Source organism: Tinamus guttatus, unplaced genomic scaffold, assembly GCF_059628265.1.
Source record: "Tinamus guttatus ecotype Peru unplaced genomic scaffold, ASM5962826v1 Tinamus_guttatus_pri_ptg000326l, whole genome shotgun sequence".
Lineage (NCBI taxonomy): Eukaryota > Metazoa > Chordata > Aves > Tinamiformes > Tinamidae > Tinamus > Tinamus guttatus.
The window spans coordinates 183,370-252,832 of record NW_028288860.1 but is presented as its reverse complement, the minus strand read 5'-3'; the positions used below and the strand labels follow the sequence as shown (position 1 = coordinate 252,832).

Sequence of the window (69,463 nt, the reverse complement as noted above, 5' to 3'; positions counted from 1 at the left end):
GCAGGCCCGAGCCCCAGTTCCTTAAGGGAGTCTGCTTGAGAAGACATTTCTGGGGCAGTGATTTCATCTAAGTGCAGGTAGAGATGGTAGCCCTTCATTCATGCTGCTGCATGCTTCCTTCATGCATTCAGGAAGCTGCATGGTTCATCCACACATCCTTCATCCACAGCCCTTCATTCATGCTGTACATGTGCACCAGGGAGGGGGATCTACATGTAAACGATTGACAGAACAAAATCTTCACTCTCTCTGAGGAGGGCAGCCTCACAACACTTGTTTCCTCTGCTCCATTCCCTCCCAACCATTACACCACACTTCTCACACCTTCCTACTAGCATGGTCACCTTGCTCAATCACTGCTCAAAAACCCCTGGCCTCACTGCTAAAATCACTAGCCACTGCTGCTTAGGAAAGCCCCCAAACATTGCCCCTGCTTCCTTGCATCCCTTCCCAACACAGGCACCACGGCTACTCACACGTTTCCCCTAGCAGCATTACCCTACTAAAAAGCTGTCCACAAAACCCATGCATTATATGCAAATGGCAACAGCTACCTTTTTCCCCAGGCCCAGGCTAATCCACCTGCCCTATTCAACCTCCTCCCTCCATCAATACATATGGAAGGGGTGAGTGAAGTATTAACATCTGAAAAAGTCACAAACAGGTGCTGATGTGGCAAGGACACATGTTGAAAATCACATGTATTTTTCAAGGACTGCTCAAATAGGGAACTGGAAAGTCTTGCAGAGGCACCCGCTGACAGTGCACAACTCGACTCGCTCGCAGTGCAAGGAGCGGAGAATCTTACGCAACCTGCATGAAGACTCTGATCATCCTCATGATCACCTCATGAGGATGACCATATCACAGCTATGTCTTCTTCCTTCTAACGATATAAATGACAGGGCCTAGCACTGAAAAGCTGAAGAGGGGTCAGGAATGACACGTGACCAACTCCTGGGGCTGGACCGTGAGAATCCCTCACCTCCCCTTAACCTGGGACCCTGCGCTAAGATAAGGCCTTGCAAGGATGAGAGAGCCCTGCACATTCAGGAAGAAATGTGCTAGCATTTACCAGGTCAAAGCAGTGCTCCTGTTTGAGAGCTTCTCTTGCCTATCATATCTGCACTTTTGTGTAAATGCATCAGTTTCATTCTATTTAACAGGCCACTTGTACTCATCATTGTGACTTTTATTGCAGAACCTTCTAAGTTTGCCAGGTAATTGCATCGATTGCTACTAGGTTTTCTGCTCAATGTGGAGTAAATAGTTATGTTCTGACTGAAAAGATAAGCAAAAGCTACTGTGCTGATTTCATTTAGTCGTTGAGCTCTGTTTGGCACTGTTACCAAAATGTTGGAATAAAGAACACCTTAACACCAAGGCAGCATTAAAAAGCAGGCATCATATATTCGCCGTGCTCGGTGCATGGGGGAATCTCTCCTCCTAGCATGCACACTGTAAGTTCCATTAACCGCAACGCGTATTTCTCTATCATCTACATATACACTAAATTTCATGGCATGGTCATACATAATCATCCTCTTCCCTGGAACTAATGATAATATGCCACACTGTCATGTGCATGCGGGCTCTGTCTGTTCGGTTCTCCCAGGTGGTCTTTTGGGAGCCCTGGTGGTCATCTTTCTGGGTCCTTTCTATGAATTCTGGTGTAATTGCCCAGTTTCAGATGGTTTCTTGAAGATACAGCACTCCTTATCTTCGTCTTCAACCGCTGTTTACTCTTTTGTCTGTACACTCTCATGAAGTACTAGCAGCAGCAGCGGAAATTATGTCCTTAGGTGCATTCTTGTCTGGGGCTTCTCCTGACATTTCCCCCCTTGACGCTTCCACAGGAAGATCTCTTGGGGAGTCTCACCTACACTGGATAATGCCGGTAATACTTTTGCTTCCTACTGCAGCACCATCGAGAACAGCATACCATGATAGACGGGCCACATTGAAGCATTACACAAGCTTTGATTATCAAAATAATTAAAGATAGAATGGTCTCGAGCAAAGACCACAACCATCCACTGAAGTCAATTGATCCCATTTCCCTTAAAAGTGTGTTTAACCAAGATGTTTTCATATCTTTTTGAAGATCTTGGGCCTGTGATGCCACATTTTGAATCTGCTTTATGTGACATTAGGAATGTAAATACAACAGTGATCCACATTTAATTTCAGATACCCACAGACTCCATGCTCCTGAGCTAGGAAAAGATCTAGGGTGAGGTGATTTTGCAGCATCATCCCCAGCCTGTCTTAACACAAGTCCTGGGTCCCTGCCAATGACCTTCTTCATTCCCAAGGGCTCTCCTAATTCTTCTCCAACATTGGTGCTGAAGAGGGATCCTCTTCGAAGCTGGGTACAGTGTAAGTAACCCCACAGGTTACTGGCATACTTTCATTCGCATATGACAGCTGTGTGGTGGCCATTGCCCATCTCTGGGGACCCACATGCTCTTCCCAGGCACTGAAAAGATCAATTTATCACACCCTGGAGAGGAAGCGCTCCAAGGATTTCCCTGCAGTAGTAGAGAGTGGCTTTCCTTCTATCCGAAAGAGCAATATGCACGGTGAGCATAACGCCAGGGATCTCTTGTGTCAGCCTGCGTCCAACAGAAGTATTTAATTCAGGTAGCTTCAATTCTTGGCTGCTTCACCTTGACAGAGATACAACATTCCTCCAGAGATCCATGCTGGGCTACAAACCGTGGTCCTTTTATTCCTCTAAAGGGTATTCCCAGATGGTAGCAAAACTTATTGTCTGGTCCTTCATCTGAATTAAAGGAAGGATTTGCCCATCCTGCATGGAAACAGTATTCCAGCTTTGATGCCTCCAGCCAACATATCTCAAAAGCATTTCAGACTCCCTTAAAGCCTCTGCTTAATATGATTATACTCATGTGATTTCTGCTGCTCACATCCTTCCATACTGCCCTTGTGCCATTGGATTTAAATTCAACAATCTCTTTGACCCACTTCTGTCCTTCCTGCTCTCCCCATGATGCTCTCAGAGTACTTAAGCCTAGCAATGGTGCGGTTCCCTCTTTTGGCACCCAGCCTTCCTAGGTCTCCAGTTTCTAGTGCTGCTCAATATCATACGCAAGGGCTCCCTACTAGGCTTGCACTAATGCCTGGGTGCCGCTTTTGTCCTTGTGTAATGAACCCATGGTTCAATATCCTTTACCTTTACAGCAGCGTGCACTTTAAAAATATTTGAAAAGGTCCTTTCCACTTCTCCTTCAGTGGCTCTGAATTCCAAGCTTTTCCCTAGATGAAATCTCCTGACTGATAAAGATGTCCTGGAGTATTGAGAGCGAATGCACACCAAAGATCTGCCAAAGTTTTTCGGAAAGAAATTAAGGGCGACTCCAAGTCTGCATTTCTCCTAGGAACTCAGGGACCTGATAGAGTTTCCCTACAGGAGACTAATGTGACAAATCTTCTCTTTTAATTTGCAAGATTCTTGTCATAAAATAAGGCCCTTCATCAGGAGGAATCCTTGGGCTACTCTTCTGGTACTCCAAATCTAGCTATGATTAATTAAAAGGACAACTCTTTTTACCACCTCCCTTGCGTTATTGGCAGGACATGGGAAGGCATCAGGGCATCCTCAGAATGTGTCAGGTTAACTCCATATGTCCAAGACAATCAAAAATCAACATGCCGGTCATCCCCAAGTGCAGAAGCTCTCTTCACCTCCCGAGAAGGAGGTTTCCTTTGACTATTGGGATTATTCTTTGTGCACATTTCACAACATGGGGTAACACTTCTGGCAATCATAGGGATTCCCCCTGTGCATCTCCTCACGGTTTCAGTTTCAGCTTCAATCCACATGGGTGTGTTTTAGGAGGGCGTACCATCAACTCCCTCATTATTGCTGGAGTAACGACACCCTGTCTGACTGAGGTTACTGCGCATCCACCTGCACTCTTGTTGCATTTCAATAATTCAGAGAGTCTGAGGGGAACATAACAGCATACAACCTGAGGGAGGGCAGTACCAGCACAGAGAATAAACACATTGCTAGCAAGGGCCCTTACACCCGAGTTTTGAGGCAGAGGAGCCGCAGCTTCTCTGCAAGCAGCCTGCGAGGGCCAAGGGCTTCCCAGCGCCTTTCCTGCCGCCAGGGGCACTGCGCACGCCTGGGCTCTGCAGGCGTCATGCGCGCAGGCAAGGGGGCTCCCAGCACTTGCCCTCACAGCCACGCTGCTGAGCTGGCTGCCCAGCCCTCTGCTCGCGCCTCCCTGCAGGGAACACTGCTCTGCTTCACACTCGCCCTCCAGCATTCCCGGGGCAGCAGCCAAATGCCTGCCGACAATTCCCCGCGCCACCAGCCCTGCGGCTGCTCGGGAGACACCCAGAGCCCTGCGCGCACCTCTGGCGCCAGCCCCTTCCCAGCAGCTGCGCTCTGCCTCGCAGGGGCACTGCGGCATGCCAGCAAGCAAGCTTGGCCAGCAGCAAGGAGCTCCTCTGGGCTCCAGCACTTCGGTGGCAGGCCTTGAGCTGCTTGCTTTTGGAGGGTTCTCCTCTGCGCGAGGGAAACACCCGACGGCATCGGGGAGATCTCCTGCTCCGTCTGCCCTTGGCTTTCCTGTCCCTACCCAAGGGCTGGGAATTCACCTCCGTTAGCAAGTGAGCATTGTAGCCCAGTGCTGGGCAGAGCTGCAGCAGCTGCAGGTCCCTGCTGCTGCTCAGGGCACATTTGTGGCTGCTCTGCCCTCTGCAGCCCTAGAAAGCCGTGGCAGGGGCAGCAGTGCAGGAGCCGCAACAAGGCTGCTCTCAGCCACAGCACATGGCGCCTGCAAGGTGCGCGGCAGGACAAGAGAAGGAGCCCAGCAGCACCAGGGGCTCCCAGGCCACCACCAACTCACAAGGGCTCTGCTGAGGACGTGCACACCTGGCCCCGGGGCACAACTGCCCTTCGCGCTCATTGCGCCACCAAGGAACACGTCTCCAACGTGGAAAACAAAACTTTCTGGAGTCCATGGGGCTGTAAGGGCAGGAGGGGAGCAGGGAGGAAAGATGAAGGCGGTCAAGGCTGCTTGCAGGGGTCGCAGCAGAGCCCCAAGTGCAGCCCGGCCTCTGGGCAGGCAGGCGCCAGCAGCGCCATGGGGCTGCGTGAGGAGCCCTCCTTGGCAGCCAGCAAGCCCAAGGCCACGCACTGCTCCCTGCCGCCAGGCTCAGCAGTGCCAGGGGAGTCCAGCACACGCAGAGCCTTCCTCACGGCGGCCCCCCTGGCCCTGCCGCTGCCCTCCTCCCCCCACGGAGCACTGGAACATCCCAGAGGGGCAGTTATCGCCACGGGAACACCGATGCTTCCCAGGGCTCCGTGGAGCAGTGGCCCCAGCGCTGGCCACGCAGACGCAAGGCCAGGTGAGCAGCAGGGCCGCGCAGCACCGGGGGCCACCCGTGGTGCCCACAAGATGCAGGGGAGCTGCGGGGCTCCAGGGCAGCCTGCGCGACGCCTCCAGGGGAGGCCCCAAAGCCGCCGCGCGCCCCTTGGCGCTCACACCTCTCACATGGCCCTTCTCTCTCCTCCACTTGCCACTGGGCTCCACAACTGCCAAAGGGGCTGCCGGGGGCAAGGAGGCTGCTGCGGGCAGGCCCAGCACTGCCTGCTCCGGGCCCCACCGCTCCCGTGCACGGAGACGCCAAGAGGCTCCAGGGACAGAGACCCCTGCTCTCGGAGATGCAAATGACAACGAGTCCTTTTCTCTCGCAGTCACTGCAGGCATTTAGAAATGAACCTCTCTGGAGTGGAGGACATGGAGTGGGAGATCTCGGGGTGCAGTGGACAGGTACTGTGGCTGTGCGGGGACGGCTGGCGCTTGGCTCTGCGAGAGCAGCCGCAGGGCTGGTGGCAGAGGTGCCAGGGAGCTCTGGCAGGCCTGGGTGCTGGGGCAGAGCTGCGCCAGGGCCAGCAGCGGCCAAGGCCTCGGGGGCTGCTGCCTGAGCCTGGCGCCCTGGCTCTGTGCACCGCCTGCCCCGCGCACGCAGGGACACGAGGCCCCGTGCACAGAGCCAGCGCTGACACCATCACCGTCCCCACAAGCTCTCCTGCTCTCTTCCAGGCTCCCAGCACCAACACCGTGGCCTGCTGCACAGACGAGGAGCCCATGGACTGGGAGACCTGGAGCTGCAGCATTCAGGTATTGGCCCTGCTGCCGGCTGCACAGGGAGAGATGGGGCTGGGCCGGGTCCCTTCCCGCTTCCAGCTGCAGAAGGAGAGGTCATGGGGCAAGAGAGCCCTGGTTCGGGGAGCTGCCCTGCAAACGCCTCCTTCTCTCTTGCAGACTCCTTGTGTGAATGGAGGGACTGCCTCAAATGAGCCACAGCCGATGGAGTGGCAAAGCTACGGCAGCAGCCAGGTACAACCCCCGCAGCCCCTGCACGCGCTTGTCCTTCCTCTTTCCCACGCACTGACCCCACTGAGGTCTCCTGCTCTTTTCCAGGAGATGGGGAGCAGCGGCCTGGTCGGCTGCAGCCCAGAAGAGCCCATGGAGTGGGAGAGCTCCGGCTGCAGCCCCCAGGTATGGCCCCTGCTGGCGGCTGCACGGGCAGAGCTGGGGCTGTGCCCGGCCCCTTGGCGCTGCTCCGCGCTGCCTTTGGGGAGCAGCCGCGCGGGAGCCTGGCCCAGGAGTGCGGGCGCTCTGGCGGGCCGCGGCGCCGGGGCAGAGCTGCACAGGGCGCAGGAGCGCCCAAGGCCTGGGCACCTGCTGCCTCAGCCCCTCTGCCGGCCTCTGGGCTGCGCTGGCCACGCCAAGCCTCTGCCAGGGCACCAATGACGGCAGCGCTGCTGCCAAAGAGCCCGCGCAGCCGCCAAGGAGCCTCTGCTCCACGGGAGCCCCCGAGCCGCTCCTCGGCCCTGCTCACGCCTCCTTTTCCCTTGCAGGACAAGCTCCCCTTCACTCTGGCTGCTGCCAGCAAGCGCTGGGCCCAGGGGCGACACTGATAAATGGCTTTGTGGATTTTATTCTATAGACTGTTAATATAGTGTTTTTTTCTAATATTCTTGATATTATTGTCATTATTGTTGAAGGTCATGTTGTTCTTTTTATTGTTGTTCTTACTGTTGATTACATTGTTATTTTTGTTGTTGTTGTTTAAATATATATTCCTGTATCATTGTTTAAGTGTTGCGTCTTGTTTCCAAGCGAGCTCAGGCACAAAAATCATCCCCACTGCAGGTGTGTGTCGAGCCCCAGGATTTCACTCACCAGGGGCAGGGCAGGGCCAGCAAAAAGGTCCCTCGAGGACTTCCCTTCACACGTGGCCCTGGGGATGCCCAAAGGGGAAGGAGCCCCAGCCCCAGCGCGGGGCAGCTCTGAGCTCTCCGGGTGCCGCACACAACGTGTCCCCGCAGGGCCCAAGCCACAGCCAAAGGGAAGCTGTCGCGCCCCAGGGACACGGGGCCTGGAGATGCAGGGCCGAGCTCCACGAGCCCCTGGGGACACAGGGCCCCGCAGGGCTGGACACGCTCAGGGACCGCGTCACGGGGGGCAGTGTCCCCGCAGGCAGCCGGGGCAGAAATCGGCGGCTGCCAGGAAGGGCCCCGTGCTGGGGACCACGATGGAGGCTGCTCTGTCCCTCGGTATCCCCGGGAGCAGGGACCAGGTCTTCAAGGAAGGTCCTCCAGCTCCACGGTGACTCTGGCATTTCCTGCACAAGGCCAATTTGCTCAACTCCAACTGTGTGACACTTGTGTCCTTGCGCTGCCTACAGCCTTTCCCAGCGTTTCCCTGTCCTGAACCACCTGCCATTTCCAGCACAAAGAGCTCCGGGAGGCCCGTGCTGAGCACTGCATGCGAGCACTGGGCCGGAGGAGCCGCCCTTGCCAAGGGGCGGTCCCTGTGCGCAGGGCTCAGAGCGCAGCAAAGCAAGCTGCAAGCTCCCTGCCGCGCAGAGGAGGCAGGAGCTGCCACGACATGGGCCCCGCGCGGCAGGGCCGCACCGGGGCAGAGCGTCTCTCAGCGCTGCTCTGTGCCAGGCACCAGCTTCCAGGGACAGCGCCCGCCTGCCTGGGGGCACCTTGGCACCGCTGTGCAGCTGGGCCCTGCTCGCAGCCGCCAGCCACGTGTCCCCCCACGGCGAGGCCTCATATGCCACCACGCAAACCCCGCCTGAAGGGAGCACAGGCGCCTTCCTCTGGTGGCCGAGCACTTTGCCAGGCAGCTCTGGTCTCCAGCCACCCCAATCCTCTTCCCGGGAGGAGCCTGCCAAGGAGCCCTCTGTGTAAGGCCTGCAGCGGCCACACGGAGCAGGGCGAGTGGCCACATGGAGCACTAGGGAGACGCCTGGTGCTGCCACCGTCCTCCCAGGGCCGTCTCACAGCTGCTGCCTCTGCTCATGGTGACGTCTCGGTGCCACGGGAGAAGAGGCCTTACGGCTGCCAAAACCCGCCGCTGCCCTTCCAACATCGCTGCCGCCCTGGGTGCCCGCGGAGCCCTCCCGGCTCACACAGTCACACCGGGCTTGACCTTGGAAGGAACCTCTCGAGATCATCAGACCAACCCCCCTGCATAAGCAGGGACGCCGAGAGCACCTTGCACAGGATCACACCCGAGAGGGTTTGCAAGATCTCCAAAGAAGGAGCCTGCACCACCTCGCTGGACACCCACTTCCAGCGCTCTGTCACCCTAACAGCCAAAAAGCTCTTCCTCCTATGCACATTGAAACTGTCTTGCAATTTGTACCCATTGAAACTGTGTTGCAATTTGTACACACTGAAACTGTGTTGCAATTTGTTCCCTTTAGCCCTTGGCCTATTGCTGGGCACTACCCAGAAGAGTTTGACCCTCTCCTTTTTACATCCTCCCCTCAGGTGTTTGTACCTGTTGATAAGTTCCCCTCTCACTCTTCTCTTCTCCAGGATAAACAGGTCCAGCTCGCTTAGTCTTTGCTCATAAGATAGATGCTCCAGGTCATTCATCATCTTTGTGGCTCTACGCTGGTTGCTCTCTGCAAGTTCCACGTCCCTCTTGTCCTGGGCAGCCCACAATATTTCTGCACACGAGAGTCCAGGTGTGGCCTGAGCAGAGCTGAGGAGAGGGGCACGACACCCCCCTCCACCTGCTGCCAACACTCCTCCCAATGCAGCCAGCATCCCTTTGGCCATCTTCGACACAAGGCCACACTGCTGCCTCCTGCTTGACCTGCCGTCAAGCAGAGCTCTCCCAAACCCCTCTCCACAGAGCTGCTTTCCAGCAGCTCCACCCCCAGGCTGAACTGGAGCCTCAAGGTTATTCCTCCCCCAGTGCAGGACCCTGCACTTGCCTTTCCTCAGTCTCAGGAGGTCCCTCTCTGCCCAACTCTCCTGCCTCGGCAGGTCCCTCTCCATGGCAGCGCAGCCCTCCGCAGTGTCGCACACGGCGCCCAGCGTTGTCTCATGTGCAGACGGCCTGAGGGGGCACTCTGTCACCTCCTGCAAGGCACTGAGCAAACAGGTGAACAGCAGCGGAGCCAGCACTGACCCCCTGGGGGACAGCACTGGCCACAGGCCTCAACTGGACTCAGCAGCCATGAGCACAATTCTCTGAGCTCTGCCATCCACACCGTTCTCCAACCACCCACTGCCCATTAGGGGAAGGAGAGGGCAGCAAAGATGTCCCTTGAGGATTTCCCTTCACATGTGGCTCTGGGGTTGACTTAAGGGGAAGAAGCCTCAGTCCCAACATGGGGCAGCTCTCAAGCTGTCACTGTGCCCTAGACAACATCTCCCTGCAGTGCCCAAGACACAGGTTGTGGCTTCTTACATCCTACACATGGTAAGTATCTGATACCTACAATAGCCTTGGCTATCCTCATCCAAGGAACTCTACAGCTCACCATGACAAAGATTGTTCACTTGCTGTTCTAGGGCATCACAGAGAGCAACCATGCAGGCCCGAGCCCCAGTTCCTTAAGAGAGTCTGCTTGAGAAGACATTTCTGGGGCAGTGATTTCATCTAAGTGCAGGTAGAGATGGTAGCCCTTCATTCATGCTGCTGCATGCTTCCTTCATGCATTCAGGAAGCTGCATGGTTCATCCACACATCCTTCATCCACAGCCCTTCATTCATGCTGTACATGTGCACCAGGGAGGGGGATCTACATGTAAACGATTGACAGAACAAAATCTTCACTCTCTCTGAGGAGGGCAGCCTCACAACACTTGTTTCCTCTGCTTCATTCCCTCCCAACCATTACACCACACTTCTCACACCTTCCTACTAGCATGGTCACCTTGCTCAATCACTGCTCAAAAACCCCTGGCCTCACTGCTAAAATCACTAGCCACTGCTGCTTAGGAAAGCCCCCAAACATTGCCCCTGCTTCCTTGCATCCCTTCCCAACACAGGCACCACGGCTACTCACACGTTTCCCCTAGCAGCATTACCCTACTAAAAAGCTGTCCACAAAACCCATGCATTATATGCAAATGGCAACAGCTACCTTTTTCCCCAGGCCCAGGCTAATCCACCTGCCCTATTCAACCTCCTCCCTCCATCAATACATATGGAAGGGGTGAGTGAAGTATTAACATCTGAAAAAGTCACAAACAGGTGCTGATGTGGCAAGGACACGTGTTGAAAATCACATGTATTTTTCAAGGACTGCTCAAATAGGGAACTGGAAAGTCTTGCAGAGGCACCCGCTGACAGTGCACAACTCGACTCGCTCGCAGTGCAAGGAGCGGAGAATCTTACGCAACTTGCATGAAGACTCTGATCATCCTCATGATCACCTCATGAGGATGACCATATCACAGCTATGTCTTCTTCCTTCTAACGATATAAATGACAGGGCCTAGCACTGAAAAGCTGAAGAGGGGTCAGGAATGACACGTGACCAACTCCTGGGGCTGGACCGTGAGAATCCCTCACCTCCCCTTAACCTGGGACCCTGCGCTAAGATAAGGCCTTGCAAGGATGAGAGAGCCCTGCACATTCAGGAAGAAATGTGCTAGCATTTACCAGGTCAAAGCAGTGCTCCTGTTTGAGAGCTTCTCTTGCCTATCATATCTGCACTTTTGTGTAAATGCATCAGTTTCATTCTATTTAACAGGCCACTTGTACTCATCATTGTGACTTTTATTGCAGAACCTTCTAAGTTTGCCAGGTAATTGCATCGATTGCTACTAGGTTTTCTGCTCAATGTGGAGTAAATAGTTATGTTCTGACTGAAAAGATAAGCAAAAGCTACTGTGCTGATTTCATTTAGTCGTTGAGCTCTGTTTGGCACTGTTACCAAAATGTTGGAATAAAGAACACCTTAACACCAAGGCAGCATTAAAAAGCAGGCATCATATATTCGCCGTGCTCGGTGCATGGGGGAATCTCTCCTCCTAGCATGCACACTGTAAGTTCCATTAACCGCAACGCGTATTTCTCTATCATCTACATATACACTAAATTTCATGGCATGGTCATACATAATCATCCTCTTCCCTGGAACTAATGATAATATGCCACACTGTCATGTGCATGCGGGCTCTGTCTGTTCGGTTCTCCCAGGTGGTCTTTTGGGAGCCCTGGTGGTCATCTTTCTGGGTCCTTTCTATGAATTCTGGTGTAATTGCCCAGTTTCAGATGGTTTCTTGAAGATACAGCACTCCTTATCTTCGTCTTCAACCGCTGTTTACTCTTTTGTCTGTACACTCTCATGAAGTACTAGCAGCAGCAGCGGAAATTATGTCCTTAGGTGCATTCTTGTCTGGGGCTTCTCCTGACATTTCCCCCCTTGACGCTTCCACAGGAAGATCTCTTGGGGAGTCTCACCTACACTGGATAATGCCGGTAATACTTTTGCTTCCTACTGCAGCACCATCGAGAACAGCATACCATGATAGACGGGCCACATTGAAGCATTACACAAGCTTTGATTATCAAAATAATTAAAGATAGAATGGTCTCGAGCAAAGACCACAACCATCCACTGAAGTCAATTGATCCCATTTCCCTTAAAAGTGTGTTTAACCAAGATGTTTTCATATCTTTTTGAAGATCTTGGGCCTGTGATGCCACATTTTGAATCTGCTTTATGTGACATTAGGAATGTAAATACAACAGTGATCCACATTTAATTTCAGATACCCACAGACTCCATGCTCCTGAGCTAGGAAAAGATCTAGGGTGAGGTGATTTTGCAGCATCATCCCCAGCCTGTCTTAACACAAGTCCTGGGTCCCTGCCAATGACCTTCTTCATTCCCAAGGGCTCTCCTAATTCTTCTCCAACATTGGTGCTGAAGAGGGATCCTCTTCGAAGCTGGGTACAGTGTAAGTAACCCCACAGGTTACTGGCATACTTTCATTCGCATATGACAGCTGTGTGGTGGCCATTGCCCATCTCTGGGGACCCACATGCTCTTCCCAGGCACTGAAAAGATCAATTTATCACACCCTGGAGAGGAAGCGCTCCAAGGATTTCCCTGCAGTAGTAGAGAGTGGCTTTCCTTCTATCCGAAAGAGCAATATGCACGGTGAGCATAACGCCAGGGATCTCTTGTGTCAGCCTGAGTCCAACAGAAGTATTTAATTCAGGTAGCTTCAATTCTTGGCTGCTTCACCTTGACAGAGATACAACATTCCTCCAGAGATCCATGCTGGGCTACAAACCGTGGTCCTTTTATTCCTCTAAAGGGTATTCCCAGATGGTAGCAAAACTTATTGTCTGGTCCTTCATCTGAATTAAAGGAAGGATTTGCCCATCCTGCATGGAAACAGTATTCCAGCTTTGATCCCTCCAGCCAACATATCTCAAAAGCATTTCAGACTCCCTTAAAGCCTCTGCTTAATATGATTATACTCATGTGATTTCTGCTGCTCACATCCTTCCATACTGCCCTTGTGCCATTGGATTTAAATTCAACAATCTCTTTGACCCATTTCTGTCCTTCCTGCTCTCCCCATGATGCTCTCAGAGTACTTAAGCCTAGCAATGGTGCGGTTCCCTCTTTTGGCACCCAGCCTTCCTAGGTCTCCAGTTTCTAGTGCTGCTCAATATCATACGCAAGGGCTCCCTACTAGGCTTGCACTAATGCCTGGGTGCCGCTTTTGTCCTTGTGTAATGAACCCATGGTTCAATATCCTTTACCTTTACAGCAGCGTGCACTTTAAAAATATTTGAAAAGGTCCTTTCCACTTCTCCTTCAGTGGCTCTGAATTCCAAGCTTTTCCCTAGATGAAATCTCCTGACTGATAAAGATGTCCTGGAGTATTGAGAGCGAATGCACACCAAAGATCTGCCAAAGTTTTTCGGAAAGAAATTAAGGGCGACTCCAAGTCTGCATTTCTCCTAGGAACTCAGGGACCTGATAGAGTTTCCCTACAGGAGACTAATGTGACAAATCTTCTCTTTTAATTTGCAAGATTCTTGTCATAAAATAAGGCCCTTCATCAGGAGGAATCCTTGGGCTACTCTTCTGGTACTCCAAATCTAGCTATGATTAATTAAAAGGACAACTCTTTTTACCACCTCCCTTGCGTTATTGGCAGGACATGGGAAGGCATCAGGGCATCCTCAGAATGTGTCAGGTTAACTCCATATGTCCAAGACAATCAAAAATCAACATGCCGGTCATCCCCAAGTGCAGAAGCTCTCTTCACCTCCCGAGAAGGAGGTTTCCTTTGACTATTGGGATTATTCTTTGTGCACATTTCACAACATGGGGTAACACTTCTGGCAATCATAGGGATTCCCCCTGTGCATCTCCTCACGGTTTCAGTTTCAGCTTCAATCCACATGGGTGTGTTTTAGGAGGGCGTACCATCAACTCCCTCATTATTGCTGGAGTAACGACACCCTGTCTGACTGAGGTTACTGCGCATCCACCTGCACTCTTGTTGCATTTCAATAATTCAGAGAGTCTGAGGGGAGCATAACAGCATACAACCTGAGGGAGGGCAGTACCAGCACAGAGAATAAACACATTGCTAGCAAGGGCCCTTACACCCGAGTTTTGAGGCAGAGGAGCCGCAGCTTCTCTGCAAGCAGCCTGCGAGGGCCAAGGGCTTCCCAGCGCCTTTCCTGCCGCCGGGGGCACTGCGCACGCCTGGGCTCTGCAGGCGTCATGCGCGCAGGCAAGGGGGCTCCCAGCACTTGCCCTCACAGCCACGCTGCTGAGCTCGCTGCCCAGCCCTCTGCTCGCGCCTCCCTGCAGGGAACACTGCTCTGCTTCACACTCGCCCTCCAGCATTCCCGGGGCAGCAGCCAAATGCCTGCCGACAATTCCCCGCGCCACCAGCCCTGCGGCTGCTCGGGAGACACCCAGAGCCCTGCGCGCACCTCTGGCGCCAGCCCCTTCCCAGCAGCTGCGCTCTGCCTCGCAGGGGCACTGCGGCATGCCAGCAAGCAAGCTTGGCCAGCAGCAAGGAGCTCCTCTGGGCTCCAGCACTTTGGTGGCAGGCCTTGCGCTGCTTGCTTTTGGAGGGCTTTCCTCTGCGCGAGGGAAACACCCGACGGCATCGGGGAGATCTCCTGCTCCGTCTGCCCTTGGCTTTCCTGTCCCTACCCAAGGGCTGGGAATTCACCTCCGTTAGCAAGTGAGCATTGTAGCCCAGTGCTGGGCAGAGCTGCAGCAGCTGCAGGTCCCTGCTGCTGCTCAGGGCACATTTGTGGCTGCTCTGCCCTCTGCAGCCCTAGGAAGCCGTGGCAGGGGCAGCAGTGCAGGAGCCGCAACAAGGCTGCTCTCAGCCGCAGCACATGGCGCCTGCAAGGTGCGCGGCAGGACAAGAGAAGGAGCCCAGCAGCACCAGGGGCTCCCAGGCCACCACCAACTCACAAGGGCTCTGCTGAGGACGTGCACACCTGGCCCCGGGGCACAACTGCCCTTCGCGCTCATTGCGCCACCAAGGAACACGTCTCCAACGTGGAAAACAAAACTTTCTGGAGTCCATGGGGCTGTAAGGGCAGGAGGGGAGCAGGGAGGAAAGATGAAGGCGGTCAAGGCTGCTTGCAGGGGTCGCAGCAGAGCCCCAAGTGCAGCCCGGCCTCTGGGCAGGCAGGCGCCAGCAGCGCCATGGGGCTGCGTGAGGAGCCCTCCTTGGCAGCCAGCAAGCCCAAGGCCACGCACTGCTCCCTGCCGCCAGGCTCAGCAGTGCCAGGGGAGTCCAGCACACGCAGAGCCTTCCTCATAGCGGCCCCCCTGGCGCTGCCGCTGCCCTCCTCCCCCCACGGAGCACTGGAACATCCCAGAGGGGCAGTTATCGCCACGGGAACACCGATGCTTCCCAGGGCTCCGTGGAGCAGTGGCCCCAGCGCTGGCCACGCAGACGCAAGGCCAGGTGAGCAGCAGGGCCGCGCAGCACCGGGGGCCACCCGTGCTGCCCACAAGATGCAGGGGAGCTGCGGGGCTCCAGGGCAGCCTGCGCGACGCCTCCAGGGGAGGCCCCAAAGCCGCCGCGTGCCCCTTGGCGCTCACACCTCTCACATGGCCCTTCTCTCTCCTCCACTTGCCACTGGGCTCCACAACTGCCAAAGGGGCTGCCGGGGGCAAGGAGGCTGCTGCGGGCAGGCCCAGCACTGCCTGCTCCGGGCCCCACCGCTCCCGTGCACGGAGACGCCAAGAGGCTCCAGGGACAGAGACCCCTGCTCTCGGGGATGCAAATGACAACGAGTCCTTTTCTCTCGCAGTCACTGCAGGCATTTAGAAATGAACCTCTCTGGAGTGGAGGACATGGAGTGGGAGATCTCGGGGTGCAGTGTACAGGTACTGTGGCTGTGCGGGGACGGCTGGCGCTTGGCTCTGCGAGAGCAGCCGCAGGGCTGGTGGCAGAGGTGCCAGGGAGCTCTGGCAGGCCTGGGTGCTGGGGCAGAGCTGCGCCAGGGCCAGCAGCGGCCAAGGCCTCGGGGGCTGCTGCCTGAGCCTGGCGCCCTGGCTCTGTGCACCGCCTGCCCCGCGCACGCAGGGACACGAGGCCCCGCGCACAGAGCCAGCGCTGACACCATCACCGTCCCCACAAGCTCTCCTGCTCTCTTCCAGGCTCCCAGCACCAACACCGTGGCCTGCTGCACAGACGAGGAGCCCATGGACTGGGAGACCTGGAGCTGCAGCATTCAGGTATTGGCCCTGCTGCCGGCTGCACAGGGAGAGCTGGGGCTGGGCCGGGTCCCTTCCCGCTTCCAGCTGCAGAAGGAGAGGTCATGGGGCAAGAGAGCCCTGGTTCGGGGAGCTGCCCTGCAAACGCCTCCTTCTCTCTTGCAGACTCCTTGTGTGAATGGAGGGCCTGCCCTGAACGAGCCACAGCCGATGGAGTGGCAAAGCTACGGCAGCAGCCAGGTACAACCCCCGCAGCCCCTGCACGCGCTTGTCCTTCCTCTTTCCCACGCACTGGCCCCACTGAGGTCTCCTGCTCTTTTCCAGGAGATGGGGAGCAGCGGCCTGGTCGGCTGCAGCCCAGAAGAGCCCATGGAGTGGGAGAGCTCCGGCTGCAGCCCCCAGGTATGGCCCCTGCTGGCGGCTGCACGGGCAGAGCTGGGGCTGTGCCCGGCCCCTTGGCGCTGCTCCGCGCTGCCTTTGGGGAGCAGCCGCGCGGGAGCCTGGCCCAGGAGTGCGGGCGCTCTGGCGGGCCGCGGCGCCGGGGCAGAGCTGCACAGGGCGCAGGAGCGCCCAAGGCCTGGGCACCTGCTGCCTCAGCCCCTCTGCCGGCCTCTGGGCTGCGCTGGCCACGCCAAGCCTCTGCCAGGGCACCAATGACGGCAGCGCTGCTGCCAAAGAGCCCGCGCAGCTGCCAAGGAGCCTCTGCTCCACGGGAGCCCCCGAGCCGCTCCTCGGCCCTGCTCACGCCTCCTTTTCCCTTGCAGGACAAGCTCCCCTTCACTCTGGCTGCTGCCAGCAAGAGCTGGGCCCAGGGACACCAGCAATAACCTCTTATTTGGATTTTTATCTATACACTTTTATATGGGCATTTATTGTTGTTAATATTGTTGTTGGTTTTATTGTTGTTATTGTTGATTATATTGTTGTCATTTTTCTTGTTATTGTTTATATTATTGTTATTTTAGTTTTTGTTTAAATGTATATTCATGTATCATTGCTTAAGTGTTGCATGTTATTTCTAAGTGATCTCCAGCACTAAAGTCATCCCCACCGAAGATGTATGTTTGTGTCACTCAGATTTCAGGCCCTAGGGGCAAGTGAGGGCCAGGAAATGGTCCCTCTAGGACTTCCCCTCACATGTGGCCCTGCGGATGCCACAGTCCCTTTGCCATCTATTTTCTTTTCCTTTTTCCTTATTCTACTTTTTCTCTTTTCCTTTTCCTTTTTAATTCTTCTCTCTTTCTCTTCTTCCTTTTCTTCACCTTTTTCTTCATTGTTTTTTTCTTTCTTTTTTTTTCCTTTCTCTTTTTTCTTTTTTCTTTTTTTCTTTCTCTTCTTTCTTTTTTCTTTCTCTCTCTCTCTTTTTCTTTCTCTCTTTCTCACTCTCTCTCTCATTCTTTCTCCTTTCTTTCTCTCTCTCTTTCCCCCTTTCTTTCTCTCTTGCTCTGTCTCTCCCTTTCTTTCCTTCTTTCCTTTTTTCTTTCTCTCTGCTTTCGTTCTTTCCATCTTTCTTTCTTTCGTTCTTTCCATCTTTCTTTCTTTTTCTTTCTTTCTTTCTTTCTTTCTTTCTTTCTTTCTTTCTTTCTTTCTTTCTTTCTTTCTTTCTTTCTTTCTTTCTTTCTTTCTTTCTTTCTTTCTTTCTTTCTTTCTTTCTTTCTTTCTTTCCTTCTTTCTTTCCTTCCTTCCTTCCTTCCTTCCTTCCTTCCTTCCTTCCTTCCTTCCTTCCTTCCTTCCTTCCTTCCTTCCTTCCTTTCTTCCTTCCTTCCTTCCTTCCTTCCTTCCTTCCTTCCTTCCTTCCTTCCTTCCTTCCTTCCTTCCTTCCTTCCTTCCTTCCTTCCTTCCTTCCTTCCTTCCTTCCTTCCTTCTTTCCTTCTTTCCTTCTTTCCTTCTTTCCTTCTTTCCTTCTTTCTTTCTCCTCTCTTTCTCCTTCTGACTCTTGTACCATATCTGCTTGTTACCTACAGTGTCATTCTGCACAACCGTGTCCTGTTCAGCACGGCTTCAGAACAAAACCTTCCCTCTCTCTGAGGGGGGCAGCCTCACAACACCTGCTTGCTCTGCTTCATTCCCTCCCAACAATTATACCAGCCTCCTCATACCTTGCTGCTAGCAGAGACACGCTGCTCATTCACCTCCCACAAAATACAGGCCTCGCAGCTAAAACCACTAACCATTGCATGCTTAGTGAAGACCCAAACATTGCCGCTGTTTCCTATCATCCCTGCCCAGCACAGGCACCACGGCTACTCGCACATTTCCCCTAGCAGCGTTACCCTACTAAAAAGCTGCCCCCAACACCCACACATTGCACACAAAATCTCTGTCAACAACATACTTGTCTCATCAGGCCTAGGGTAAATCACTTGCCCAACTCAACTTCCTCCCTCCAACAATATGTATGGAATGGGGGTGTAAAAGGCACAAACAGATGCTGATGCCACCAAAACATGTGTTGGAAGTTGCGTGTATTTTCAAGGACTGCTCAAATAGGGGACTGGGAAGTCTTCTGGAGGCACTCACTGACAGTGCACAACTCAACTCACTCGCGGTTCAAGGAGCGGAGAATATTACGCAAATTGCTTGAAGATTCTGGAAGAATCACCTTATGAGGATGACCATATCACAGCCATGTCTTCTTCCTCCTAATGCGATAAATGACAGGGCCTAGCACTGATAAGCTGGGCAAGAATTGGGAACGACACCTGAACAACTCCTGAGGATGGACCGTGAGAATCCCTCACCTCCCCTTAACCTGGCACCCTGTGCTAAGGAAACTCCTTGCAAGGATGAGACACCCCTGCAAACTCAGGAAGAAATGTCCTACCATTTACTATGTACAAGCAGTGCTTCCCTCTTGTCTGATGTTAGCAATTCTGTGTACGAGACATGGGAAGGCCTCAGGGCATCACGAAAATGTGTCAGAATAAATACTTATACAAAGGACAGTTAAAAATCAACCTGATAGTAATCCCTAAGTGCAGAACCTTCCTTCACGTGACCTTCACACATGTCCCAGGGGATGCGCAAAGGGGAAGGAGCCCCAGCCCCAGCGCGGGGCAGCTCTCAGCTCTCCGGGTGCCGCACACAACGTGTCCCCGCAGGGCCCAAGCCACAGCCAAAGGGAAGCTGTCGCGCCCCAGGGACACGGGGCCTGGAGATGCAGGGCCGAGCTCCACCAGCCCCTGGGGACACAGGGCCCCGCAGGGCTGGACACGCTCAGGGACCGCGTCACGGGGGTAGTGTCCCCGGAGGCAGCCGGGGCAGAAATCGGCGGCTGCCAGGAAGGGCCCCGTGCTGGGGACCACGATGGAGGCTGCTCTGTCCCTCAGCACCTCAGGAGACAGAGACCACAGCAGATCCTTGTGCTCCTGTGACTTTCCTGATCATCACTGCAGGCATCATCTGCTTCTGCAGCACAGCAGAAGACCTTATGCCTGGTCAGCAAAGCAGAGGACCCAGAAGTTCAACCACAACCTGTTTTCAGGCATGGGCTGGGGACGCTCCTCTCCAGAGCTCATCAGGGAAGGAGAGGACACTCGCGGCGCTTCCCCTCTCCTCTGTGTTACTGAGCACGGCGCATGTCTGCAGGGCATCTGTGGAGTGAGATCCACGGCACATCAACCTGTGCTTCATTGTAGAACAGAACTATACTTCCGGCCTTTGCTAAATGCCAGAGTGACCTCTCTCACCATATCCTCCCATCACTGCACTGCTGCCTTATTGCTGAGCTGATGCTATTCATCTGGAGTCTCTGAACATCAGACTGCAGAAACAAATGCCCTGTTGTTTCACAATGCTCCCAAAATGCTACTGCTGTATCCCAGGACAGGAACACGTTTGCAGGGCAGCACATTGCAATGCAATAGTCAAAGTTCAGCAGATCCGTTCAGAGTTAAAAGTATGTGCTGAGACCTTTGTCAGTGATGCCCGGGGACCCTAAAAAATGACTTGGAACAACAAGGTCATGCCAAGACAAGAGTCCTACAGAGCAGGTCAGAAGAAAGCACTGCGGAGCAGGGGCTAGTGCAGCAGCCAGGAGATCAGCATGATCGGCTTCTGGTTGCAGAAGCTTCAGCATTAAACTGTGCAAGGTGGGTGACAAGCAAGCCAGCTCAGAGCAACGTGAGTGCTTAGCAAGGGCAGTAGCTGCACAGAGGGAAGACACTGTGCGTGTCTGTACAGGGCACACTGCTCTGCTTCACACTCGCCCTCCGGCATTCCCGGGGCAGCAGCCAAATGCCTGCCGACAATTCCCCGCGCCACCAGCCCTGCGGCTGCTCGGGAGACACCCAGAGCCCTGCGCGCACCTCTGGCGCCAGCCCCTTCCCAGCAGCTGCGCTCTGCCTCGCAGGGGCACTGCGGCATGCCAGCAAGCAAGCTTGGCCAGCAGCAAGGAGCTCCTCTGGGCTCCAGCACTTTGGTGGCAGGCCTTGCGCTGCTTGCTTTTGGAGGGTTCTCCTCTGTATGAGGGAAACACCCGACGGCATCGGGGAGATCTCCTGCTCCATCTGCCCTTGGCTTTCCTGTCCCTACCCAAGGGCTGGGAATTCACCTCCGTTAGCAAGTGAGCATTGTAGCCCAGTGCTGGGCAGAGCTGCAGCAGCTGCAGGTCCCTGCTGCTGCTCAGGGCACATTTGTGGCTGCTCTGCCCTCTGCAGCCCTAGGAAGCCGTGGCAGGGGCAGCAGTGCAGGAGCCGCACCAAGGCTGCTCTCAGCCACAGCACATGGCGCCTGCAAGGTGCGCGGCAGGACAAGAGAAGGAGCCCAGCAGCACCAGGGGCTCCCAGGCCACCACCAACTCACAAGGGCTCTGCTGAGGACGTGCACACCTGGCCCCGGGGCACAACTGCCCTTCGCACTCATTGCGCCACCGAGGAACACGTCTCCACCATGGAAAACAAAACTTTCTGGAGTCCATGGGGCTGTAAGGGCAGGAGGGGAGCAGGGAGGAAAGATGAAGGCGGTCAAGGCTGCTTGCAGGGGTCGCAGCAGAGCCCCAAGTGCAGCCCGGCCTCTGGGCAGGCAGGCGCCAGCAGCGCCATGGGGCTGCGTGAGGAGCCCTCCTTGGCAGCCAGCAAGCCCAAGGCCACGCACTGCTCCCTGCCGCCAGGCTCAGCAGTGCCAGGGGAGTCCAGCACACGCAGAGCCTTCCTCACGGCGGCCCCCCTGGCCCTGCCGCCGCTGCCCTCCTCCCCCCACGGAGCAGTGGAACATCCCAGAGGGGCAGTTATCGCCACGGGAACACCGATGCTTCCCAGGGCTCCGTGGAGCAGTGGCCCCAGCGCTGGCCACGCAGCAGCAAGGCCAGGTGAGCAGCAGGGCCGCGCAGCACCGGGGGCCACCCGTGCTGCCCACAAGATGCAGGGGAGCTGCGGGGCTCCAGGGCAGCCTGCGCGACGCCTCCAGGGGAGGCCCCAAAGCCGCCGCGCGCCCCTTGGCGCTCACACCTCTCACATGGCCCTTCTCTCTCCTCCAATTGCCACTGGGCTCCACAACTGCCAAAGGGGCTGCCGGGGGCAAGGAGGCTGCTGCGGGCAGGCCCAGCACTGCCTGCTCCGGGCCCCACCGCTCCCGTGCACGGAGACGCCAAGAGGCTCCAGGGACAGAGACCCCTGCTCTCAGGGATGCAAATGACAACGAGTCCTTTTCTCTTGCAGAACTAAGGGACAAAAAATGGACAAATGTCAAGTTGAGGACATGGATTGGGAGACCTGGAGCTCCAGCATTCAGGTATTGGCCCTGCTGCCGGCTGCACAGGGAGAGCTGGGGCTGGGCCGGGTCCCTTCCTGCTTCCAGCCGCAGAAGGAGAGGTCATGGGGCAAGAGAGCCCTGGTTCGGGGAGCTGCCCTGCAAACGCCTCCTTCTCTCTTGCAGACTCCTTGTGTGAATGGAGGGACTGCCTCAAATGAGCCACAGCCGATGGAGTGGCAAAGCTACGGCAGCAGCCAGGTACAACCCCCGCAGCCCCTGCACGCGCTTGTCCTTCCTCTTTCCCACGCACTGGCCCCACTGAGGTCTCCTGCTCTTTTCCAGGAGATGGGGAGCAGCGGCCTGGTCGGCTGCAGCCCAGAAGAGCCCATGGAGTGGGAGAGCTCCGGCTGCAGCCCCCAGGTATGGCCCCTGCTGGCGGCTGCACGGGCAGAGCTGGGGCTGTGCCCGGCCCCTTGGCGCTGCTCCGCGCTGCCTTTGGGGAGCAGCCGCGCGGGAGCCTGGCCCAGGAGTGCGGGCGCTCTGGCGGGCCGCGGCGCCGGGGCAGAGCTGCACAGGGCGCAGGAGCGCCCAAGGCCTGGGCACCTGCTGCCTCAGCCCCTGTGCCGGCCTCTGGGCTGCGCTGGCCACGCCAAGCCTCTGCCAGGGCACCAATGACGGCAGCGCTGCTGCCAAAGAGCCCGCGCAGCCGCCAAGGAGCCTCTGCTCCACGGGAGCCCCCGAGCCGCTCCTCGGCCCTGCTCACGCCTCCTTTTCCCTTGCAGGACAAGCTCCCCTTCACTCTGGCTGCTGCCAGCAAGAGCTGGGTCCAGGGGCGACACCGATAACCTAGTTTTGGATTTTATTCTACAGAATTTCATAGTAGCATTTGTTGTAGTTTACATTGTTCCTAATATTATTGTTGTTATTGTTGATGATCTTGTTTGTTGATGATCTTGTTGTTCTTTTTATTGTTGTTGTTACTGTTGGTTATATTGCTATTTTTGTTGTTGTTGTTTAAATATATATTCCTGTATCATTGTTTAAGTGTTGCGTCTTGTTTCCAAGCAAGCTCAGGCACAAAAATCATCCCCACTGCAGGTGTGTGTCGAGCCCCAGGATTTCACTCACCAGGGGCAGGGCAGGGCCAGCAAAAAGGCCCCTCTAGGACTTCCCTTCACACGTGGCCCTGGGGATGCCCAAAGGGGAAGGAGCCCCAGCCCCAGCGCGGGGCAGCTCTCAGCTCTCCGGGTGCCGCACACAACGTGTCCCCGCAGGGCCCAAGCCACAGCCAAAGGGAAGCTGTCGCGCCCCAGGGACACGGGGCCTGGAGATGCAGGGCCGAGCTCCACGAGCCCCTGGGGACACAGGGCCCCGCAGGGCTGGACACGCTCAGGGACCGCGTCATGGGGGGCAGTGTCCCCGCAGGCAGCCGGGGCAGAAATCGGCGGCTGCCAGGAAGGGCCCCGTGCTGGGGACCACGATGGAGGCTGCTCTGTCCCTCGGCATCCCCGGGAGCAGGGACCAGGTCTCCAAGGAAGGTCCTCCAGCTCCACGGTGACTCTGCCATTTCCTGCGCAAGGCCACTTTGCTCAACTCCAACTGTGTGACACTTGTGTCCTTGCGCTGCCTACAGCCTTTCCCAGCGTTTCCCTGTCCTGAACTGCCTGCCATTTCCAGCACAAAGAGCTCCGGGAAGGCCCGTGCTGAGCACTGCATGCGAGCGCTGGGCCGGAGGAGCCGCCCTTGCCAAGGGGCCGTCCCTGTGCGCAGGGCTCAGAGCGCAGCAAAGCAAGCTGCAAGCTCCCTGCCGCGCAGAGGAGGCAGGAGCTGCCACGACATGGGCCCCGCGCGGCAGGGCCGCACCGGGGCAGAGCGTCTCCCAGCGCTGCTCTGTGCCAGGCACCAGCTTCCAGGGACAGCGCCCGCCTGCCTGGGGGCACCTTGGCACCGCTGTGCAGCTGGGCCCTGCTCGCAGCCGCCAGCCACGTGTCCCCCCACGGCGAGGCCTCATATGCCACCACGCAAACCCCGCCTGAAGGGAACACAGGCGCCTTCCTCTGGTGGCCGAGCACTTTGCCAGGCAGCTCTGGCCTCCAGCCACCCCAATCCTCTTCCCGGGAGGAGCCTGCCAAGGAGCCCTCTGTGTAAGGCCTGCAGCGGCCACACGGAGCAGGGCGAGTGGCCACATGGAGCACTAGGGACACGCCTGGTGCTGCCACCGTCCTCCCAGGGCCGTCTCACAGCTGCTGCCTCTGCTCATGGCGACGACTCGGTGCCACGGGAGAAGAGGCCTTACGGCTGCCAAAACCCGCCGCTGCCCTTCCAACATCGCTGCCGCCCTGGGTGCCCGCGGAGCCCTCCCGGCTCACACAGTCACACCGGGCTTGACCTTGGAAGGAACCTCTCGAGATCATCAGACCAACCTCCCTGCACAAGCAGGGACGCCAAAGAGCACCTTGCACAGGATCACACCCGGGAGGGTTTGGAAGATCTCCAAAGAAGGAGCCTGCACCACCTCGCTGGACACCCGCTTCCAGCGCTCTGTCACCCTAACAGACAAAAAGCTCTTCCTCCTATGTACATTGAAACTGTCTTGCAATTTGTACCCATTGAAACTATGTTGCAATTTGTACCCATTGAAACTGTGTTACAATTTGTTCCCTTTAGCCCTTGGGCTGTTGCTGGTCCGCACTCAGAAGAGTTTGGCCCTCTCCTTTTTACATCCTCCCCTCAGGTGTTGGTACCTGTTGATAAGTTCCCCTCTCACTCTTCTCTTCTCCAGGATAAACAGGCCCAGCTCGCTTAGTCTTTGCTCATAAGATAGATGCTCCAGGTCGTTCATCATCTCTGTGACTCTACGCTGGACGCTCTCTGCAAATTCCACGTCCCTCTTGTCCTGGGCAGCCCACAATATTTCTGCACACGAGAGTCCAGGTGTGGCCTGAGCAGAGCTGAGGAGAGGGGCACGACACCCCCCTCCACCTGCTGCCAACACTCCTCCCAATGCAGCCAGCATCCCTTTGGCCATCTTCGACACAAGGCCACACTGCTGCCTCCTGCTTGACCTGCCGTCAAGCAGAGCTCTCCCAAACCCCTCTCCACAGAGCTGCTTTCCAGCAGCTCCACCCCCAGGCTGAACTGGAGCCTCAAGGTTATTCCTCCCCTGGTGCAGGACCCTGCACTTGCCTTTCCTCAGTCTCAGGAGGTCCCTCTCTGCCCAGCTCTCCTGCCTCGGCAGGTCCCTCTCCATGGCAGCGCAGCCCTCCGCAGTGTCGCACACGGCGCCCAGCGTTGTCTCATGTGCAGACGGCCTGAGGGGGCACTCTGTCACCTCCTGCAAGGCACTGAGCAAACAGGTGAACAGCAGCGGAGCCAGCACTGACCCCTTGGGGGACAGCACTGGCCACAGGCCTCAACTGGACTCAGCAGCCATGAGCACAATTCTCTGAGCTCTGCCATCCACACCGTTCTCCAACCACCCACTGCCCATTAGGGGAAGGAGAGGGCAGCAAAGATGTCCCTTGAGGATTTCCCTTCACATGTGGCTCTGGGGTTGACTTAAGGGGAAGAAGCCTCAGTCCCAACATGGGGCAGCTCTCAAGCTGTCACTGTGCCCTAGACAATGTCTCCCTGCAGTGCCCAAGACATAGCCTATGGCTTCTTACATCCTACACATGGTAAGTATCTGATACCTACAATAGCCTTGGCTATCCTCATCCAAGGAACTCTACAGCTCACCATGACAAAGATTGTTCACTTACTATTCTAGGGCATTACAGAGAGCAACCATGCAGGCCCGAGCCCCAGTCCCTTAAGAGAGTCTGCTTGAGAAGACATTTCTGGCGCAGCGATTTCATCTAAGTGCAGGTAGAGATGGTAGCCCTTCGTTCATGCTGCTGCATGCTTCATTCATTCATTCAGGAAGCTGCATGGTTCATCCACACATCCTTCATCCACAGCCCTTCATTCATGCTGTACATGTGCACCAGGGAGGGGGATCTACATGTAAACGATTGACAGAACAAAATCTTCACTCTCTCTGAGGAGGGCAGCCTCACAACACTTGTTTCCTCTGCTCCATTCCCTCCCAACCATTACACCACACTTCTCACACCTTCCTACTAGCATGGTCACCTTGCTCAATCACTGCTCAAAAACCCCTGGCCTCACTGCTAAAATCACTAGCCACTGCATGCTTAGGAAAGCCCCCAAACATTGCCCCTGCTTCCTTGCATCCCTTCCCAACACAGGCACCACGGCTACTCACACGTTTCCCCTAGCAGCATTACCCTACTAAAAAGCTGTCCACAAAACCCATGCATTATATGCAAATGGCAACAGCTACCTTTTTCCCCAGGCCCAGGCTAATCCACCTGCCCTATTCAACCTCCTCCCTCCATCAATACATATGGAAGGGGTGAGTGAAGTATTAACATCTGAAAAAGTCACAAACAGGCGCTGATGTGGCAAGGACACCTGTTGAAAATCACATGTATTTTTCAAGGACTGCTCAAATAGGGAACTGGAAAGTCTTGCAGAGGCACCCGCTGACAGTGCACAACTCGACTCGCTCGCAGTGCAAGGAGCGGAGAATCTTACGCAACCTGCATGAAGACTCTGATCATCCTCATGATCACCTCATGAGGATGACCATAGCACAGCTATGTCTTCTTTCTTCTAACGATATAAATGACAGGGCCTAGCACTGAAAAGCTGAAGAGGGGTCAGGAATGACACGTGACCAACTCCTGGGGCTGGACCGTGAGAATCCCTCACCTCCCCTTAACCTGGGACCCTGCGCTAAGATAAGGCCTTGCAAGGATGAGAGAGCCCTGCACATTCAGGAAGAAATGTGCTAGCATTTACCAGGTCAAAGCAGTGCTCCTGTTTGAGAGCTTCTCTTGCCTATCATATCTGCACTTTTGTGTAAATGCATCAGTTTCATTCCATTTAGCAGGCCACTTGTACTCATCATTGTGACTTTTATTGCAGAACCTTCTAAGTTTGCCAGGTAATTGCATCGATTGCTACTAGGTTTTCGGCTCAATGTGGAGTAAATAGTTATGTTCTGACTGAAAAGATAAGCAAAAGCTACTGTGCTGATTTCATTCGGTCATTCAGCTCTGTTTGGCACTGTTACCAAAATGCTGGAATAAAGAACACCTTAACACCAAGGCAGCATTAAAAAGCAGGCATCATATATTCGCCGTGCTCGGTGCATGGGGGAATCTCTCCTCCTAGCATGCACACTGTAAGTTCCATTAACCGCAACGCGTATTTCTCTATCATCTACATATACACTAAATTTCATGGCATGGTCATACATAATCATCCTCTTCCCTGGAACTAATGATAATATGCCACACTGTCATGTGCATGCGGGCTCTGTCTGTTCGGTTCTCCCAGGTGGTCTTTTGGGAGCCCTGGTGGTCATCTTTCTGGGTCCTTTCTATGAATTCTGGTGTAATTGCCCAGTTTCAGATGGTTTCTTGAAGATACAGCACTCCTTATCTTCATCTTCAAACGCTGTTTACTCTTCTGTCTGTACACTCTCATGAAGTACTAGCAACAGCAGCGGAAATTATGTCCTTAGGTGCATTCTTGTCTGGGGCTTCTCCTGACATTTCCCCCCTTGACGCTTCCACAGGAAGATCTCTTGGGGAGTCTCACCTACACTGGATAATGCCGGTAATACTTTTGCTTCCTACTGCAGCACCATCGAGAACAGCATACCATGATAGACGGGCCACATTGAAGCATTACACAAGCTTTGATTATCAAAATAATTAAAGATAGAATGGTCTCGAGCAAAGACCACAACCATCCACTGAAGTCAATTGATCCCATTTCCCTTAAAAGTGTGTTTAACCAAGATGTTTTCATATCTTTTTGAAGATCTTGGGCCTGTGATGCCACGTTTTGAATCTGCTTTATGTGACATTAGGAATGTAAATACAACAGTGATCCACATTTAATTTCAGATACCCACAGACTCCATGCTCCTGAGCTAGGAAAAGATCTAGGGTGAGGTGATTTTGCAGCATCATCCCCAGCCTGTCTTAACACAAGTCCTGGGTCCCTGCCAATGACCTTCTTCATTCCCAAGGGCTCTCCTAATTCTTCTCCAACATTGGTGCTGAAGAGGGATCCTCTTCGAAGCTGGGTACAGTGTAAGTAACCCCACAGGTTACTGGCATACTTTCATTCGCATATGACAGCTGTGTGGTGGCCATTGCCCATCTCTGGGGACCCACATGCTCTTCCCAGGCACTGAAAAGATCAATTTATCACACCCTGGAGAGGAAGCGCTCCAAGGATTTCCCTGCAGTAGTAGAGAGTGGCTTTCCTTCTATCCGAAAGAGCAATATGCACGGTGAGCATAACGCCAGGGATCTCTTGTGTCAGCCTGAGTCCAACAGAAGTATTTAATTCAGGTAGCTTCAATTCTTGGCTGCTTCACCTTGACAGAGATACAACATTCCTCCAGAGATCCATGCTGGGCTACAAACCGTGGTCCTTTTATTCCTCTAAAGGGTATTCCCAGATGGTAGCAAAACTTATTGTCTGGTCCTTCATCTGAATTAAAGGAAGGATTTGCCCATCCTGCATGGAAACAGTATTCCAGCTTTGATCCCTCCAGCCAACATATCTCAAAAGCATTTCAGACTCCCTTAAAGCCTCTGCTTAATATGATTATACTCATGTGATTTCTGCTGCTCACATCCTTCCATACTGCCCTTGTGCCATTGGATTTAAATTCAACAATCTCTTTGACCCACTTCTGTCCTTCCTGCTCTCCCCATGATGCTCTCAGAGTACTTAAGCCTAGCAATGGTGCGGTTCCCTCTTTTGGCACCCAGCCTTCCTAGGTCTCCAGTTTCTAGTGCTGCTCAATATCATACGCAAGGGCTCCCTACTAGGCTTGCACTAATACCTGGGTGCCGCTTTTGTCCTTGTGTAATGAACCCACGGTTCAATATCCTTTACCTTTACAGCAGCGTGCACTTTAAAAATATTTGAAAAGGTCCTTTCCACTTCTCCTTCAGTGGCTCTGAATTCCAAGCTTTTCCCTAGATGAAATCTCCTGACTGATAAAGATGTCCTGGAGTATTGAGAGCGAATGCACACCAAAGATCTGCCAAAGTTTTCTGGAAAGAAATTAAGGGTGACTCCAAGTCTGCATTTCTCCTAGGAACTCAGGGACCTGATAGAGTTTCCCTACAGGAGACTAATGTGACAAATCTTCTCTTTTAATTTGCAAGATTCTTGTCATAAAATAAGGCCCTTCATCAGGAGGAATCCTTGGGCTACTCTTCTGGTACTCCAAATCTAGCTATGATTAATTAAAAGGACAACTCTTTTTACCACCTCCCTTGCGTTATTGGCAGGACATGGGAAGGCATCAGGGCATCCTCAAAATGTGTCAGGTTAACTCCATATGTCCAAGACAATCAAAAATCAACATGCCGGTCATCCCCAAGTGCAGAAGCTCTCTTCACCTCCCGACAAGGAGGTTTCCTTTGACTATTGGGATTATTCTTTGTGCACATTTCACAACATGGGGTAACACTTCTGGCAATCATAGGGATTCCCCCTGTGCATCTCCTCACGGTTTCAGTTTCAGCTTCAATCCACATGGGTGTATTTTAGGAGGACGTAGCATCAACTCCCCCATTATTGCTGGAGTCACGACACCCTGTCTGACTGGGGTTACTGAGCATCCACCTGCACTCTTGTTGCATTTCAATAATTCAGAGAGTCTGAGGGGAGCATAACAGCATACAACCTGAGGGAGGGCAGTACCAGCACAGAGAATAAACACATTGCTAGCAAGGGCCCTTGCGCCCGAGTTTTGAGGCAGAGGAGCCGCAGCTTCTCTGCAAGCAGCCTGCGAGGGCCAAGGGCTTCCCAGCGCCTTTCCTGCCGCTGGGGGCACTGCGCACGCCTGGGCTCTGCAGGCGTCATGCGCGCAGGCAAGGGGGCTCCCAGCACTTGCCCTCACAGCCACGCTGCTGAGCTCGCTGCCCAGCCCTCTGCTCGCACCTCCCTGCAGGGAACACTGCTCTGCTTCACACTCGCCCTCCAGCATTCCCGGGGCAGCAGCCAAATGCGCCGACAATTCCCCGCGCCACCAGCCCTGCGGCTGCTCGGGAGACACCCAGAGCCCTGCGCGCACCTCTGGAGCCAGCCCCTTCCCAGCAGCTGCGCTCTGCCTCGCAGGGGCACTGCGGCATGCCAGCAAGCAAGCTTGGCCAGCAGCAAGGAGCTCCTCTGGGCTCCAGCACTTCGGTGGCAGGCCTTGCGCTGCTTGCTTTTGGAGGGCTTTCCTCTGCGCGAGGGAAACACCCGACGGCATCGGGGAGATCTCCTGCTCCATCTGCCCTTGGCTTTCCTGTCCCTACCCAAGGGCTGGGAATTCACCTCCGTTAGCAAGTGAGCATTGTAGCCCAGTGCTGGGCAGAGCTGCAGCAGCTGCAGGTCCCTGCTGCTGCTCAGGGCACATTTGTGGCTGCTCTGCCCTCTGCAGCCCTAGGAAGCCGTGGCAGGGGCAGCAGTGCAGGAGCCGCACCAAGGCTGCTCTCAGCCACAGCACATGGCGCCTGCAAGGTGCGCGGCAGGACAAGAGAAGGAGCCCAGCAGCACCAGGGGCTCCCAGGCCACCACCAACTCACAAGGGCTCTGCTGAGGACGTGCACACCTGGCCCCGGGGCACAACTGCCCTTCGCGCTCATTGCGCCACCGAGGAACACGTCTCCACCATGGAAAACAAAACTTTCTGGAGTCCATGGGGCTGTAAGGGCAGGAGGGGAGCAGGGAGGAAAGATGAAGGCGGTCAAGGCTGCTTGCAGGGGTCGCAGCAGAGCCCCAAGTGCAGCCCGGCCTCTGGGCAGGCAGGCGCCAGCAGCGCCATGGGGCTGCGTGAGGAGCCCTCCTTGGCAGCCAGCAAGCCCAAGGCCACGCACTGCTCCCTGCCGCCAGGCTCAGCAGTGCCAGGGGAGTCCAGCACACGCAGAGCCTTCCTCACGGCGGCCCCCCTGGCCCTGCCGCTGCCCTCCTCCCCCCACGGAGCAGTGGAACATCCCAGAGGGGCAGTTATCGCCACGGGAACACCGATGCTCCCCAGGGCTCCGTGGAGCAGTGGCCCCAGCGCTGGCCACGCAGACGCAAGGCCAGGTGAGCAGCAGGGCCGCGCAGCACCGGGGGCCACCCGTGCTGCCCACAAGATGCAGGGGAGCTGCGGGGCTCCAGGGCACCCTGCGCGACGCCTCCAGGGGAGGCCCCAAAGCCGCCGTGCGCCCCTTGGCGCTCACACCTCTCACATGGCCCTTCTCTCTCCTCCACTTGCCACTGGGCTCCACAACTGCCAAAGGGGCTGCCGGGGGCAAGGAGGCTGCTGCGGGCAGGCCCAGCACTGCCTGCTCCGGGCCCCACCGCTCCCGTGCACGGAGACGCCAAGAGGCTCCAGGGACAGAGACCCCTGCTCTCGGGGATGCAAATGACAACGAGTCCTTTTCTCTTGCAGTCACTGCAGGCATTTAGAAATGAACCTCTCTGGAGTGGAGGACATGGACTGGGAGAGTTCAGGGTGCAGTGTACAGGTACTGTGCCTGCGCGGGGACGGCTGGCGCTTGGCTCTGCGAGAGCAGCCGCAGGGCTGGTGGCAGAGGTGCCAGGGAGCTCTGGCAGGCCTGGGTGCTGGGGCAGAGCTGCGCCAGGGCCAGCAGCGGCCAAGGCCTCGGGGGCTGCTGCCTGAGCCTGGCGCCCTGGCTCTGTGCACCGCCTGCCCCGCGCACGCAGGGGACACGAGGCCCCGCGCACAGAGCCAGCTCTGACACCATCACCGTCCCCACAAGCTCTCCTGCTCTCTTCCAGGCTCCCAGCACCAACACCGTGGCCTGCTGCACAGACGAGGAGCCCATGGACTGGGAGACCTGGAGCTGCAGCATTCAGGTATTGGCCCTGCTGCCGGCTGCACAGGGAGAGCTGGGGCTGGGCCGGGTCCCTTCCCGCTTCCAGCCGCAGAAGGAGAGGTCATGGGGCAAGAGAGCCCTGGTTCGGGGAGCTGCCCTGCAAACGCCTCCTTCTCTCTTGCAGACTCCTTGTGTGAATGGAGGGACTGCCTCAAATGAGCCACAGCCGATGGAGTGGCAAAGCTACGGCAGCAGCCAGGTACAACCCCCGCAGCCCCTGCACGCGCTTGTCCTTCCTCTTTCCCACGCACTGGCCCCACTGAGGTCTCCTGCTCTTTTCCAGGAGATGGGGAGCAGCGGCCTGGTCGGCTGCAGCCCAGAAGAGCCCATGGAGTGGGAGAGCTCCGGCTGCAGCCCCCAGGTATGGCCCCTGCTGGCGGCTGCACGGGCAGAGCTGGGGCTGTGCCCGGCCCCTTGGCGCTGCTCCGCGCTGCCTTTGGGGAGCAGCCGCGCGGGAGCCTGGCCCAGGAGTGCGGGCGCTCTGGCGGGCCGCGGCGCCGGGGCAGAGCTGCACAGGGCGCAGGAGCGCCCAAGGCCTGGGCACCTGCTGCCTCAGCCCCTCTGCCGGCCTCTGGGCTGCGCTGGCCACGCCAAGCCTCTGCCAGGGCACCAATGACAGCAGCGCTGCTGCCAAAGAGCCCGCGCAGCCGCCAAGGAGCCTCTGCTCCACGGGAGCCCCCGAGCCGCTCCTCGGCCCTGCTCACGCCTCCTTTTCCCTTGCAGGACAAGCTCCCCTTCACTCTGGCTGCTGCCAGCAAGAGCTGGGTCCAGGGGCGACACCGATAACCTAGTTTTGGATTTTATTCTACAGAATTTCATAGTAGCATTTGTTGTAGTTTACATTGTTCCTAATATTATTGTTGTTATTGTTGATGATCTTGTTGTTCTTTTTATTGTTGTTGTTACTGTTGGTTATATTGCTATTTTTGTTGTTGTTGTTTAAATATATATTCCTGTATCATTGTTTAAGTGTTGCGTCTTGTTTCCAAGCGAGCTCAGGCACAAAAATCATCCCCACTGCAGGTGTGTGTCGAGCCCCAGGATTTCTCACAGCAGGGGCAGGGCAGGGCCAGCAAAAAGGTCCCTCGAGGACTTCCCTTCACACGTGGCCCTGGGGATGCCCAAAGCGGAAGGAGCCCCAGCCCCAGCGCGGGGCAGCTCTCAGCTCTCCGGGTGCCGCACACAACGTGTCCCCGCAGGGCCCAAGCCACAGCCAAAGGGAAGCTGTCGCGCCCCAGGGACACGGGGCCTGGAGATGCAGGGCCGAGCTCCACGAGCCCCTGGGGACACAGGGCCCCGCAGGGCTGGACACGCTCAGGGACCGCGTCACGGGGGGCAGTGTCCCCGCAGGCAGCCGGGGCAGAAATCGGCGGCTGCCAGGAAGGGCCCCGTGCTGGGGACCACGATGGAGGCTGCTCTGTCCCTCGGTATCCCCGGGAACAGGGGCCAGGTCTCCAAGGAAGGTCCTCCAGCTCCACGGTGACTCTGGTGTTGTGTGGTGTTTCCAAGTGACCTCATGCACTAAAATCATCCCCACTGAAGATATGTGTCTATAGCCCTAAGATTTCAGATTCTAGGGGCAAGTGAGGGGCTGCGAAAGATCCCTCAAGGATTTCCCTGCAAACGGGGCCCTTGGGATGCCCCTGTCCATTTTCCTTAAGGTTTGCTTTTTAATTCTTTTTCATGTTTTCTTCTTTTTCAGTTTTTTTTTTCTATTCTTCCTTTGCTTTCTTTTTCTTTCCATTATTTTTTTCTTTGGCTTTTTTTCTTTTCCTTTTTTCATTTTTCCTTTCCTTTTCTTTACAATTCCTTTTTATTTTTTGTATTCCTTTGTTTCCTTCTTTTTTTTTTTCTTTTGTTTCCTCCAAAGGTCGTTGTCGGGGAGAAATCTGTGGCAGAAATACAGTGTGTGGGACATCACTGGGCCAAAGAGCATTCCCCACAGGCAGCAGGGACCGCAGCTCTGCTCCACACTCAGGCGCTCCCCTTCTAAATGCCTGCACTCGAGCAGTGCCGAGAGAGGACAAGCTCATCTTCAGGAGAGCAGGCATTGCTCTCTGGAAAGGACGAGAGCCTCCAAGGCCAGGCCCTCAAGGAAACGTTGTTTCTTTTGTAGCAATGTGTATCCATTCCAAAGCCAGGCTATGGCCTTTCTTGCTCCCTTACGCAGTTGGGAGTGAGTGGATGGTGCTGGGCAAAGCGGGACAAGCGAGGAGGAAGACGAGGAAGTTGTTGGCAGATGAGCTGGCAGGCAGCAGTGCCAGGGCCAGCGGGAGTCGCGCGGCACACGGGGAGCAGCTGAGTGCCCAACAGCCTGGCTCATTGCGGCCAATGACCACTTGCAGGGACCAGCCCTCACGCACACGCTCGCCCCAGTCCTGCTTCACTGCTTTAGCCCTCTCCTCAGCTTACCCCAGAGAAGATGCCCTGGATCTGCTGCATCTCTGCATGGCTCTTGCTTTGGGAGACAGACCAAGAGGGCATCCTCAGATCCTGAAGGAACCACAAGTATCCTGAGCGGGGCATGATGTCCACTCCTTCCAGCAGCCTGGAACACAGGGATACACTGGGCCTTGGATGCAAAGCACCAGCAGCACCTGACCTGCAGCATGACCAAGGCAGGGGAAAGGAGGAGAGCAGCTTTGGTCCAAAACACCCTCTCCCAGGCACCCCAGGCACAAGAGAAGGCACCCATCCATATCCTCATCTTCCACAGCTGCACGGAGCCAGGGCCTCCTTTGGCCCCTTTGCCATGCGCAGCAAGCCAGCAGGGCTGCAGCTTCCCAAGCAAGGCCACGGCAGCCCTGCACGGACCACAACGGGCACCGCGCTCGCGCCGGCACCAAGCAGTCCTGGCGCACAGTGCCAGCAGGCTCCTGCCGGCCTCTTGGCGCAGCTTGCTGAGCACAGCTCTGTGCTCACACACCTCCTGCTCAGCAAGCACTTGCACCTGGATCCTCACACCGTCTGCCCCAAGGGAAGGAGCCCATGCTGAGGGGGTTCAGCTCCCACAAAACACAGGCCTCACACCTGAAATCACTAGCCACTGCATGTCTAGCGAAGCCCCCAAATATTGCCCCTGCTTCCTTTCATCCCTCCCCAGCACAGGCACCACGGCTACATTTCCCCTAGCAGCATTTCCCTACTAAAAAGCTTTCCCCAACACCCACGCATTCCACATAAAATCTCTGTCAACAACATACTTTTCTCCTCATGCCTAGGGTAACCCATGTGCCCTGCTCAACTTCCTCCCTCCAACAATACATATGGAATGGGCAAGTCAAATGCACATATGGGCACTGATGCAGCAAGAACATATGCTGGGATTTGCATGTACTTTTCAAGGACTGCTCAAATAGGGAACTGGAATATCTTCCAGAGGCACCCACTGACAGTGCACGACTCAACTCACTCATGGTGCAAGGAGCACTTAATGCTACGCAACTTGCCTGCAGATTCTGGAAGGATCACCTTATGAGGATAACCATATCACAGTCACGGCTTCTTCCTCTTGAGGGTGTAAATAGCAGGGCCTAGCAGTGATAAGCTGAGCAGAGATCAAGAACGACATCTGATCAACTCCTCGGGCTGGACCAGGAGAATCCCACACCTCCCCTTAGCCTGGGACATTGCACTAAGGTATCTACTTGGAAGTATGAAAATCTGCTGCACATTCAGGAAGAAATGTGCTAGCATTTACCAGTACAAGCAGTGTGTCCCGTTTGAGGGCTTCTCTCACGTATAATGTCCGCACTTCTGTGTTGGAGACACGGAAAGGCCTCAGGGCATCCTGAAAAGGTGTCAAGTTAACTACTTACAACCATGACAAATAAAAATCGACCTGCCGCTAATCCTCAGGACTGGAATGTCTCTTCACCTCCCGAGAAGGAACTTTCTTTTGAATATTGGGAGTCTTCTTGGTGCAGATTTCACCAAGTAATCATATGGATCCCCACTGTGCAACTCTTCCCCATTTCAGTCAGAGCCTCAATTCCCATGGGTGTGCTTTTAGGGGGATGTGTCATCAACCCCCTCATTATGGGTGTTGTCATGACACCCTGGCTGACTGGGCATACCCACCAGCCACCAGCAGTCTTTTTGCATTTCAGCAATTCAGACAACCTCGTCTCTTTTCCTGTGTACGTGGGGCTTCAATGTTAAAGGTTATTTCTGGAACCAGGGGGGCTCTGGGTAGTGACAATGGGACTCTTTCCTCTTTTTGCAGCTTCATCCGCTTTCTGATTTCCTCTGGTTACATCGCTTTGTCCAGGTTGCTGTGCCTTGCACTACATCACTGCTATCTCTCTAGGTGTGTTAAGAGCCTCAAGAAGCACCATTAATCTCTCTACTGTATTTATGGGGTTCCCTTGTGAACAGAACAATCTCCTTTCCTTCCAAATTGCCACAAGTGCATGTACTACCCCAAACGTATATTTCAAGACAGAATAGATGTTGGCCCACTTTCCTCCAGGCAACTCCACAGTCTGTGTTAAAAAAAGCAATTCAACTTTCTGGGGTGACGTATTTACGGTCCATGCTCCTTGGTTCTTTGTTCACAACATGGAGCTTGCTGTACATTTTCTGTTCATTTTGGTGCATTTTGTGCCTTGTTGTGGGGCTTTCCCATTCCAAAGCAAGCAGCTTATGACTTTGTTCTTCCCATAGGATACAAAAGAAAGTGTCTTTTAAATCCAAAACTGTAAGAGAGAGACTTAACACAATTTTGCTGTTAAGAGTATATGGCTTAGGTACAACTAGATATATATAAACCACTCTTTGAACGATAGCCCTCCCATCTCGTCCTCTGACTGCCTTTGTCTTAAAGACTTTGCCCCTGGCTTTAATTCCACCCTTCCTGGTGAAATACCACTGGCCACAGGCCTCCAACTAGATTCAGCACCGTTGATAACAACTCTTGAAGCTTGGCCATCCAGCCAGTTCTTGATCCACACGCTCTCCACTTTACCAAACCAAACTGCCTGAGCTTCCCACAATCCCTAGAACGATGTTACAGGACATGATGCGAATGAGAAGCTTATTTCACAGCCCAGCTTTTACAAACAAGCATTCCTGCCTGTTTTTAAGAATTTCAGTCGATCACTGCAGTCAATAGCAGCTTCTAAAGGGCAGCCGTTTAGAGTCCCATGTCCCAGGGACAAGAGAAGAAGTTGGGGGAGAGGAAGACTTGCCCTGGGTAGAGGAAGATTGGCTCAGAGAGCACCTAAGGAAACTGGATACCCACAAATCCATGAGCCCTGATGGGATGCAACCCAGAGTTCTGCGGGAGCTGGCGGATGTCATAGCTAAGTCGCTCTCCATCAACTTTGAAAGATCCTGGAGAACAGGGGAGGTGCCGGAGGACTGGAAGAAGGCCAATGTCACGCCAGTCTTCAAAAAAGGCAAGAAGGAGGACCCAGGCAACTACAGGCCAGGGAGCCTCACCTCCGTCCCCGGAAAAGTGATGGAACAGCTCATGATGGCCGTTGTCTCCAGGCACATGGAGGACAAGAAGGTGCTCAAGAGTAGTCAGCATGGATTCACCAAGGGGAAATCTTGCTTGACTAACCTCATAGCCTTCTATGATGTAACGCCCAGCTGGATAGATGAGGGGAGAGGGGTGGATGTCGTCTACCTCGACTTCACCAAGGATTTTGACACTGTCCCTCACAACATCCTCCTGGGCAAGCTCCACAGTGTGGGCTACATGAGTGCACAGTGAGGTGAATTAGGAACTGGCTGGATGGCAGAGCTCAGAGGGTGGTGATCAGCGGTGCAGAGTCTAGTGGAAGGCCTGTAGCTAGTGTTGTCACCCCAGGGCTCAGTCCATGAGGCAGCAGTGTGCCCTCGTGGCCAAGAAGGCCAATGGGATCCTGGGGTGCATTAAGAAGAGCATCTCCGGCAGGTCGAGGGAGGTGATCCTGCCCCTCTACTCAGCCCTGGTGAGGCCGCATCTGGAGTATTGTGTCCAGTTCTGGGCTCCACTGTACAAGAGGGATGTGGAGCTGCTGGAGAGAGTCCAGCGCAGGGCCACAAGGATGATCAGGGGCCTGGAACATCTGCCCTATGAGGAGAGGCTGAGGGAGCTGGGCCTGTTCAGCATGGAGAAGAGAAGGCTGAGAGGGGACCTGAGCATTGTCTAGAAGTACCTCAAGGGAGGCAGTGAGGAGGATGGTGCTGGCCTCTTTTCACTGGTGGCCACCGACAGAACTAGAGGAAACGGCCGGAAACTGAAGCACCAAAAGATCCCCAGGAACTTAAGGAAAAATTTCTTACCAGTGAGGGTGACAGAGCACTGGAACAGGCTGCCCAGAGAGGTTGTGGAGTCTCCTTCTCTGCAGATCTTCCAAACCTGCTTGGACGCAGTCCTGTGCCACGTGCTCTAGGGGACCCTGCGTGTGCAGGGGCTTGGACTAGATGATCTCTAGAGGTCCCTTCGAACCTTAAACATTCTGTGATTCCATGATCTGTATGGAGACTCTGAGGGGACCTTCATTAGTCTGGTGAAGGTTTAGAGATAGGAGGAATTGAGCAGTACTGTGTGACTGCTTGCATGGTGATTTTGGAGATGATGGAGCTGGTTCTGGCAGTGGGAAAGAGCGTGAGAAGGGGAAACATCCACAAACTGTAGGTTGAAGGGTACAGACTGGGCGTTAGGAAAAAGAACTGTCTCTTGAAGAGTCGTGCGTCAGTGTAACAGGCCACCCAGAGGGGACCTGAGATCATCCCATGCTTTTGTGATTCAGAACAGGTAATGGTAATGGCCCTCGGGGGACCCATTAACCCTCCAAGAAATTGGGGGATTTGTTTCTGAATTCCATCTCAGCTTCCTCTCAGCAGGGGAGATTCATGGGCTTAGCACCAAATGCTCCCAAGGGGTCATTAAAAGGACGGGGTCATTAAAAGGAGGAAGAATAAAAGCCCTCAGGAGTGGTCCCTCTCTCCATATTTTTGTTTTCAATGTTCAATTCTCGTGTGGCTAATTGGAAATGAGTGTATTAAAATGAGGCAGATTTCAGTGAGCACCTGAAAAGGAAAACTTTTGAAGCTTTCTTTATGTTTGTTTTCAGAATCAGCCCTACCCACATCCTCCTCACACAGTGTCTCCTAATGAAGTCTGAACATTTAGGAAAAGAAGCATTTTTGAGGGGAAGAACTGCCACTTCCCTCATCAGCCAGTGGGCACTTGGGTTACTCTGGTGAAAAATCTATCCTTTTTCTACCCAATATTAGCTGAATGTCACAGCTCATGTGTATCCATTCCTACCTGAACTAGTTGCAAATAGACACTAAAGGAGTTGTCTTAACTGTGATAAAACACAAATAAACTTCAGTCCGAGTGCTAAGAAATAGAATGCAGTCCTGATCTTTATGTCAAGTCCAAGTTGCCTCCAATGAGCTCCACCATCTACAAGGAATAAGATTCCTTGAGATGTTTTTGATAGAAAAGCTTGCATAGAATCTGAGTAGAGTAGTTGGAGAGACTGGAGAGTTGAGAAATATCTGGTAGAGTATAGGAAAAAGGGAAAGCTAGGGGAAAACGGGGTGAAAAATGTATATGTGCAGGTGATCAGATGCAAATATGAGTTTAGAAATGATTAATTTCATCAGGACATGCAGAGAGATCATTGAGATTCCATCAACAGCCTAATGGACAGAGCTGTGGATACACGAGGTCAAGGGCAGATCAGTAATACTTCGCCCCACGTTCGGACTCTTCCTGAAGATTTCTACTCTTTCATCACTGGAGAACGTTGCCATTAAAATTAGCTAAACCTTTGAACTGAGCATGTATGAAAATTCAGGATGTTCTCTAATATTGAAACAAGTCCTTTGCGGGGCCTGGCAGCTCTCACAGGGACCTCGGGAGGCCAGAGCCCCCGAGAGCTGCAGAGGGAGGCTGGGCAGAGGGGAGCAGGGCGCCTGCAGTGGCACCAGCCATCCGGGACCCTGTGGCTGCATCCCACCCAGCTCTGAAAATCACTTTTGTTTTTCAAGAAAAAAAAGACCGTGCAGACTCTGTGCAGGCGCTGGGGCAGCCGCAGCTCCGGCTGCTGCTCCAGGACCAGCTCCCAGCTGCAGAGGGGACCTCAGAGGCGCTGGCCAGGGGGGCCATTGTGAGCCCGTCTCGTGACACACACAGTGTCCCAGGTGATGTCCCCTCCACGGCCCCCAGCCCGCAGTGCCCGGGAGGACAGCGACGGGAGAGGCGGGAGCGCGCGGAGCTCGTGGAGGAGCCGCCAAGCGCAGCCGCATCTTTCCCTGGTGTCCAGGAAGCCACGAAGAGTCGAGGCTTTTCCCGAGGCCTTCCCTCCTCCTCGCCTGGGTGAGAGCGACGGCCCTGGGGCTGGGCGGCACTGCGGGGCCGCGGGGACCCTCCGCGGCTCCCAAACCGCCCCCTCACCCCTCTGCCGTTCCCGCAGGATGGAGGAGAGACCCCCCAGCCGCCCCCGGGTGGCCTGGGAGCAGGACGGGGCTCAGCAGGGCAGCAGCTCTGTCCCTGCGCCCTCCGAGGGCTGCGAGCCCCAGGCGACGCGGGGCCCGTGCAGCCACGGTGAGTGCCGGCCTGCGGGACAGGGACCTTTCCTGCCCGCCCGCCAGCACCTTCCGCAGCCCGGCCTCGCCGGGCCCGGCACCGCAGCCCCGCGCTGGGCACCGCGCGCCCCGCGGGGCCGGCGGGAGGCTGTGCCCGGGGGAGCAGCCAGGGCTGCGCAGGGCAGAGCGCAGGGCGCTCCTCTGCTGCCCGCGCTCCGGCTCTCCACGACTCCCGCCTCTCTCCTCTCCCAGGCCCCAGGGCTTTCATCAGCGCCTGGGCAGAGCTGTCCAGGGAGGATGAGGAAGCCCTGCACTTCATCCATGGATTTGTGAGCAGCAGACCAAAGGTACGTGCAGCCGTGGCCCTCAGGGCCAGCCCCATAGCAGCGACTCCTTTCCCCCATCCATGGGTCCCAGCCCCATAGCTGCAGCTCCCAGGCCCCCATCCGTGGTCTGGCCCCACACGCATGGGTCCAGGCCCCTAGATGTGGGTTTGGCCCCACGGCCGTGGCTGGCCCTTAGAGCAGCTTTGGTGGCCTCCTGGGAGCCTCCAGAGAGGCCTGGTGGCCTCCACAGGGCCTCTCCCTGTCCCCGGCTGCTCTGCTCCCGCCGACCTTCCCTCTCTGCTCTCATGCTCCCTCCGTCTCTCTGCCCCGTGTGTCAGGACCCGGTGCAGAAGCTGAGGTTTCTGGAGGCCATCTGCACCCTCTGCCACGGCAGCAGCTCCAAGGCCTTGGCGTGGGGCCTGGATGTCTTCTGCTGCAGATACCAGCTGGCAGAGAACATCATGGTGAGGGGAGAGGCAGCAGGGCTGAGGGAGGGCTCAAGGCCACCTGGGCAGAGGCCCGGCTCTGAGGCCAGGACTTGTGCATTGCTTGGGCTGGGGCAAGGACGCGTTGCTGGCAAAGAGCTCCTGCCAACAGGAGCCCGGGTGTCCCCGAGGAGCCCTGCGAGCTGAGCCCTTGGCGCGGTGGGGCTCGCTGTGGCCTCCAGGGCAGGGATGGAGGCACCAGGGCTCTGCCCGCCGGCTGGACTCTTGCTGGCTCTGCCGGCGCCGGGTGCTTGCAGTTCCCATGGGATCCTGGCTGTGCTCTCCAGGTGCTGCTGGAAGAGGAGCCCAAGGAGCAGCTGGGCACAGCCGTGCGCCAGCAAGCCATGCTTGCCATCACGGCCATGAGGTACCTATGGCAGCCCCTGCTTTGGCCCACGCCTCTCCACAGCAGGGTCCTCATGGCCCTGTCCCTGCCTGGGAGCTGTCCCCTCTTGTGGGGGGGAGCCTGGTGCTCCTCTCTGCTGGGCCTGCGCTCTCCCCACCGCGGGGTTGTCAGCAGGACAGACGGGAGGGCTGAGGGGTGTCTGCAGCTCCCCGGGGCACCTTGGCTTTTACCATGGGAGCGGGGCACATGGCTCAGAGGGTGCGAGGCCTCCCCGCCAGGCCTGTCCTCTGTCCCTGGCGCAGTGTCATGGAAGGGGGGACACCCCCCTGCAAGGCTCCCCCAACCTCTCTCTGGAGCAGCCTGGAACTCCTGCCTCGGAGCTGCACGTCCCCCTTCCCAGGGCACCCAGGCAGCGCTCCCTGCACCCGTGCCAAGCAGGCACCTCTCTGTCTTTGCAGTGCAGCAGAGCTGCTTCTGGAGGGCCAAAAGAGCAGCCTCCTGCAGCTCTGCTTCCGGACTGTCTTCTTGCTGCCTCCCAGAGAAGACATGGAGGACCTCAGCATGCCCCTCTATTGCAAGGTACGTGTCGGGTACCGAGCTGCAGGGAGGTCCCCAGCCTTGTCCCTGGCTGGCCTGTGCTGAGGTGATTGCAGGGCAGGAGCTCAGATTTGCTTCCCACCCTCCTCCCGGCCTGCAGCGCTTTGCAGACGCCGCTCGCAATGACAGGGCTCTGCTCTGCTTCCCTTCCTCTGCGCTGGGCCGCGGGCCAAGGCTACGGGCTGCTCCGTGCGCAGCAGCTCTCCTACCCTGAGGCCTCTGCCTGGGCACCGCAGGGCAGCGGGGTCCTCCCCTGGCCGCAGGAGCTCAGTTCAGTCTGCTGTGGGCCAGAGGCAGCGCTGAAAGAGGGCCACAACCTCCTGTGCTTCTTGCAGACCCTGGACAGCATGGACAGCATGTTGGACGTGCTGGTGCTCAACGCTGCCACTTCCAGGCTCCTGGAGCTGCAGGCGATCTTGGAGGTTTGGCACCTGCAAAGAGAGGGCTGCGTGGGGCTCTCTGAGGGACGTGACACCCTCAGTGCAGAGTCCCCCCCTCAGAGCCATGGGCAGGCAGCACAATGCAGGGACAGGAGCCACCACTCTTGGGTGACCAGGGGCTCCCCACTGTGCTCTGGCATGAGCCCAGTGTCCCCTGCTTGCAGCCCAAGTCCCTTCCTCTTCCACTGATGCCTCCCAGGCCATGAGAGAGCCATGTCCCCAGCACTCCTGGGCCAGCTCTGCCCCTAAAGCTTTCCTTGCCTGCAGCCATAGCAGGACACGGACCCTCTCCTCCAGCTCCTGCACAGATGGAGCTGGTGCTGCCGCCCCTCTCCTCCCTGTCCCTGGGGCTTTCTTCCCCATAGCTGAATGGGGCGCAGACCCTCGGGGACCTGCCCATCCTAGGGACAGGTCCCCATTGCAGACTTTGCTGCAGCTCTGCGGAAGGAGCCGTGCGGGGCTGGCTGAGTGCAGCCAGGGGCTGCGCAGAGCTGCTTCTGCTGCAGCGGCTGCGTGCGCCCCGCGCAGACCTGTCCCCTTTCTCCTGCCAGCTCCTGCTGCCCTTCACCAGCGTGGACAGGGCTGCTGTCCGGGAGAGGGCCATGGGGAGGATCGCAGGCCTCACCAAGTGGCTGGCCATCTATTCCTTGCCGGAGGTAAGGAGCCCGGCACCTCCCCACCGCCCCTTGGCCCCTGCCCTGCAGGCCAGAGCTCTCTCCAGCTCAGGCTCCCTCTCACAACACTGGGGCACACCGTTGACAACGCTGTTCCCTGGCAAAGCCGGCCGGCGTCACCGCCAGGCACTGGGGACATTCGTGCTTCTCAGCCACCACCGTCACGTTCACGGGGCAACAGGGGGAGCACGGGGGGGAGGAGACCCCCAGGGGACCCTCCCTCGGGCCCTCTATGCTGCCAGCATCAGCACCTGGAGGGGGGGTCAGTGCCCCGTGGCTGCCCCATAGACACCCCATAGATGCCGCACAGATGCACCAAGGTTGCGCTCTTGCCCCCACGGATGCCCCTTGGTTGTTCAGTGGCTGCTCCATAGACGCCCTGTGGCAGCCCCATAGATGCACCGCTCTCTTGCCCAGGTCTGGAGCTGCCATGGAGGAGTTGATGAGAGCTCCTCCTCCTCTGGAAAGATCTCTTTCCCAATCCTGGGAAAGCTGGTGGGGAGGCTCATCCTTTGCTCTGCCTATGAGGATGCAGAGACCAAGCGTGGGGCTTTGGATGCTCTTCATGGCCTCTTCAGATTCGTCGTGCGACGAAAACGTAAGAGCAGCTGCGACTCTGGGGACAGGGAAGGCAGCACACTGCCCCGGCCCTCTACTCCATGACACAAAGGAGCAGGAATCATGGCTGATGGAGGAGAAGGGGCACAATCTGTTAGTGCCTGTCCTGGACACCCCTGCTCTGGAAAGCGCCCAGCACGCCCTGCTCACGCTCGGGCTTCTGCGGTGCTGCACACCAGAAAGTCCAATGAAACCAACGAGGCTCTTGGGGCCCTTCAAAGCTGTTGCCCTCTGTCTTGCCCTGGAATAGGCCCTGGCCCTCCCTGGGAGTCCTGCTCCCCGTACAGCACTGGCCGGCCCCTCTTCTCCTCCAGGCTGGTTTCTTCCTGACATCCCCCGTCTCCAAGTCCCCGTTGCTCCTCCTCACCGCTCTGTCTTTCTGTTCCTCTTCAGGCAGGGAGCTCTTGCAGGAGAATCCTGAGCTTGCAGAGTCCCAAACGGAGCGGGAAGCTGACGATGCTCTCTGCCTCTCGTGGACCACCAACATCAGTGAGATCATGCTGGTGAGGATTGCCTCCCTCAGCGGGACTCTTGGCCATCAGGAGACTCGGATGAGCAACGGCAACGCAAATGAGCAGGGGCCTCACACTTCATGGCCCACAGTGTGATGTTTCTTCCCTCACCTCCTTTCTCCCACAGCTCTTTCTGAAAAACCTCCGTCCGGCCGAGAGGACAGATGTCATCGTCACCGCCATCGAGGCCATGCGGGACTGCAGCACCTACAGCACAGCAGTGGCCACCCACATGCTGAACATGTTTGTGCTGGGCGTTGTGTCCACGCTGGAAGATGTAGGTAGCCTGCAGCTGGTGTGCCTGGGGCTCCAGCCTTCTGCCACATTGGCCCCCGTGCCCAAGCCAGGCTTCTTGGGCACCCGACGCCCTTGGAAGGCAGCAGGGAACGTTGGCAGTGCTGGAGCGGGGACGGGATGTGTGTGGGAGCTGGGGTAGTGGTTGCTCTCTGGTAGTGACCTCCCTCTGCCCGCCACCTCTGCCAGGTGCCACGGGTTGTTCGGTGCCTGCACCAGAACACCAGGGACGTCAGGGAGTCGTCGGCGCGGGTCACCCTGAACAGGACCCTTTGCCTGCTGGCCCGCTCCTACCCTGATGAGGTGACCGTGAGCCTGCTGTGCTGCTCCCCGCTCTGCAACAGGTACGGGGCTCGTCAGCCTCCAGAGCTCATGGCACATGGGGAGACGGGCCCAAAGGTGCAGAGCCAGGACCTTGGGGCTGCCAGCATGGAGGGGTGGCTGGGGGCAGCGCCTGCAGGGCCTGTCCAGGCTGCGGCCGTGCCCGAGGAGGCCCCTGACCCAGCCCTCCGGGTCTGCAGCGCTGCCAGCACCATGTGGAAGGTGCTCATGGAGGAGCCCCGCGTTGCGGCAGACGTGCTGGAAAACCTGCTCAGCTGGATGGAGAAGTGGCCCCTGCACGAGCTGTCCAGCTGGGAGGCGGACAACGCCGGCGTCCTTCCCCTGGCTGTGAGTTGTGGGATGAGGCCTCACTCTGCCCCAGGCTGCCAGCTGCCCCCCTGGGCTCCTCTGCCCTGCAGGGACCTCCCCGGGCCCATGGATGCAACATGCCCAGCACCAGCCCTCCATGCGCCAGCACAAAGCGCTGAAAAGAGCTGCTTGGGCCTCTCAGAGCACCAACACCCAGGCTGGCCATGCTCAGGAGATCACCGTCCTACCCTGTCCCCCAGTCCCATTTCCTGAGGCCCAGGGCTGTGCTGAGCCTCTCCCGTGGGGCTGCGGCACTGCGACAGGCCCTGCTCAGCGCTGAGGTGTCTCTGCTTGTTTTCCGCAGGCAATGAGAGCCCTGCGTGCCATCGTGCAGGAGCCCGTCTGCCCGCAGGCGGTGGAGGCGGAATTCTGCCCGCTCTTCCTGGCGCTGCTCCTTCAGCTGTTCTCCGCAGCCCAGTTCACCCGCCAGGAAACCCATCCCCTGCAGCGGGAAAGCCAGCGGGATGAGTCCCACGCCAGCAGCCACGTCAGGTGCTCCATCCCGCTCGTCCCGGCTGTGCCTTGGGCCCGGAGGCAGGGCCAGGCTGCCGCTGTGACCTGGGCTTTGCTCGCATGCAGGTGCGCCGTGGAGGCCATGCAAGGTCTCCTCCGCTCTGCTGGCTATCGGGACGTGGCACAGGCTGTCGAGCAGAGTGGCGGCTGGGAGCTCTTGCTGCAGCAAGAGTCATCTCAGAGGGGACTCGTTGTGCTGGCCAGGTACAGCCCTTTACGCCCTGCTCTCCCCCAGCACCTCGGCCTCGGCTTCGGGGTCACAAATGTCCTTCCTTGGGAGGGAGGGGAACTCCAGCTCTCCAAGAAAGGGATTGCAGCCACAGTGCTTGTGGCAGGGAGTAACACAGCTAAACGGCCATGGGAGCTCCCTGCCCCATGGCAGCGGTGAGAGCTGCTGGGGGAGCAGTTGGTGTTGGGAGTGCTGGGAGCGGATGCCTTGAAAGAGGGCTGCCCTCCCAAAGCCCTGGAGTGCCCTCCCCTGGGGCCTGGGCTCCCCTCACAGAGAGCCCTGGGGACACGCTGGCTGCAGTCACGATGTGCCCAGCACTGCCCATGCCTGCCTTGACCTGCACTGGGAAATAGCTGAGGGGGCTGAGCCATTTCAGAGCAGGTTTGCCTGCTCGGCTCAGGACCAACAGCACCTTTTTCCTCCTGCCAGAGTGATGAGGGGCACGTGCAGACCCCTGTGCTGCTGGATCTCCAGGCAGCTGCTCAGCCTGCTGAGGAGCCCAGAGGACCAGCTCCATCACCTGCCCGCCATGGCTTTCTATGTCGAGGTGGGCCTCATGGAGAACGGTGCCTGTCCGGAGGGGCCTCTAAAACCTCTCTGCTCACACTGGGCACATGCCGGGGTGTAATGTTGGTCAATGCTCTTTGCATAACGTTGGTCAACTGCTCTTTGGATAATATTGGTCAATGGCTCCCTGGGTTATGTTGGTCTCTGGCTTTTTGGGTAATGTTTGTCAATGGCTCCTTAACGGCTCTTTAACATTGATCAACAGCTCTCTGGGTAATGTTGGTCAACGGCCCTGGCCTTGACTCCTTTCCGCTGACCTTTGTGAGGGCCAGGCGCCCTTGGCCAGAAGGAGAGCTGGGATGCGGGGCTGCCCACTGCAGGTAGTCCTGCCGGCTCTGCCAGGCTCTCACCGTGCGCTGCCTTTCAGCTGCTGGAGTGCTATGAGGTGGCCAAGATGGACGGGGACATTTTGACGCTCCTGTTGAGCTACGCGCAGGCTCCGAGCCTGGAGATGCGCAGCCTGGCGTTCCAGGGCCTCCGGAGGCTGTGCAAGAGACCGGAGATGGTGAGTAGGGCAGCAGCCGGGAGAAGCCGCGCTGGCAGCCTGGGGCTTCCCGGGAGGCGCTGGCTCCCCCAGGGCCTTGGCCTTTGCTGCCAATGAGGAGGGATGGGAGCTGCTCCCCGGTCTCCGCTGCCCTTCCTCTGCCCCGACTCTTTCATGGCAGCCCCTTGGCTGTGCTGCACAAGGACAACGGCTGCGGTGCCCTCGGGAAGGGCTCCTGGCCTGGAGGCAGCAGCCTTCCCCCATGGAGAGGCCCTGGCATGCCCAGGGGCCCTTGGACAGGGCTGCCCTGCCCCGCAGCCCTCATGGGGAATCAGCACCCAGGGCCCTTGTGGGCCTGCCCTGGCTTCACACGAGGCACTTGTGTCTTCCACACAGAGGAGGAAAATGTGGGGCCTCACTAAAGACATCGTGGAGTGCCTGCAGGACCATCGAAGGGATGTGCGTGTGGAGAGCCTGGTGTTGCTGCAAAACTTCTTCAGCCACCTGGATCAGAAGATCTCCTATCCCTTTGTCCCATGGCTGGCAGAGAAGCTTCTCCCACACTTTGAGGATGTAAGACTGGGGGGAGAGCCGGAGACTCTCCCAGCGGGTTTGGGGCTCTGTTCGCGTGGCTATGAGTGCTGTGTGTCCCTCTGCACGTGTGCCCATGGGCAGGTGGATTTGCAGCTCCCACCAAAGGCCCTGCTGCCTGTCAGGAGGCCTTCTGCCCTCTGCTCGTCAGGCCATTCCCTGTGCTGCCCTTGGGGTCCTGGGCTGTGGGACTAGATCCCCAGCCCCGCTTCTGCCTCAGCTGCTCTGTCTCCTGCTTGACTCCCTGCGCTGCTTGTCCTGGCCTGGGCAGAGACGAGCTAGGAGGCAGGAGCAGGCTGGAGAGCAAGGCAGAGGCCGTGCCCCAGGGCTGTCCCTCCCTGTGGGCCTCTTCTGCACGGGGGCCCTGGCGGAGCCCTAGAAATTCCTGGCAGAGGCAGAGGGAGCCGGAGCCCAGGGGACCTTGTCCCGCTGCTGCCGACAACCCTCCCTGTCCAGGCTGCATCCACAGAGGTTGTCCCCAGCTCGCCCCTATGGAGGGCTGGGGAAAGTCGCGCCTGGAGAGAAGGAGGCCTCACAAAGGCAAAGCCTCCTGTCATGACCAGTTCCTGGGATCACTGCTGAGGCCTCCCCTCCTCTCCTCCCTCTCTGCAGGAGGACAGCACAGTTCGAGAGCTCTCCATCTTCCTGTTCAAAGACCTGCTGGCCGCCACGACCGGCATCAGGAAAGAGGGCATGAAAGAGCTCGTGCACAGGAGCCTGGTCCCGCTCTTCCTCCACATGAGCGAGCGGATCCAGAGCGTGGCCCAGGTACGGGGAAGGCCCTTGGGGAAGCAGTGCTGCCATCGCTTGGGCGGGCCTGAGCACTAAGGCATGGGCTGCGGACAAGTGCGCCCTGGAAGACATGTCAGCGTGAGGGCCAATGTCCCGTGTCCCCAGGAACGGGCAGGAGCTGCCTCTGCCTTCAGTGAGGGGCAGAGCTGGTCCCAAGCAGCATGTTCCTGTTACGGCCTGGGAAAGACTCCGGGGCCTGCCCACATGAGGGGGATACAGGGTGTCTTGTCCTGGCCGTGGTGGCATCTCGCGCTCTCTGCGGCTCTGCAGGCCTCTCAGGAAGCCCTCGCCAGTGCTGCTCACCTGCTGCAGTGGGAGAAGCTCAAGGAACTGGCCAGAAGTGGGGAGATCTGGAAGATCGGGGAGCACCTGGTGAGCACAAGGCCCGAGTTCCTGGGCCCAGGCTGGGGAGAAGGGGCAGAGCTGGCTCCCCAGGAGGGCTCCTTGCCAAGCCATGGCCTTGTGCTGTCTCCAGGTGCGCAAGGACAAAAGCAGAGCGGAGCACTACCTTGAGCACAGCCTGCGCTACCTGCAGCACACGGAGGCGTGCGTGCGGGAGGCCGCCGTGAGGTTCCTTGGTGAGCCACGAGGCCAGGGCCATCCCTGGGCACACGGAGGGGCTGCGAGGAGGCTCTCGAGGCCCTCGCTGCCTGCCTGCATCCTCCACGCTGGGGCCGTGCTGGGGCAGCCTTGCCCAAGGGGAGGAGGACGCGTGGCCAGGCTGGCAAGGCCAGCGGGAGCTGCGCTGCCAGGGCCGTGCTGGGGACTACGGGGGTGACGGGCGGTGTTTGCCTAGGGCTCATCGGGCAGCAAGGGAGGCAGAAGGAGGAGAAGGTGCAGGAGATCTGCAAGGGTGAGTGCGAGCAGTGCCGTGCCAGCTGGCCCTGCCAGGGGGGAAGGAGGAGCCTGGAAGGGAGCCCCAGTTCCCTGCCCTGCCACAGGCGACCAAGGCCCTGTCTGCTGTGTTGGGCCAGGAAGGGGCTTTGGGGGTCACCTGGGGCATTCCTGACCAGCAACCTGCAGCTGATCCCTGCTCCCTCGTGCTCCCTCCTCACTGTGGGAAGAACTGGCTGGGAGCAGCCCTGTTCTGGGGGGATTACAGGGCTCTCTGCAAATACGGGAGTCTCTTATCTGCTCTGTTCCTTTCTACCTCAGCCCTCCAGCCTCTGCAAAACGACGCTGAACCCGCAGTGCGCAGCCTGGCAGCACAGACCATCCTGCTCCTGACCACACCACGGCAAAGGTCCTGCTTCGGAGCGCTCGGTCGCTGGCTCTGCCGAGTGTGGGAGAGGTGTCACCCTCCTGCCAGGAGGTGACTCTGCTGGGCAGAGCTGGCCCCAATGTGCCAACGCCACCGTGCTGCACACCCAAGGCCTGCAAGTGCTCTGCATCCCCGCTGGCATCTCCCGCAGCAAAAGGACAGCTCCACAACTCAAGTGCCTCCTGTCCCCTGATTGTGCCACCACTTTAGCGCTTTGTAGAGCCGTCTCCAGCAGTAAAGGCCTTCCTCTTTCTCCAGGTTGAGTGCTGGGTTTATTTTATTGTTTTCTTTTTCTTTTCTTCTTTTTGGGGGACAGAAAGGTGAGAGGGGAAACTCCTTTACTGCAGGAACCAGCATTTTCCTGGGTGAGGCCGAGTGCCCTCTTCCTCCAGTAACCCCAGACAGTGCAGAGCAGACTGGCACACTCTGCATTTGCTGTAAAGCACCACTTGCTCTGCTAGATCCAAAAACACAAGGGAAAGAGGGAGAAAAGCTGTAGGCTCCCCTGCCCTCTCCAGTCAGCCCAGGGCAAGAGCAAGCACCTGCTGTCCTCAGGGTTTGCGTCTTCTCCTGGGGAAGGGCAGGGTGGGCAATGGCAGGCACCTCTCTTTCTATCCCCAGCACCTGCCCTGCGCTGTCCCTGGAGACACACAGATTTTGTGTGGAGCACTTGGCCCTCAGGGGAGAAACACGGGCAGGGCAGAGCAGGAAGGTCCTGCAGGGAGGCTCGAACCTCTCTTAAATGTCCCACTACCCCTGGGGCACAAGGGGACCTTTCACCATCTGACCTCCATCTCAATGCTGGTGAGGAGAAAAGAGGTCTTGTCAGACACTGCTGAGAAAACTAATTCTCTCTTCTGCCACCCGCTGCACAAGGAAGGTCACAGGGCTTGCCTGGAGCCAAGACGCTCTGTTGAGGCTTGTTTGTTTCTTTGCTTCTTAAGGAGTTTTTTTTTTTTTTTAGAATTTAATGACCACTCCAGTGTATGTGCTGTTGCTCAGTGTGTTCTGGTGTGCGTGGGCGCTGTTGCTCAAAGCTGAACACAGTATTCAAGGTGTGGCCTCACCAGCGCCTGGTTACGAATAACACAGAAAAAGCAGAGTTGCTGAATGCCTTCTTTGCTTTGGTGTGTACCAAGGGCAGCCCTTTAGAGTCCCAGGCCCCAGGGACAAGAGAAGAAGCCTGGATAGATGAAGGGAGAGCGTCTATCTCGACTTCACCAAGGCTTTTGACACCGGCCCTCACAACATCCTCCTGGGCAAGCTCCACAGTGTGGGCTACACGAGTGCACAGTGAGGTGGATTAGGAACTGGCTGGATGGCAGAGCTCAGAGGGTGGTGATCAGCGGTGCAGAGTCTAGTTGGAGGCCTGTAGCTAGTGGGGTCCCCCAGGGGTCAGTCCTCAGTCCAGCCCTGTTCAATTTATTCATCAATGACCTGGATGAAGGCACAGAGCGCTCCCTCAGCACCTTTGCTGATGATACCAAACTGGGAGGAGTAGCTGATACCCCAGGGGGCTGCACTGCCATCCAGAGGGACCTGGATAGACTGGACAAGTGGGCGGTGAAAAACCTCATGAAATTCAACAAGGCCAAGTGCAAGGTTCTGCACCTGGGGAGGAATAACCCCAGATACCAGTATAGGCTGGGGAACCCCACCACCACCACGACTTTACTAGCTTGGCATGGTTCTTTTCCGCCAAAATACCGTGGCTGGAGGCCTCGTCCGCTTTCCTTATCTTCGCGCTTTTGGCTCTTTTTCGGCCGTTTTTCGGCCGTTTTTCGGCCGCTTCTCGGCTCGCGGCTGCGCCGGGGGCGCCTCATGGCGGAAGGGCACTGCGCGTGCGCGGGGGCGGGGATTGCGGCTCCTGCCCACTGCGCAAGCGCCCTCTCGGTAGCCGCAGCCGGGGCGGGGGACGGAGTGAGTCCTCCCGGGGTGGGGGGGCGTGCGCGCATGCGCAGTGCGCCCCTCCCCTCCATGGCGGGGCGGGGCGGAACCGCGCGGCACCGGGAGGCGGTGGCCCCGCCCCCGCGCTCCCCACGGACACCCCGGGGGCGGTCGCGCCACGGCCTTGATTGTCGCCATGGAAACACGGGCGGGGCGGAGGGGAGAGGGGAGCGGGAGGGATTAGGGGTGGAGAGAAAGAGGAAAATGAGAAAAATAATAAAAAGAGGAAGCATAAAAATTATAAAAATAAATAATAAAAATAAAAATAATGAAGAAGAAGAAGAAGAAGAAATAAAATAATAATCATTATCATAATAATAATCCCCAGCGGCCGTGGAGATGATTTTTGGGCCTGAGCTGGCTGGGAAAGAACACATGACGCTTCAGCTACGACACAGGAATGGAGATTGAAACCAATAGCATAAATATAAGATGATTGAGAAAAATTAAGAATACAAATAAGAACAAGCTCCTTAACGATAACAAGAACATCAACAAGAACATAAGCAACAAAAAACACTACTTGAAAAATCGAGAAAGAAACATTTCCACACCAGGTTCATGACGGCGTCTCTGGGCCCAGCAGCAGCCAGGGTGAACCATTAAAAGAGATGATTGTCAGTCTAATGAACCTGTTTGTCTCCATACAACCACAGCTCTACGTGTTTTGTCTGATCCGTCCAGAAACACTGTGCGTGCACCTCTAATGGCAACAGGAACACATCGGTTCCTTGGCTGCAATGCAATTTGAGAGAGGGAATGTTATAGCTTATGTCATGGGAGGGTATGATGTATCTCATTTAAATAATCAGCCAGAGCAGCTTGCATCGATAAGAATTCTGTATTTAATACCACAAAGCCATCTTTAGCCAACGGCAAATAAACAGCACCAAGATAACTACAATAACTACATTGCAAGCACACGTATTAGAGTCATTAAAGACAGTCTGCTTATAAATTTCATTAATTAACACATATTTACACATTGTTCTAAAACACACGCATCCTTTACCTACATAATCTCATGTGGTTTTATTATTACTCTATGGATTGATGTCAAAATGGCACACACCGTCCCTGGTATCAAGGCAAACATCGCTCGCCTTAAGGGCATCATCTTCGCATATCAACTCCAGCCCCGATACTAAAACACAGGCTTCTAAATCTATCAATTGCCATGTTTTACCATTTTTTATCAGACACACTTGCCCACATTGAGTGGTCCGGGGAATGGGGGAGAGAGGGGGACGGGGGTGTTTAGAGCACAGATTCGTTGGTGTTAATTCCCAGGGCTGCCATGGGCTAAACCTTCTCAGTGGTGACATCCACCACGGTCAGTACGTAGGTGATGACTGTGCTGAGGGCCTGGTGATGGGTGAAGGCCACAGGTCTCTACCACGCTTGAAGCTGTTGTTCTTCCTCCGGGCCCTCAGGGCCAAGGTCAATCAGATCATCACTCGGGGGGTCAGCCACCCCCTCATATGGTGGTGCTCACGGTGCTGGTGTTTCTTTCTGGTCAGTCTTATCACTCGGAGGGGCCCACACCACCTTCAGTGTAAGCATAATCTGCCACCAGGTGGTCACGTTTTCTTGTGGCTGCATCACCATCTGCCATCGCCTCCTTCAGGCGCTTTCCAAGATCTTCGCACACCTCTCGCTGGAATGGACCTTCTTTTGGCAAGATAGGTACCTTATCCCGGATCCATTCCAACAGAGTTGTTAGGTGTTTCCTGGAGACTTCCCGGTTCTGCTTGCACATCATGCGCTGCAGCACATCCAGGCTGTGTTTCTGCTCTTGAGACATTCCACCTCCCAGGATTCCCAGGCCGCTCACCTGTAATTATGCGATGGGTGCACACTGCAGCTCTTTCTGCTCCGTTCGTGGTTCACCTGGGCTGCGCTAATGGGTTCGCACTTCATAAACTTCCTGACTATTGATGCCCCCACATTGGGCTCCATCCGCAGCGTATGATGTGCACGGACTCCAGTGTAATATACCAAAGACCTTTTATTGAGCACCAGATACAACATAAGTTGTATACTGTACTGTCCTGGATATAATTCCTTATTTGCAAAAAGCATGCAAAGACGGTTGCTAAATGAGCCAACAATCTACCTAATTACACACAAGATTATCCCATCAGCTATGGATTCGTGGCCTTGCAGATGCCAGTAATCAGCTGACTCCATGCCATCTCCAATTGCTCCCAGAAGTACGTTTTGAATGGGAATAGCGAAGGGAGGAGCAGCATACACTGGTCCTTCAAGGTCATGGCAGAGCGCTGTTCCATCCCAAGCTGCACCGTCTGCCACAGCCGATGAGCTGGAAGGCAGCAGTGCCAGGGCCAGCGGGAGTCGCGCGGCACACGGGGAGCAGCTGAGTGCCCAACAGCCTGGCTCATTGCGGCCAATGACCACCTGCAGGGACCAGCCCTCACGCACACGCTCACCCCAGTCCTGCTTCACTGCTTTAGCCCTCTCCTCAGCTTCCCCCAGAGAAGGTGCCCTGGATCTGCTGCATCTCTGCATGGCTCTTGCTTTGGGAGACAGACCAAGAGGGCATCCTCAGATCCTGAAGGAACCACAAGTGTCCTGAGCGGGGCATGATGTCCACTCCTTCCAGCAGCCTGGAACACAGGGATACACTGGGCCTTGGATGCAAAGCACCAGCAGCACCTGACCTGCAGCATGACCAAGGCAGGGGAAAGGAGGAGAGCAGCTTTGGGCCAAAACACCCTCTCCCAGGCACCCCAGGCTCAAGAGAAGGCACCCATCCATATCCTCATCTTCCACAGCTGCCAGGAGCAGCTCTCTACATAGGACAAGCTGCTGCACATAGTGACCTCGCAACCATCAACAGACTGAACAACCCCACAGAGCTCCCATCTGCTCAGCAGCAAGCTGCTCACACACAGCTCATGCACACTGACCGCACATGATTCAGCACCTCCGCTCAGAGGTGACACCCAGAGCCCTGCGCGCACCTCTGGCGCCAGCCCCTTCCCAGCAGCTGCGCTCTGCCTCGCAGGGGCACTGCGGCATGCCAGCAAGCAAGCTTGGCCAGCAGCAAGGAGCTCCTCTGGGCTCCAGCACTTTGGTGGCAGGCCTTGCGCTGCTTGCTTTTGGAGGGCTTTCCTCTGCGAGAGGGAAACACCCGACGGCATCAGGGAGATCTCCTGCTCCATCTGCCCTTGGCTTTCCTGTCCCTACCCAAGGGCTGGGAATTCACCTCCGTTAGCAAGTGAGCATTGTAGCCCAGCGCTGGGCAGAGCTGCAGCAGCTGCACCGCTGTTTACTCTTTTGTCTGTACACTCTCATGAAGTACTAGCAACAGCAGCGGAAATTATGTCCTTAGGTGCATTCTTGTCTGGGGCTTCTCCTAACATTCCCCCCCTTGACGCTTCCACAGGAAGATCTCTTGGGGAGTCTCACCTACACTGGATAATGCCGGTAATACTTTTGCTTCCTACTGCAGCACCATCGAGAACAGCATACCATGATAGACGGGCCACATTGAAGCATTACACAAGCTTTGATTATCAAAATAATTAAAGATAGAATGGTCTCGAGCAAAGATGACAACCATCCACTGAGGGCAATTGATCCCATTTCCCTTAAAAGTGTGTTTAACCAAGATGTTTTCATATCTTTTTGAAGATCTTGGGCCTGTGATGCCACATTTTGAATCTGCTTTATGTGACATTAGGAATGTAAATACAACAGTGATCCACATTTAATTTCAGATACCCACAGACTCCATGCTCCTGAGCTAGGAAAAGATCTAGGGTGAGGTGATTTTGCAGCATCATCCCCAGCCTGTCTTAACACAAGTCCTGGGTCCCTGCCAATCACCTTCTTCATTCCCAAGGGCTCTCCTAATTCTTCTCCAACATTGGTGCTGAAGAGGGATCCTCTTCGAAGCTGGGTACAGTGTAAGTAACCCCACAGGTTACTGGCATACTTTCATTCGCATATGACAGCTGTGTGGTGGCCATTGCCCATCTCTGGGGACCCACATGCTCTTCCCAGGCACTGAAAAGATCAATTTATCACACCCTGGAGAGGAAGCGCTCCAAGGATTTCCCTGCAGTAGTAGAGAGTGGCTTTCCTTCTATCTGAAAGAGCAATATGCACGGTGAGCATAACGCCAGGGATCTCTTGTGTCAGCCTGAGTCCAACAGAAGTATTTAATTCAGGTAGCTTCAATTCTTGGCTGCTTCACCTTGACAGAGATACAACATTCCTCCAGAGATCCATGCTGGGCTACAAACCGTGGTCCTTTTATTCCTCTAAAGGGTATTCCCAGATGGTAGCAAAACTTATTGTCTGGTCCTTCATCTGAATTAAAGGAAGGATTTGCCCATCCTGCATGGAAACAGTATTCCAGCTTTGATCCCTCCAGCCAACATATCTCAAAAGCATTTCAGACTCCCTTAAAGCCTCTGCTTAATATGATTATACTCATGTGATTTCTGCTGCTCACATCCTTCCATAATGCCCTTGTGCCATTGGATTTAAATTCAACAATCTCTTTGACCCATTTCTGTCCTTCCTGCTCTCCCCATGATGCTCTCAGAGTACTTAAGCCTAGCAATGGTGCGGTTCCCTCTTTTGGCACCCAGCCTTTGTAGGGCTCGAGTTTCTAGTGCTGCTCAATATCATACGCAAGGGCTCCCTACTAGGCTTGCACTAATACCTGGGTGCTGCTTTTGTCCTTGTGTAATGAACCCATGGTTCAATATCCTTTACCTTTACAGCAGCGTGCACTTTAAAAATATTTGAAAAGGTCCTTTCCACTTCTCCTTCAGTGGCTCTGAATTCCAAGCTTTTCCCTAGATGAAATCTCCTGACTGATAAAGATGTCCTGGAGCATTGAGAGCGAATGCACACCAAAGATCTGCCAAAGTTTTCTGGAAAGAAATTAAGGGCGACTCCAAGTCTGCATTTCTCCTAGGAACTCAGGGACCTGATAGAGTTTCCCTACAGGAGACTAATGTGACAAATCTTCTCTTTTAATGTGCAAGATTCTTGTCATAAAATAAGGCCCTTCATCAGGAGGAATCCTTGGGCTACTCTTCTGGTACTCCAAATCTAGCTATGATTAATTAAAAGGACAACTCTTTTTACCACCTCCCTTGCGTTATTGGCAGGACATGGGAAGGCACCAGGGCATCCTCAGAATGTGTCAGGTTAACTCCATATGTCCAAGACAATCAAAAATCAACATGCCGGTAATCCCCAAGTGCAGAAGCTCTCTTCACCTCCCGAGAAGGAGGTTTCCTTTGACTATTGGGATTATTCTTTGTGCACATTTCACAACATGGGGTAACACTTCTGGCAATCATAGGGATTCCCCCTGTGCATCTCCTCACGGTTTCAGTTTCAGCTTCAATCCACATGGGTGTATTTTAGGAGGACGTAGCATCAACTCCCCCATTATTGCTGGAGTCACGACACCCTGTCTGACTGGGGTTACTGAGCATCCACCTGCACTCTTGTTGCATTTCAATACTTCAGACAATCTGAGGGGAGCATAACAGCATACAACCTGAGGGAGGACAGTACCAGCACAGAGAATAAACACATTGCTAGCAAGGGCCCTTGCACCCGAGTTTTGAGGCAGAGGAGCCGCAGCTTCTCTGCAAGCAGCCTGCGAGGGCCAAGGGCTTCCCAGCGCCTTTCCTGCCGCCGGGGGCACTGCGCACGCCTGGGCTCTGCAGGCGTCATGCGCGCAGGCAAGGGGGCTCCCAGCACTTGCCCTCACAGCCACGCTGCTGAGCTCGCTGCCCAGCCCTCTGCTCGCGCCTCCCTGCAGGGAACACTGCTCTGCTTCACACTCGCCCTCCAGCATTCCCGGGGCAGCAGCCAAATGCCTGCCGACAATTCCCCGCGCCACCAGCCCTGCGGCTGCTCGGGAGACACCCAGAGCCCTGCGCGCACCTCTGGCGCCAGCCCCTTCCCAGCAGCTGCGCTCTGCCTCGCAGGGGCACTGCGGCATGCCAGCAAGCAAGCTTGGCCAGCAGCAAGGAGCTCCTCTGGGCTCCAGCACTTTGGTGGCAGGCCTTGCGCTGCTTGCTTTTGGAGGGTTCTCCTCTGCGCGAGGGAAACACCCGATGGCATCGGGGAGATCTCCTGCTCCATCTGCCCTTGGCTTTCCTGTCCCTACCCAAGGGCTGGGAATTCACCTCCGTTAGCAAGTGAGCATTGTAGCCCAGTGCTGGGCAGAGCTGCAGCAGCTGCAGGTCCCTGCTGCTGCTCAGGGCACATTTGTGGCTGCTCTGCCCTCTGCAGCCCTAGGAAGCCGTGGCAGGGGCAGCAGTGCAGGAGCCGCACCAAGGCTGCTCTCAGCCACAGCACATGGCGCCTGCAAGGTGCGCGGCAGGACAAGAGAAGGAGGCCAGCAGCACCAGGGGCTCCCAGGCCACCACCAACTCACAAGGGCTCTGCTGAGGACGTGCACACCTGGCCCCGGGGCACAACTGCCCTTCGCGCTCATTGCGCCACCGAGGAACACGTCTCCACCATGGAAAACAAAACTTTCTGGAGTCCATGGGGCTGTAAGGGCAGGAGGGGAGCAGGGAGGAAAGATGAAGGCGGTCAAGGCTGCTTGCAGGGGTCGCAGCAGAGCCCCAAGTGCAGGCCGGCCTCTGGGCAGGCAGGCGCCAGCAGCGCCATGGGGCTGCGTGAGGAGCCCTCCTTGGCAGCCAGCAAGCCCAAGGCCACGCACTGCTCCCTGCCGCCAGGCTCAGCAGTGCCAGGGGAGTCCAGCACACGCAGAGCCTTCCTCACGGCGGCCCCCCTGGCCCTGCCGCTGCCCTCCTCCCCCCACGGAGCACTGGAACATCCCAGAGGGGCAGTTATCGCCACGGGAACACCGATGCTTCCCAGGGCTCCGTGGAGCAGTGGCCCCAGCGCTGGCCACGCAGACGCAAGGCCAGGTGAGCAGCAGGGCCGCGCAGCACCGGGGGCCACCCGTGCTGCCCACAAGATGCAGGGGAGCTGCGGGGCTCCAGGGCAGCCTGCGCGACGCCTCCAGGGGAGGCCCCAAAGCCGCTGCGCGCCCCTTGGCGCTCACACCTCTCACATGGCCCTTCTCTCTCCTCCACTTGCCACTGGGCTCCACAACTGCCAAAGGGGCTGCCGGGGGCAAGGAGGCTGCTGCGGGCAGGCCCAGCACTGCCTGCTCCGGGCCCCACCGCTCCCGTGCACGGAGACGCCAAGAGGCTCCAGGGACAGAGACCCCTGCTCTCGGGGATGCAAATGACAACGAGTCCTTTTCTCTTGCAGTCACTGCAGACATTAAGAAATGAACCTCTCTGGAGTGGAGGACATGGACTGGGAGAGCTCGGGGTGCAGTGTACAGGTACTGTGCCTGCGCTGGGACGGCTGGCGCTTGGCTCTGCGAGAGCAGCCGCAGGGCTGGTGGCAGAGGTGCCAGGGAGCTCTGGCAGGCCTGGGTGCTGGGGCAGAGCTGCGCCAGGGCCAGCAGCGGCCAAGGCCTCGGGGGCTGCTGCCTGAGCCTGGCGCCCTGGCTCTGTGCACCGCCTGCCCCGCGCACGCAGGGGACACGAGGCCCCGCGCACAGAGCCAGCGCTGCCACCATCACCGTCCCCACAAGCTCTCCTGCTCTCTTCCAGGCACCCAGCACCAACACCGTGGCCTGCTGCACAGACAAGGAGCCCATGGATTGGGAGACCTGGAGCTGCAGCATTCAGGTATTGGCCCTGCTGCCGGCTGCACAGGGAGAGCTGGGGCTGGGCCGGGTCCCTTCCCGCTTCCAGCCGCAGAAGGAGAGGTCATGGGGCAAGAGAGCCCTGGTTCGGGGAGCTGCCCTGCAAACGCCTCCTTCTCTCTTGCAGACTCCTTGCTTCAATGGAGGGCCTGCCCTGAATGAGCCACAGCCGATGGAGTGGCAAAGCTACGGCAGCAGCCAGGTACAACCCCCGCAGCCCCTGCACGCGCTTGTCCTTCCTCTTTCCCACGCACTGGCCCCACTGAGGTCTCCTGCTCTTTTCCAGGAGATGGGGAGCAGCGGCCTGGTCGGCTGCAGCCCAGAAGAGCCCATGGAGTGGGAGAGCTCCGGCTGCAGCCCCCAGGTATGGCCCCTGCTGGCGGCTGCACGGGCAGAGCTGGGGCTGTGCCCGGCCCCTTGGCGCTGCTCCGCGCTGCCTTTGGGGAGCAGCCGCGCGGGAGCCTGGCCCAGGAGTGCGGGCGCTCTGGCGGGCCGCGGCGCCGGGGCAGAGCTGCACAGGGCGCAGGAGCGCCCAAGGCCTGGGCACCTGCTGCCTCAGCCCCTCTGCCGGCCTCTGGGCTGCGCTGGCCACGCCAAGCCTCTGCCAGGGCACCAATGACGGCAGCGCTGCTGCCAAAGAGCCCGCGCAGCCGCCAAGGAGCCTCTGCTCCACGGGAGCCCCCGAGCCGCTCCTCGGCCCTGCTCACGCCTCCTTTTCCCTTGCAGGACAAGCTCCCCTTCACTCTGGCTGCTGCCAGCAAGCGCTGGGCCCAGGGGCGACACTGATAAATGGCTTTGTGGATTTTATTCTATAGACTGTTAATATAGTGTTTTTTTCTAATATTCTTGATATTATTGTCATTATTGTTGAAGGTCATGTTGTTCTTTTTATTGTTGTTGTTACTGTTGATTATATTGTTATTTTTGTTGTTGTTGTTTAAATATATATTCCTGTATCATTGCTTAAGTGTTGCGTCTTGTTTCCAAGCGAGCTCAGGCACAAAAATCATCCCCACTGCAGGTGTGTGTCGAGCCCCAGGATTTCACTCACCAGGGGCAGGGCAGGGCCAGCAAAAAGTTCCCTCTAGGACTTCCCTTCACACGTGGCCCTGGGGATGCCCAAAGGGGAAGGAGCCCCAGCCCCAGCGCGGGGCAGCTCTCAGCTCTCCGGGTGCCGCACACAACGTGTCCCCGCAGGGCCCAAGCCACAGCCAAAGGGAAGCTGTCGCGCCCCAGGGACACGGGGCCTGGAGATGCAGGGCCGAGCTCCACCAGCCCCTGGGGACACAGGGCCCCGCAGGGCTGGACACGCTCAGGGACCGCGTCACGGGGGGCAGTGTCCCCGCAGGCAGCCGGGGCAGAAATCGGCGGCTGCCAGGAAGGGCCCCGTGCTGGGGACCACGATGGAGGCTGCTCTGTCCCTCGGTATCCCCGGGAACAGGGGCCAGGTCTCCAAGGAAGGTCCTCCAGCTCCACGGTGACTCTGGTGTTGTGTGGTGTTTCCAACTGAGCTCATGCACTAAAATCATCCCCACGGAAGATATGTGTCTATAGCCCTAAGATTTCAGATTCTAGGGGCAAGTGAGGGGCTGCGAAAGATCCCTCAAGGATTTCCCTGCAAACGGGGCCCTTGGGATGCCCCTGTCCATTTTCCTTAATGTTTGCTTTTCAATTCTTTTTCATGTTTTCTTCTTTTTCAGTTTTTTTTTTCTATTCTTCTTTTGCTTTCTTTTTCTTTCCATTATTTTTTTCTTTGGCTTTTTTTCTTTTCCTTTTTTCATTTTTCCTTTCCTTTTCTTTACAATTCCTTTTTATTTTTTGTATTCCTTTGTTTCCTTCTTTTTTTTTTCTTTTGTTTCCTCCAAAGGTGGTTGTCGGGGAGAAATCTGTGGCAGAAATACAGTGTGTGGGACATCACTGGGCCAAAGAGCATTCCCCACAGGCAGCAGGGACCGCAGCTCTGCTCCACACTCAGGCGCTCCCCTTCTAAATGTCTGCACTCGAGCAGTGCCGAGAGAGGACAAGCTCATCTTCAGGAGAGCAGGCATTGCTCTCTGGAAAGGACGAGAGCCTCCAAGGCCAGGCCCTCAAGGAAACGTTGTTTCTTTTGTAGCAATGTGTATCCATCCATTCCAAAGCCAGGCTATGGCCTTTCTTGCTCCCTTACGCAGTTGGGAGTGAGTGGATGGTGCTGGGCAAAGCGGGACAAGCGAGGAGGAAGACGAGGAAGTTGTTGGCAGATGAGCTGGAAGGCAGCAGTGCCAGGGCCAGCGGGAGTCGCGCGGCACACGGGGAGCAGCTGAGTGCCCAACAGCCTGGCTCATTGCGGCCAATGACCACCTGCAGGGACCAGCCCTCACGCACACGCTCGCCCCAGTCCTGCTTCACTGCTTTAGCCCTCTCCTCAGCTTCCCCCAGAGAAGATGCCCTGGATCTGCTGCATCTCTGCATGGCTCTTGCTTTGGGAGACAGACCAAGAGGGCATCCTCTGTTCCTGAAGGAACCACAAGTGTCCTGAGCGGGGCATGATGTCCACTCCTTCCAGCAGCCTGGAACACAGGGATACACTGGGCCTTGGATGCAAAGCACCAGCAGCACCTGACCTGCAACATGACCAAGGCAGGGGAAAGGAGGAGAGCAGCTTTGGCCCAAAACACCCTCTCCCAGGCACCCCAGGCACAAGAGAAGGCACCCATCCATATCCTCATCTTCCACAGCTGCAAGGAGCCAGGGCCTCCTTTGGCCCCTTTGCCATGCGCAGCAAGCCAGCAGGGCTGCAGCTTCCCAAGGAAGGCCACGGCAGCCCTGCACGGACCACAACGGGCACCGCGCTCGCGCCGGCACCAAGCAGTCCTGGCGCACAGTGCCAGCAGGCTCCTGCCGGCCTCTTGGCGCAGCTTGCTGAGCACAGCTCTGTGCTCACACACCTCCTGCTCAGCAAGCACTTGCACCTGGATCCTCGCACCGTCTGCCCCAAGGGAAGGAGCCCATGCTGAGGGGGTTCAGCTCCCACAAAACACAGGGCTCACACCTGAAATCACTAGCCACTGCATGTCTAACGAAGCCCCCAAATATTGCCCCTGCTTCCTTTCATCCCTCCCCAGCACAGACACCACGGCTACATTTCCCCTAGCAGCATTTCCCTACTAAAAAGCTTTCCCCAACACCCACGCATTCCACACAAAATCTCTGTCAACAACATACTTTTCTCCTCATGCCTAGGGTAACCCATGTGCCCTGCTCAACTTCCTCCCTCCAACAATACATATGGAATGGGCAAGTCAAATGCACATATGGACACTGATGCAGCAAGAACATATGCTGGGATTTGCATGTACTTTTCAAGGACTGCTCAAATAGGGAACTGGAATATCTTCCAGAGGCACCCACTGACAGTGCACGACTCAACTCACTCATGGTGCAAGGAGCACTTAATGCTACGCAACTTGCCTGCAGATTCTGGAAGGATCACCTTATGAGGATAACCGTATCACAGTCACGGCTTCTTCCTCTTGAGGGTGTAAATAGCAGGGCCTAGCAGTGATAAGCTGAGCAGGGATCAAGAACGACATCTGATCAACTCCTCGGGCTGGACCAGGAGAATCCCACACCTCCCCTTAGCCTGGGACATTGCACTAAGGTATCTACTTGGAAGTATGAAAATCTGCTGCACATTCAGGAAGAAATGTGCTAGCATTTACCAGTACAAGCAGTGTGTCCCGTTTGAGGGCTTCTCTCACATATAATGTCCGCACTTCTGTGTTGGAGACACGGAAAGGCCTCAGGGCATCCTGAAAAGGTGTCAAGTTAACTACTTACATCCATGACAAATAAAAATCGACCTGCCACTAATCTTCAGGTCTAGAAGCTCTCTTCACCTCCCGAGAAGGAACTTTCTTTTGAATATTGGGAGTCTTCTTGGCGCAGATTTCACAATATTGGGTAACCCTGCTGGTAATCCTTTGGATCCCCACTGTGCAACTCTTCCCCATTTCAGTCAGAGCCTCAATTCCCATGGGTGTGCTTTTAGGGGGATGTGTCATCAACCCCCTCATTATCGGTGTTGTCATGACACCCTGGCTGACTGGGCATACCCACCAGCCACCAGCAGTCTTTTTGCATTTCAGCAATTCAGACAACCTCGTCTCTTTTCCTGTGTACGTGGGGCATCAATGTTAAAGGTTATTTCTGGAACCAGGGGGCTCTGGGTAGTGACAATGGGACTCTTTCCTCTTTTTGCAGCTTCATCCGCTTTCTGATTTCCTCTGGTTACATCGCTTTGTCCAGGTTGCTGTGCCTTGCACTACATCACTGCTATCTCTCCAGGTGTGTTAAGAGCCTCAAGCAGCACCATTAATCTCTCTACTGTATTTATGGGGTTCCCTTGTGAACAGAACAATCTCCTTTCCTTCCAAATTGCCACAAGTGCAGGTACTACCCCAAAGGTATATTTCAAGGCAGAATAGATATTGGCCCACTTTCCTCCAGGCAACTCCACAGTCTGTGTTAAAAAAAGCAATTCTGCTTTCTGGGGTGACGTATTTACGGTCCATGCTCCTTGGTTCTTTGTCCACATCATGGAGCTTTCTGTACATTTTCTGTTCATTTTGGTGCATTTTGCGCCTTGCTGTGGGGCTTTCCCATTACAAAGCGAGCAGCTTATGACTTTGTTCTTCCCATAGGATACAAAAGAAAGTGTCTTTTAAATCCAAAACTGTAAGAGAGAGACTTAACACAATTTTGCTGTTAAGAGTATATGGCTTAGGTACAACTAGATATATATAAACCACTCTTTGAACGATAGCCCTCCCATCTCGTCCTCTCACTGCCTTTGTCTTAAAGACTTTGCCCCTGGCTTTAATTCCACCCTTCCTGGTGAAATACCACTGGCCACAGGCCTCCAACTAGATTCAGCGCCGTTGATAACAACTCTTGAAGCTTGGCCATCCAGCCAGTTCTTGATCCACACGCTCTCCACTTTACCAAACTAAACTGCCTGAGCTTCCCACAATCCCTAGAACGATGTTACAGGACATGATGCGAATGAGAAGCTTATTTCACAGCCCAGCTTTTACAAACAAGCATCCCTGCCTGTTTTTAAGAATTTCAGTCGATCGCTGCAGTCAATAGCAGCTTCTAAAGGGCAGCCGTTTAGAGTCCCAGGCCCCAGGGACAAGAGAAGAAGCCGGGGGAGAGGAAGACTTGCCCTGGGTAGAGGAAGATTGGCTCAGAGAGCACCTAAGGAAACTGGATACCCACAAATCCATGAGCCCTGATGGGATGCAACCCAGAGTTCTGCGGGAGCTGGCGGATGGCATAGCTAAGTCACTCTCCATCAACTTTGAAAGATCCTGGAGAACGAGGGAGGTGCCAGAGGACTGGAAGAAGACCAATGTCACGCCAGTCTTCAAAAAAGGCAAGAAGGAGGACCCAGGCAACTACAGGCCAGTCAGCCTCACCTCCGTCCCAGGAAAAATGATGGAACGGCTCGTGCTGGCCGTTGTCTCCAGGCACATGGAGGACAAGAAGGTGCTCAAGAGTAGTCAGCATGGATTCACCAAGGGGAAATCTTGCTTGACTAACCTCATAGCCTTCTATGATGTAACGCCCAGCTGGATAGATGAGGGGAGAGGGGTGGATGTTGTCTACCTCGACTTCACCAAGGATTTTGACACTGTCCCTCACAACATCCTCCTGGGCAAGCTCCGCAGTGTGGGCTACATGAGTGCACAGTGAGACGAATTAGGAACTGGCTGGATGGTAGAGCTCAGAGGGTGGTGATCAGCGGTGCAGAGTCTAGTGGGAGGCCTGTAGCTAGTGTTGTCACCCCTGGGCTCAGTCCTTGAGGCAGCAGTGTGCCCTCGTGGCCAAGAAGGCCAATGGGATCCTGGGGTGCATTAAGAAGAGCATCTCCGGCAGGTCGAGGGAGGTGATCCTGCCCCTCTACTCAGCCCTGGTGAGGCCGTATTTGGAGTATTGTGTCCAGTTCTGGGCTCCACAGGACAAGAGGGATGTGGAGCTGCTGGAGAGAGTCCAGCGCAGGGCCACAAGGATGATCAGGGGCCTGGAACATCTGCCCTATGAGGAGAGGCTGAGGGAGCTGGGCCTGTTCAGCATGGAGAAGAGAAGGCTGAGAGGGGACCTGAGCATTGTCTAGAAGTACCTCAAGGGAGGCAGTGAGGAGGATGGTGCTGGCCTCTTTTCACTGGTGGCCACCGACAGAACTAGAGGAAATGGTCGGAAACCGAAGCACCAAAAGATCCCCAGGAACTTAAGGAAAAATTTCTTACCAGTGAGGGTGCCAGAGCACTGGAATAGGCTGCCCAGAGAGGTTGTGGAGTCTCCTTCTCTGCAGATCTTCCAAACCCGCTTGGACGCAGTCCTGTGCCACGTGCTCTAGGGGACCCTGCGTGTGCAGGGGGTTGGACCAGGTGACCTCTAGAGGTCCTTTCGAACCTTAAACATTCTGTGATTCTATGATCTGTATGGAGACTCTGAGGGGACCTTCTTTAGTCTGGTGAAGGTTTAGACATAGGAGGAATTGAGCAGTACTGTGTGACTGCTTGCATGGTGATTTTGGAGATGATGGAGCTGGTTCTGGCAGTGGGAAAGAGCGTGAGAAGGGGAAACATCCACAAACTGTAGGTTGAAGGGTACAGACTGGGCTTTAGGAAAAAGAACTGTCTCTTGAAGAGTCGTGCGTCAGTGTAACAGGCCACCCAGAGGGGACCTGAGATCATCCCATGCTTTTGTGATTCAGAACAGGTAATGGTAATGGCCCTCGGGGGACCCATTAACCCTCCAAGAAGTTGGGGGATTTGTTTCTGACTTCCATCTCTGGACATATTTCCTCAGCTTCCTCTCAGCAGGGGAGCTTCATGGGCTTAGCACCAAATGCTCCCAAGGGGTCATTAAAAGGACGAAAAATAAAAGCCCTCAGGAGTGGTCCCTCTCTCCATATTTTTTTTCAATGTTCAATTCTCGTGTGGCTAATTGGAAATGAGTGTATTAAAATGAGGCAGACTTCAGTGAGCACCTGAAAAGGGAGCCTTTTTAAGCTTTCTTTATGTTTGTTTTCAGAATCGGCCCTACCCACATCCTCCTCACACAGTGTCCCCTAATGAAGTCTGAACATTTAGGGAAAGAAGCATTTTTGAGGGGAAGAACTGCCACTTCCCTCATCAGCCAGTGGGCACTTGGGTCACTCTGGTGAAAAATCTATCCTTTTTCTACCCAATATTAGCTGAATGTTACAGCTCATGTGTATCCATTCCTACCTGAACTAGTTGCAAATAGACACTAAAGGAGTTGTCTTAACTGTGATAAAACACAAATAAACTTCAGTCTGAGTGCTAAGAAATAGAATGCAGTCCTGATCTTTATGTCAAGTCCAAGTTGCCTCCAATGAGGTCCACTGTCTACAAGGAATAAGCTTCCTTGAGATGTTTTTGATAGAAAAGCTTGCATAGAATCTGAGTAGAGTAGTTGGAGAGACTGGAGAGTTGAGAAATATCTGGTAGTGTAAAGGGAAAAGGAAAAGCTAGGGGAAAACGGGGTGAAAAATGTATATGTGCAGGTGATCAGATGCAAATATGAGTTTAGAAATGATTAATTTCTTCAGGACATGCAGAGGGATCATTGAGATTCCATCAACAGCCTAATGGACAGAGCCGTGGATACACGAGGTCAAGGGCAGATCAGTAATACTTCGCCCCACGTTCAGACTCTTCCTGAAGATTTCTGCTCTTTCATCACTGGAGAACGTTGGCATTAAAATTAGCCAAACCTTTGAACTGAGCATGTATGAAAATTCAGGATGTTCTCTAATATTGAAACAAGTCCTTTGCGGGGCCTGGCAGCTCTCACAGGGACCTCGGGAGGCCAGAGCCCCCGAGAGCTGCAGAGGGAGGCTGGGCAGAGGGGAGCAGGGCGCCTGCAGTGGCACCAGCCATCCGGGACCCTGTGGCTGCATCCCACCCAGCTCTGAAAATCACTTTTGTTTTTCAAGAAAAAAAAGACCGTGCAGACTCTGTGCAGGCGCTGGGGCAGCCGCAGCTCCGGCTGCTGCTCCAGGACCAGCTCCCAGCTGCAGAGGGGACCTCAGAGGCGCTGGCCAGGGGGGCCATTGTGAGCCCGTCTCGTGACACACACAGTGTCCCAGGTGATGTCCCCTCCACGGCCCCCAGCCCGCAGTGCCCGGGAGGACAGCGACGGGAGAGGCGGGAGCGCGCGGAGCTCGTGGAGGAGCCGCCAAGCGCAGCCGCATCTTTCCCTGGTGTCCAGGAAGCCACGAAGAGTCGAGGCTTTTCCCGAGGCCTTCCCTCCTCGTCGCCTGGGTGAGAGCGACGGCGCTGGGGCTGGGCGGCACTGCGGGGCCGCGGGGACCCTCCGCGGCTCCCAAACCGCCCCCTCACCCCTCTGCCGTTCCCGCAGGATGGAGGAGAGACCCCCCAGCCGCCCCCGGGTGGCCTGGGAGCAGGACGGGGCTCAGCAGGGCAGCAGCTCTGCCCCCGCGCCCTCCGAGGGCTGCGAGCCCCAGGCGACGCGGGGCCCGTGCAGCCACGGTGAGTGCCGGCCTGCGGGACAGGGACCTTTCCTGCCCGCCCGCCAGCACCTTCCGCAGCCCGGCCTCGCCGGGCCCGGCACCGCAGCCCCGCGCTGGGCACCGCGCGCCCCGCGGGGCCGGCGGGAGGCTGTGCCCGGGGGAGCAGCCAGGGCTGCGCAGGGCAGAGCGCAGGGCGCTCCTCTGCTGCCCGCGCTCCGGCTCTCCACGACTCCCGCCTCTCTCCTCTCCCAGGCCCCAGGGCTTTCATCAGCGCCTGGGCAGAGCTGTCCAGGGAGGATGAGGAAGCCCTGCACTTCATCCACGGATTTGTGAGCAGCAGACCAAAGGTACGTGCAGCCGTGGCCCTCAGGGCCAGCCCCATAGCAGCGACTCCTTTCCCCCATCCATGGGTCCCAGCCCCATAGCTGCAGCTCCCAGGCCCCCATCCGTGGTCTGGCCCCACACGCATGGGTCCAGGCCCCTAGATGTGGGTTTGGCCCCACGGCCGTGGCTGGCCCTTAGAGCAGCTTTGGTGGCCTCCTGGGAGCCTCCAGAGAGGCCTGGTGGCCTCCACAGGGCCTCTCCCTGTCCCCGGCTGCTCTGCTCCCGCCGACCTTCCCTCTCTGCTCTCATGCTCCCTCCGTCTCTCTGCCCCGTGTGTCAGGACCCGGTGCAGAAGCTGAGGTTTCTGGAGGCCATCTGCACCCTCTGCCGCGGCAGCAGCTCCAAGGCCTTGGCGTGGGGCCTGGATGTCTTCTGCTGCAGATACCAGCTGGCAGAGAACATCATGGTGAGGGGAGAGGCAGCAGGGCTGAGGGAGGGCTCAAGGTCACCTGGGCAGAGGCCCCGCTCTGAGGCCAGGACTTGTGCATTGCTTGGGCTGGGGCAAGGACGCGTTGCCGGCAAAGAGCTCCTGCCAACAGGAGCCCGGGTGTCCCCGAGGAGCCCTGCGAGCTGAGCCCTTGGCGCGGTGGGGCTCGCTGTGGCCTCCAGGGCAGGGATGGAGGCACCAGGGCTCTGCCCGCCGGCTGGACTCTTGCTGGCTCTGCCGGCGCCGGGTGCTTGCAGTTCCCATGGGATCCTGGCTGTGCTCTCCAGGTGCTGCTGGAAGAGGAGCCCAAGGAGCAGCTGGGCACAGCCGTGCGCCAGCAAGCCATGCTTGCCATCACGGCCATGAGGTACCTATGGCAGCCCCTGCTTTGGCCCATGCCTCTCCACAGCAGGGTCCTCATGGCCCTGTCCCTGCCTGGGAGCTGTCCCCTCTTGTGGGGAGGAGCCTGGTGCTCCTCTCTGCTGGGCCTGCGCTCTCCCCACCGCGGGGTTGTCAGCAGGACAGACGGGAGGGCTGAGGGGTGTCTGCAGCTCCCCGGGGCACCTTGGCTTTTACCATGGGAGCGGGGCACATGGCTCAGAGGGTGCGAGGCCTCCCCGCCAGGCCTGTCCTCTGTCCCTGGCGCAGTGTCATGGAAGGGGGGACACCCCCCTGCAAGGCTCCCCCAACCTCTCTCTGGAGCAGCCTGGAACTCCTGCCTCGGAGCTGCACGTCCCCCTTCCCAGGGCACCCAGGCAGCGCTCCCTGCACCCGTGCCAAGCAGGC

General features: G+C 56.4%; 2 protein-coding genes across 2 annotated transcripts in view; both read left to right on the top strand.

Moving 5' to 3' along the window:
- Positions 1 to 40,112: 40,112 nt before the first annotated feature.
- Positions 40,113 to 49,697, top strand: LOC148593861 (maestro heat-like repeat-containing protein family member 7). The gene is made up of 22 exons (XM_088529193.1): positions 40,113 to 40,242; positions 40,476 to 40,570; positions 40,888 to 41,013; positions 41,322 to 41,401; positions 41,839 to 41,959; positions 42,313 to 42,399; positions 42,969 to 43,073; positions 43,509 to 43,689; positions 44,103 to 44,212; positions 44,349 to 44,498; positions 44,705 to 44,859; positions 45,037 to 45,184; positions 45,510 to 45,697; positions 45,785 to 45,922; positions 46,377 to 46,494; positions 46,882 to 47,019; positions 47,395 to 47,571; positions 48,202 to 48,357; positions 48,652 to 48,753; positions 48,857 to 48,959; positions 49,178 to 49,234; positions 49,537 to 49,697. Exons 1-22 carry the CDS (start codon positions 40,113 to 40,115, stop codon positions 49,695 to 49,697), a joined length of 2,826 nt encoding a protein of 941 aa, XP_088385319.1.
- Positions 49,698 to 67,755: 18,058 nt separating this feature from the next.
- Positions 67,756 to 69,463, top strand: part of LOC148593860 (maestro heat-like repeat-containing protein family member 7) — a 9,608-nt gene continuing 7,900 nt past the window's right edge. The window contains exons 1-4 of the mRNA XM_088529192.1: positions 67,756 to 67,885; positions 68,119 to 68,213; positions 68,531 to 68,656; positions 68,965 to 69,044. Of these exons, the coding sequence (XP_088385318.1) occupies positions 67,756 to 67,885; positions 68,119 to 68,213; positions 68,531 to 68,656; positions 68,965 to 69,044 (431 nt within the window). The remainder of the gene's footprint in view (positions 67,886 to 68,118; positions 68,214 to 68,530; positions 68,657 to 68,964; positions 69,045 to 69,463) is intronic.

Excerpts from the sequence above, each read along its gene's own strand:
- LOC148593861 (XM_088529193.1), top strand. The coding sequence starts at position 40,113 with ATGGAGGAGAGACCCCCCAGCCGCCCCCGGGTGGCCTGGGAGCAGGAC. Across the intron at positions 44,499-44,704 it reads TTGTGTCCACGCTGGAAGAT|GTGCCACGGGTTGTTCGGTG; the intron begins GTAGGTAGCCTG and ends CACCTCTGCCAG. Across the intron at positions 48,960-49,177 it reads GGCCGCCGTGAGGTTCCTTG|GGCTCATCGGGCAGCAAGGG; the intron begins GTGAGCCACGAG and ends GTGTTTGCCTAG.